The sequence below is a fragment of the Schistocerca piceifrons genome, chromosome 1, assembly GCF_021461385.2.
Source record: "Schistocerca piceifrons isolate TAMUIC-IGC-003096 chromosome 1, iqSchPice1.1, whole genome shotgun sequence".
Classification (NCBI taxonomy): Eukaryota; Metazoa; Arthropoda; class Insecta; order Orthoptera; family Acrididae; genus Schistocerca; species Schistocerca piceifrons.
In genome coordinates, this window is record NC_060138.1 from 787332887 (window position 1) to 787404975 (window position 72089).

The following is a 72089-nucleotide window of genomic DNA, read 5'->3' on the forward strand; positions in this document are numbered from 1 at the left end:
ATAGTAGAATAAGAGGTGAAAACAAATCCGCGGGACTGCGATGATTGAGTAAACGATAGAGCAAACGTGGCTCCCACATACGCGCAGAAATGGCTATTTTGCGCACTCTACATCCGCGAATCGATCGCGACCAGACTTCAGTGTTTGGTCCTCATGTCAAACACTTTGCAGTCACCTGCAGAATAAAGATGAAGATTAAGGTGTACAAATGTCCGAAGAAAAAGGAAGAACACGTAGTACTAATTTTTCTAAAATTACTGATCAATCTGCACATACAAGAACGAAAAAAAACTCATTTAGGTAATTTTTGTTTTATGGGTATTAGGACGTGGTTCTAGGATTGTTTCTGTGCGTAATGTTTCATTTCCTATTGCTGGAAATACAATCACACGCAATAAATAGTGAGATAGCGGTTTCAAACTAAAACAAGCGCAATAAGCCGAACTCTTTAAGCTCACAGAATTCCATCGGTTTGTGTTACAGAGCTTGTGGCAGGCAATTTTGGCGCTGTTGATTTTTCTTTTTTTTTTTTAGCATTAAAGCACAAAACTTGTACAATTTTAATCCTTCAAAAACACTACAGTAATTTTAACAGAAAACAAGATGGACTGAAATAAGACACGTTGTGAGCAATAGTGCTAAATAAAAAAACAGCACCAACTCCTCCCTCTTACAAGCTCCATAAGACATGCCAACGTGACTCAGCTGTCTTATAGACTGCGCTCTGGTGGAATCACGCCACGAAATTTTCAGGGTACGTATTAAGAATTCCGGTTGCTGAGTTTGTTTAAGTCTGAAACTGCTGTCTGAGTGTTTACAGCTGTGGTTATGTCTCCAGCATTAGGAAACGAAACGCTGGGAAAATAGACATAGACCATGGCACTGCCTAAGAGACATAAAACAAAAATAGCCAAGGACAAAATTATCAGCCGCAAAAGCCTACACTGTAAGATCATTCAGGTAAGACGACAAATTTAGAGGTCTAAGCACCAACATTTCATTAGTAATCCACATTTTTAAGTAGATTTTAACAGAAAACAAGATAGACTGAAATAAGACACGTTGTGAGCAATAGTGCTAAATAAAAAAACAGCACTAACTACTTTGATATTATGTATTCGTTATCGTCTTATCTTGGAGTACTGTGTCAGCTATTGTTTCAGTTTTTGTAACATTATTCCGTACTGTAATTAATTAACTATGATACTTTTTAATTCTGTACCTAAAAAGTGTTCTTATTTTGTGTAATATTGGTACTTGGAGGAACACAGAAAAATTGAAAACTTAAATGCACGGCATTGATGTTCCACAATAATATTTATTTTATAGTTGGTTCTGAACCGGCTTTGGCCTTTCTAGGCCATCCTCAGATAACTTCAGCGTGAGTTCATAGCTGTACAAAGGTCGTTTTTCCAAAGCTACGTGACCTCTCACAACGATATATATATATATATATATATATATATATATATATATATATATATATATGAAAACGCAAGCATTATGAAATTCACAAAAGGAGTATGAATAAATAAATCTTACGTTACTTTATAATCAAAGATTAAAAGTATACGAATGTAGATCTAAAAACCGTGCACACCTGAAATTTGGCACTGACTGCTGTGTTATATGAACAAAATAACTGGTGAATGTGATGAACAGGCCACAAAATGGGGAGCAGAGGAGAGGAAGGAATCAGTATAATGTGGGTGGGGAAAAGTTATAAGCTTTACAATATGCATATTATCTAACGACGATAAAAGGTATTAAACGGCTGCTGCTATTTTTGAAAAAGGCGAATAATGGAAATGTGTTTGGTTATTAGGAATTAAGTCAGGATTCTTTCATTGGTGTTTATTGATAGCCATAATTTAACTTTCTACTTTTAGTTCCATCGTCGAGAACATCAGATTGTCATACTAGTCAAATATAGATTCTCATAAGAAACAGCTGCAATGTATTTATGGTACCGGACAGTATTTTTATGTGCAATGATGTCTGGACGAATAGCTGTCTCGTGTATTGATATAGCCGGCAAAATTATTAATATTATATCTGCCTTTAGAATAGTATTTCAGTTAAAATAGTCTGTTTTTTATTTCTCTTTTTTATTCAAGTGGGAGGACAGTAGTCGGGCAATGGTGTAATGTAGTGTGTGTTTGTATGTAAGGGGATGGGGGTGACTGTAAGAGATGTGTGGCAGGCATTTTGTAGAGTTGAAAATGCCGTTGGTTTCGGTAAGCATGGAGAAGAGGGAGGGATTCCAACTTCCTACACTTGTCCTAGGGCCCCATCACTGTACTAACACCCATACGCAAATGTCACTTGTTTCAAGAAGTACCAGTTAATGGGGTAATGCGAACGAGAAAAGTTTTACTGCATACACAAACGCTGAACTAGAGAAATCTTATATCTCTGTCCTATGTGGATTACGACCCGTCGACTGCCAACGAGATCGACCTTAAAATGTTATCTGCCTTAGTAGGAGTTACTTGATGCTTGGCTTACATTTAGGCTACGGCACGTCCGCCTTAAGCCAGTTCTCATCTAGTGACCAGCAGTCAACAAGTAGCACTCGCCTGCCATTTCAAGTTCTCTGCTCACTGACAGCGCTGGAAGTTATTGGGGTCATTTAGGACCTTTTTAGTGGACTCTTCCATGTGGTATCTGACTCGATTCTCTCCAACTTTCAGAGGGCCAGCTGACTATCTTCACTTTTTTTCATCTCATACTTGTTCACTATTTTTTGTTGTTTTTTCTTTGAATCAGTCTCGACTGGTTTGATGCGGCCTGCAGTTACATCCTCTCTTGTTGCAACCCCTTCATCTCGGAAGAGCACTTGCTGTCAAAGTCCTTAATTATTTCGTGTATATGTTCCGAGCTCTATCTTCCGTTCCAGATTTTACCTTCTAGAACTCCCTGTAGTACCTTGGAAGTTATAGCTTGATGTCTTAACTCATTTCGTATCACCTATCCCCTTTTCCATTCAGAGTTTTTCATACATTCCTTTCATTACTGATAGTGAGTAGTGTCTCATCATTTCTTGTTCTACAGCCCACATAATTTTTAGAACCATTCCGTAATATCTTTTCTCAAACGCTCCGATTCTCTCTTTTCGGTTTCCAAGTTGAGTACATAGTCTCCTTTCACTTTAATTCTAGTGTGAGTGGTCTACAGTGCATACCTCACTGCATAGCTGCTGTGGGTCAGCCCAGCATCAAACATTTCTGTACGTGAGGCACATTGTTAGTGGGAAGTCCCATCAGTGCTGACACGTTCGATTATCTGCCATCGCTAAGCATTCAAAAACGGTAGCTTCCATACACCTGTTCGTACTACAATCTTGGTCAGGGTAGGTGGTGTTTTTCAAAAAAGAAAAAATTAATTTTGGAATTTAACACGGTTCATTTCTGACAAGGTTAACCACCTTAAAGAAGCAGCTTTCGTCAAACCTAACAAAGTAACAGTTCGCACACGAGAAGTTATTGCAGGCATTCACCAAAGAATTATTCAGAGCCCAAATAAGTCTAACCGTGAACTGGCCCAACAGCCGCAAGTAAGTAGAACGAGTTGCCAGCGGATGTTGAAAAGTCACGTGAGTTAATGGAACAGTAATGTCGATCTCTGAGAGAGTCCTCAGCAGTTCAGCTACGAGCCTCACTATTGGCTGTGTGATAAATCATCCTACCTCGGACTAGGGTTGGTCATTTCTTTGATCAGCAATAGCTTTTCAGAAAAAAAAAAAAAAAAAAAATGGTTCAAATGGCTCTGAGCACTATGGGACTCAACTTCTGAGGTCATCAGTCCCCTAGAACTTAGAACTACTTAAACCTAACTAACCTAAGGACATCACACACATCCATGCCCGAGGCAGGATTCGAACCTGCGACCGTAGCCGTCTCGCGGTTCCAGACTGTAACGCCTAGAACCGCACGGCCACTCCGGCTGGCTAGCTTTTCACAAGGCACAAGTGCAATATCATACTTTTTTACAAATCTTTAACATAATACTGCGCTTGAGCAACCGTGAACTGTTCAGACAATAAGAAATTCAGCCTCCAGTTTGCAAGGTAATTTTTTTTTTTTTAGTTTATCTAGGTTTCAATGGCAATAATGGTATCTTCTTCAGAACAAAAATTAAATTATTTTGAGGGCCAAAAGTTTGCCATGTCACAGAATAAAACTAACACAGAATAAAGACGCATGATCATAAGATTATGCCTGTCAATACAAAAACAATAAGAAAAACGTGTTTTTAGTACTGATAGGCATAATCTTATGATTATGCGTCTTTATTTTGTATTAGTTTTATTCCGTGACATGGCCAACGTTTGGCCCTCAAAATAATTTAATTTAAAGAAGATACCATTATGCCATCGAAACCTGGGTAAACTAAAAAAAATTATCTTGCAACTGAAGGCTGAATTTCATATTGTCTGAACAATATCAGACAATTGTGGCGTTCGCCAGGGAACTTTTGTGAGAAAATGCCTCAACCGGGGACCAAACGAATGTATGCCATACAAATATGCACTGCCTGGTAAAGTCAAGCACCCAAAAGACCTAGTCGGATGTCAATGTAACTATGTATACGCATATACCATCGGCGTATATGTAAATGATTAGAGACGCAGTTTCCTGTGACCTGCAGAAAAGCCACATGTGTGTATTATTTTAGTTCGTGTGTAATGCTGTTGCCTGCCTGGTAGGGTATGTAAGGGACGTAAACAGCACAAGACGTTGAGAGACCCCTGAGCAGAGCACAGAGATGCCGAGCAGTAGCGTCACACAGCGACATCATCAGCACCTGACAGGCGGTGGAAAAGGGCGTCGCCGCGGCTCTCTATTTGGCTGGGTGGTCGAATTGTGTAATGCCAACCAAAATCTTTGGAGCATTTGGCTGCGAAAGTGGCCCGATGTTGGACTGGCTAGGAACGTAAGGGCAGGCCCACTCCTCACCAAGATTCCGGTCTACCACGACAGTGGAGGATCACTGTATGTATTGTGCAGCAAGCAAAACGTAGCTCCTTCACATGCCCACTTGTCATCCGTGAACAAGTAATGGACGCCCTGCAACATTCTGTGTAATCTCGCACCATTGATCGGCCAACGAGAACAGGGAATTACCGTCCCACGCGTAGGCTGCCGTTAACACCACAACACAAACGGCTGCGGTTGGTGTGTTACCGTGACGGAGATGCATGGAATGCTAATTAATGGGTCCTAATACGTTCAGGAGGTATTGAATAGAACTGGGGAGATGAGAAATTTGTGGCACAGCTTGACTAGAAGAAAGGATCGCTTGGTAGGATATATTCTGAGGCATCAAGCGATCACCAATTTAGTACTGGAGAGCAGCGCGGAGGGTATAAATCATAGAGAGAGACCAAGAGATGAATACACTAAGCAGATTCAGAAGGATGTAGGTTGCAGTAGGTACTGGGAGATGAAGAAGCTTGCACAGGATAGAGTAGCATGGAGAGCCGCATCAAACCAGTCTCCGGACTGAAGACCACAACAACAACAATACGTTCAGCGATGAATCGCCTTTGCACTACCCAAAATGAGCATTGTCGACGAATATGGTGGTGACCTGCAAGGGGTGGGGGGTGATGTTCCCATTCATCCATTGTTTTGGGTAGCCACAGCACAGTTACTCCTGGCGTTGTGATGTGGAGCCATTGGGAGTGATTTCAATTTACCTCTGCTAGTGATTGAGGTAACGGCGCAATGGTACGTCACACACATCGTACATCTACATCTACATACATACTCCGGAAGCCACTGTACGGTGGGTGGCGGAGGGTACCTTATACCACTACTAATCATTTACTTCCCCGTTCCAGAAGGAAAAAACTATTGTCTTCGCGGTAGCCCATAATTATGTGTACGATTTTTGAATGACTGTAGTACAGGGTGACGCAGTTATAACTAGCGCGTCCACCTTCCAGCGCAAATGTCATATTTAGACTTCTACAATAGGGTAAAAAGCTACAACAAAGAACAGTTTTATGCAATAATCAATTGTTAGAACTCTCCTATCAGCATTTCAGTTTACTTTATCAGCGAAGTTGCACGCTTCTCTTTGCGGTCTGCAAAACGATTTTCTCGATAGATGAGACATTTGAAATTGTGGACGCGTATGTGAAAACAGGTTCGATTAAGGAAACTCGCGAAATTTTCGTAGTCAAGTATCCGGGTAGAAGAGTACCAACAAAGAGAGCAATACAAAGTCTATATAAAAACTGCACCTCTATGGATCTGTACAAAATCTAAAACGAGAACGAATTACTTCAATTCGCACACCAGAAGTTATTTCAGGGATTCGTCGAAGAATTATTCAGAGCCCAAGGAAGTCTACACGTGAACTGGCCCAACAGGAGCATGTAAATAGGAGGAGTTACCAGCGGATGTTGGAAAGTCTTACTTTAAAGTCATATCGTGTGACTGAAGTGCAGCAATTATGGAAGGGCTGCAGTCGGAAACGTGAAGAATACTGCACTTGGCTTTTGAATAACATCAACGATCACTTGTTAAACTATTCCCATTACATTATGAGTGAGGAATCATCATTTCATTTTTAGATCATGTGCATTTGCATAAGACGAGTTACTGGGCATCGGATAACCCTAACATTGTGTGACAGCAACCATTCCATGAGGAAAAATCGGCGTTTCGTGCGGTGCAAGCAAATATTTATGGCCATCGCGTTCGCCGGATCTAACGACACGATGAAACAAATTCACACACAATACAGGAACTGAAAGACAACATCAGACGTTAAGTTTCCGCCATCGATATCCGAGCTTTACCCCGGATGTACATGCATATGCTTAGACGTGCACTGATGTTGCCGGGGATCACTTTCAACATCTTCTATAAATGTATTTTTCATTGTAATAAAATTTTAGGTCAGTTTTAGTTCTTTGTTTCTGTAATTGCGTTGTGTTCCTTATATACTTACGCGCGCTACTTTTATCTGCACCATGCTATATTTATAATTATGAACAAAAAATTACTATATAGCAACACTGTGTAGCCTTTCAGTGGCGATAATTCTCGCTGCACTTGAACCGTTAGCATATGACACAGAGCATGGTGGAACCGATGGCTCACGTGTCGGTTGGGAGCATTTGTATTCTGCAACAAACAATTATACCGAAGTGAAACGGAGGATTGCAGTCTAGAATGGAACAAATGGATTGACTCGTACCCTGGGAAGCCAAACTCTCAGAGACGTATTTTCAGAAAGTTCAATATTTCACGCGCAACACTGCAGAGAATTATGAAGTATCTGCCGTATCATACTAGTTTGAAAAATGATGTTAACGACGGTGAGCTTGGAGTGTGCGGTAAATGTCTGGGGATACTGAAGGAAAATCCAGGTTTGAAAGAACACTTGATTAGGACTGATCAAGACAAAGTTCGTGTTTCAGGAAGCGTTAACCGACACAACTGCATGTATTGTAGGGAAGGAAACCCTAATATAAACATTAGTATGCATGACAGAGGTCCTGGTGTCTCGGTTTGGGGTGGTCTTTCTTATGATCAGAGTTGATTGCCGACCGGTCTGTCAAGATGCTATTGACAATATTGCTCTTCGTCTCCAGGCATGTAGCGATTAGTAGACCATGCCTCGGTGAACAGAGATCAAAATTCTTGTAAGGAAAGGTATGAGAGTAATGTGTTTATGCTCACTTTTATGTTCAAGTTACGTGTCAAGTTTCTTTACTGCAGTCTTGAAGTATCATACACACAATTGTGGGCCAGTTTGTATATGCCTCGGTATGAGCCCTAATTTCTCTTGTCTTATCTTTGCGGCCTTTACGCGAAATGTGCGTTGGCGGCAGTAGAACCGTTCTGCAGTCACCTTCGGATGCCGGTTCTCTCAGGTTTCTCAACAGTGTTCCGCGAAAAGAATGTCGCCTTCCTTGCAGGAATTCTCATTTTACTTCTGTGTCCCCATGTTATCTCTCATGCCACAGTATAGCGGTGCCATTTTTAAACAGGAAAACACTCTTCCACAGATTGTTCGTGTCTTTATGAACTGTGTGCGTGATGTTACGGCCAGCGAGATTCCCCTCTCCCTTCCCCCTCCCCCTAAAAAAAAAAAAATTGTTCAAATGGCTCTGAGCATTATGGGACTTAACTTCTGAGGTCATCAGTCCCCTAGAACTTAGAACTACTTAAACCTAACTAACCTAAGGACATCACACACATCCACGCCCGAGGTAGGATTCGAAACTGCGACCGTAGCAGTAGCGCGGTTCCACGCTGTAGCGCCTAGAACCTCTCGTCCACTCCGGCTGGCCGAGATCCCCAGATTCGTAACGAATAGAACACGTGTCGGAGCAGCTCGGACGTCAGCCCCGTCCCAGTAACAGTGTCCAGGATGTGAAGGTTCTGCTGCAACACTTGTTGGCTAACTCGGTCTAGCAGATACAGGCAAATCAGAGCATACAACCTGAGCAAAGTGGTTGGAACGTCATACTAATAAGTGAACCCACGCTGTCATGTTACTTGTAAATTTGATTCGATTTTGTAATAGCTGCGATAACGTCGCATACCCTCTCATTTTGTGATGTTTCATTTCGTTTCCTCCTCCCCTTGTGGATGGTTCATTTTTCAGGCAGTGCAGTTTGTGTGTGCTGGGTACACTTAGCCCTTGTGAGGACAATTCAGGGTCTGCAGCTCGTGCTCGTGCGGTAGCGTTCTCGCTTCCCGCGCCCGGGTTCCCGGGTTCGATTCCCGGAGGGGTCAGGGATTTTCTCTGCCTCGTGATGACTGGGAGTTGTGTGATGTCCTTAGGTTAGCTAGGTTTAAGAAGTTCTAAGTTCTAGGGGACTGATGACCATAGATGTTAAGTCCCATAGTGCTCAGAGCCATTTCAACCATTTGACAAATCAGGAGCTAATTGACTGGGAAGTAGCGGCTCTAAGTCAAGAAAACTCACAACAGCCACACGAGTGGTGTGCTGAACAAATGCCTCTCCGTATCCGCATCCATTGACGCCTATCGGCTGCGCTCGGTCGATACCGTTGTGCCTTCCGGGGACTGTTCGGGCGGAGTTTAGTTTTTAATTTAGTGTAGTTTGTTGAGGTGGCGCCCCATAGCTCGTAATTATTTTTAAAAATGTCAGTGTTCCACCGCCAACATATAATAATGAATATTTCTTTATTACAATCGGTTTCAGTGCTCATCATCAGATATAAAGTGATTTAAAACAGCCCACATGGCAATATTAAGCCTATGACGTCAAATAACTTAAAATCCAAACTAAGTCACTGTTGTCAAGTAGCAGCCACTTACGCTTGCGATACGACAGGAAAATCGTTAAACAAACGTCGATAGAGAATCCAGAGCCGAGAAGCAACGGGCAAAATCTGTTCAAGCAGTCCTCAACTATTTTGTGTTCCTACAATGTATTCAAAAAAATTGTTTCGATATTTTGATGAAACTTTGGAAAATTATCAGTTCACAAGTTAAAAGTGCCGGAAGCAGTTCAGTTGCTTAAAAAAGAACCCATCCAGAAGGCTGGATTTTCCTTTTTCTTGTTATCGCTCTTTTCCTCGTGAGACACAAAAGCAAGAGAGCCGCACTCACATTCATTATGTAAGGATATGGATGTGGTATGACCTTTACTGAAGACGCGAAGTCCGTTTTCCCTGTGGTCGCGACAGTGTAGCCGCTCTTGTTGTGCTGGCGGTCGTCCCCGTAGGTGACGCACGCTTCTGGGAGGCAGCGAGCTGACAAGGCGTAGAGTGTCATTGGTCGGCGGCAGCAGCCGCGGTGGTGGTGCTAGTGGCGGCGGCAATAATTATGAAATGTGTGTGTGTGTGTGTGTACGCACGAGCGACTTTATGTGCTGAGATATGATTCAGAACATAAAATTTTCATTCTTTATGTACAAAATTAATACAAAATGTCACGGTAGATGTAGATGTAGGTACAAAATGATAAAATGAGTAATTAACATTATTATCAAAAAAGAAACTATAGGCAGCCAGTTGTAGCTATGTACAAAATTAATACAAAATGTCACGGTAGATGTAGATGTAGGTACAAAATGATAAAATGAGTAATTAACATTATTATCAAAAAAGAAACTATAGGCAGCCAGTTGTAGCTAGCGTCGCATTGTCGCAGGATGGAGCGACTGTGCTTAGCAGTGGCCAGGTAAAGGCTTCACTGCCATCTGTGGCCAGCCAGCGGCAGGCAGGCAAAGGCTTTCGCTGAACCTGGGGACAGTCAGCGGCGGCTAGATGATTGCTTCATTGGGTTCCATGGACAACCAGAGGCAGCCAGACGAATGCTTCACTGGAATCCGTGGGCAGCCGGTAGCGGATAGGCGAAAAGTTCACTATAATCTGTAGGAAGCCTGGCGGAGTGGAATCTCAGAAGCAGAGGAGAGTGGACCAGCGACCTCCTGGCAGATGTTGTCTGCCCCAATAGACACAGGTTGGCTGCATTCTGTGGACAAACTCTTCACTGACCCCTTCGCTGGTGTAGGGTGTCAGAGCTGCCTACTTCACACGTAAATGTAACTTCGAGACGGTTTGTATGTCGGCTACGCCGTCAGTCAGATACCTTTGGGAAGATAAGTGGATCGTTGTGTCCCCAAATTCATTTGCATCGCAGTATTCCGTCCACACTGCAGCCCATCTTTCTTCTTCAGAGAAATTCCGAGACCGAATTTAGTGCAGTGCTGCTCCGATGAAAACTAGCTGCAACTCAGATACATTTAAAAGTGACGAGTCTCTCTCTATAGTTTATATAGTTGTAGCCACTGCTCGATTTCGAAAATGGTGTACATTTCCTGTGAACAAACGCGACTTTACATGACACTTTTGTACACTTTGACTCCAGGGCTTACTTTTCTACATAGACCGATCACTACAATATGTACCATTTTCTATGCTGTCCTACAGAGACTCTTGGCAAAGTTAGTCCGTAGAACAATGACACCCCGCAAGATTCACTTCTCCACTCTGTAACAGAGTTAGACAGTCCACAGCGAAGGACTGTGGGATTCCATGAGATTTGCTACAGTTACTTACTCTCTATACCATACCCATTTGAACAATTTTAAATTGCACAGTCTTTAAATATTCATTTCTCACCGACACCTATCTTCAATAGCATATCACTCAACATCACTCACACTACATACTATTCTATTAACAGATTACGTCTTATCATTATGTCATAAATTCTGCTACTTACACAATGATACAAGAATTCTGTCAGAACAACTTATAGTATTTACAAGAAGAATCCGTGTTGATCAGTAGAGCCGCTTACAGAACTATTCACCAAATCACACAACTTAACCTTTCATCCTAGGAAGAACTTCTTTTCCATAAAGGTCTGAGATATCATGTATGTACACTACTGGCCATTAAAATTGCTACACCAAGAAGAACTCCAGATGATAAACGGACAAATATATTATACCATAACTAACATGTGATTACATTTTCACACAATTTGGGTGCATAGATCCTGAGAAATCAGTACCCAGAACAACCACCTCTGGCCGTAATAACGGCCTTGATACGCCTGGGCATTGAGTCAAACAGAGGTTGGATGGCGTGTACAGGTACAGCTGCCCATGCAGCTTCAACACGATACCACAGTCCATCAAGAGTAGTGCCTGGCTTATTGTGACGAGCCAGTTGCTCGGCCACCATTGACCAGACGTTTCCAATTGGTGAGATATCTGGAGAATGTCCTGGCCAAGGCAGCAGTCGAACATTTTCTGTATCCAGAAAGGCCCGTACAGGACCTGAAACATTCGCTCGTCTATTATCCTGCTGAAATGTAGGGCTTCGGAGGGATCGAATGAAGGGTAGAACCACGGGTCGTAACACATCTGAAATGTAACGTCCACTATATATACGAAGACAGTAACTTGTTCTCGAAAGAACAGTTACTGTTGATGACCGTGCAGCTTTTCTCTAGAATAAATGATGACTAACTGACAACCTCAGCTGCCGGCAGGTGTTGATGATATACCTCGATGTGGACACCCCAAAATGTGTGCCCCGACCGGGACTCGAACCCGGGATCTCCTGCTTATATGGCAGACGCTCTATCCATCTGAGCCACCGAGGACACAGATGAATAGCGCGACTGCAGGGACATATCCCTTCCCGTGAGACTCACATTCCCAACTGTCCACAATTGTACATATATATTGTACCTTACAGATATTTGCCCACCCACTCGTTACTCGCGCACGCTTTGGCGATTCCCGGAAGAGTTTGGGCAACCTGTGCGCATTCGCACAGACGAAGGTCAATGGCTGGGTAGCCTTTAACTATATGTACGAAGACAGTAACTTGTTCTCGTAAGAACAGTTACTGTTGATGACCGTGCAGCTTTTCTCTGGAATAAATGATGACTAACTGACAACCTCAGCTGCCGACAGGTGTTGATGGGTGGGCAAATGTCTATAAGGTACAATACATATGTAGAATTGTGGACAGTTGGGAATGTGAGTCTCACGGGAAGCGTCCAAGGGATATGTCCCTGCAGTCGCGCTTTTCATCTGTGTCCTCGGTGGCTCAGATGGATAGAGCGTCTGCCGTGTAAGCAGGAGATCTCGGGTTCGAGTCCTGGTCGGGGCACACATTTTCGGGTGTCCACATCGAGGTATATCATCAACACCTGTCGGCAGCTGAGGTTGTCAGTTAGTCATCATTTGTAACGTCCACTGTTCAAAGTGCCGCCAATGCGAACAAGATGTGACCGAGACGTGTAACCAATGGCACCCCATACCATCAAGCCGGGTGACACGCCAGTATGGCGATGACGAATACACGCTTCCAATGTGCGTTCACCGCGATGTCGCCAAACACGGATGCGACCATCATGATGCTGTAAACAGAACCTGGATTCATCCGAAAAAATGACGTTTTGCCATTCGTGCACCCAGGTTCGTCGTTGAGTTCACCATCGCAGGCGCACCTGTCTGTGATGCAGCGTCAAGGGTAACTGCAGCCATGGTCTCCGAGCTGATAGTCCATGTTGCTGCAAACGTCGTCGAATTGTTCGTGCAGATGGTTGTTGTCTTGCAAACGTCCCTATTTGTTGACTCAGGGATCGAGACGTGGCTGCACCATCCGTTGCAGCCATGCGGATAAGATGCCTGTCGTCTCGACTGCTAGTGATACGAGGCTGTTGGGATCCAGCACGGCGTTCCGTATTACCCTCCTGAACCCACCGATTCCATATTCTGCTAACAGTCATTGGATCTCGACCAACGCGAGCAGCAATGTCGCGATACGATAAACCGCAACCGCGTTAGGCTACAGTCCGACCTTTATCAACGTCGGAAACGTGATGGTACGCATTTCTCCACCTTAGAAGAGGTATCACAACAACGTTTCACCAGGCAACGTCGGTCAACTGCTGTTTGTGTATGAGAAATCGGTTGGAAACTTTCCTCATGTCAGCACGTTGTAGGTGTCGCCACCGGCGCCAACCTTGTGTGAATGCTCTGAAAAGCTGATCAGTTCTATATCACAGCATCTTCTTCCTGTCGGTTAAATTTCACGTCTGTAGCACGTCATCTTCGTGGTGTAGCAATTTTAATGGTCAGTAGTGTATTTGACTAGCCACAAGCACTCTATCAGCTGCAACATGTGCAACCTCATCCGTATTTCACAACTAGTTACAGGCGCTCTTTCACCTGAAACTTGCACTGCCTTATTTGAGCTCTCATTACGCACCTAGCACTTTTTTACCCTAGGTTCTGCCAAAGCGACAACCATGATCTGTTGTCCATAATTGCTTAAACTGGTTCTGCTAATTATCTCAGATAGATTCTTTGCTGTCAGCCCTTGTGATTGACTGGGAGAGGTATAGCGATGACGTCATGCTAATGATCTATCTCGCATGCGTGCACTATCTCAGTGACATACTACCCCGTTTCGGGACGACATTGGATGCGGTGATGAAAAGGCAAAAAGTATTACCATGAGACAGCATTCCAATCATACAGTAGCTGTTGCGCTACATCACTGCGTACATCTTATCCTAACCAGGGAATAGACAAAAGTGCAAGGAGTGTGGCGTGGAAGCCGAGACGTAGTGTAAAGCTCCACATATTAGTCAGGTACTTTGTGGGCGACAGCCCACATACCTAACAGGCTAGAACCCTGGATGACTCTTAAATTTGTATCTTACAGGATAGCGCCTACGCTGAGCTACTATTTACACTTGCCTATAACTATCTAATATAAACTCTCCTTCATTAACAGTATATTGCCTGTGTTGCCCTACTTCCAACCATAAAAGGAAAAAGGGAACGGGTATTTAAACAGGAACATGAGACACGTGGCACCCAATAGCATCTAAGATTCACACAACCTACCACTTCCTACAGCATTAATGATGTTGGTGGTTCCTCCATCAGGCCAGCTTCTGTCATAAAATGTAGTGATGGGATATGATACAGCTATCGTGGAGGCGAGGGAACCCACCAGGGTAGCCGAGAGCGCTAACGCGCTGCTTCCTGGACTCGGGTAGGCGCGCAGGCCCCGGATGGAATCCGGTCGGCGGATTAACGGTGACGGCCGGTGTGCTGGCCAGCCTGGATGTGGTTTTTAGGCGGTTTTCCACATCCTGCTAGGTGCATACCGGGCTGGTCCCCACGTTCTGCCTCAGTTACACGCGTCGCAGACATTTGAAACACGTTCGCACTATTTCATGATTTACACTAGATGCAGACAGATGGGGTACACTGATTACATCCCTGGGGGTATGGGGTGGTGGCAGGAAGGGCATCCGGCCACCCCTAAAAACTAACCTGGCCAAATCCGTTCTAACCGCGCCGACCCTGCGATCGCTGCGAGACTATGGCGTAAGCGAAAGAAAGAAAGAAAGATCGTGGAGGCGAGGGAGTAAATTGTTTCAGTCATCAGGACGACTAGACCACTCTCCTTCCTGGCATTGTGCGTTTGATGGTCTCTGACGGGGTTTATACGATCCTGTTGAAGTGAAGGCGCCGACAGTGAGACAGATGGAGTTCAGGAAAACATTTCATTAGTCATCTAGCTAGACAGGTGCACGTCAGCATCCGGTGCGTGCAGCCTGGCATCGGTCCCGGTGTAGAGGCGCCGGTAGTCCCTGAAGGTCACGTACTCTACTGGCAGTCAGCGTGCTGACGAGCCGCTTAGACCGGAGGCAGCGGCCGACAGCTCCAGCAAGTGCAGCGTTCTTGCAGGTTGGTGCGACTGTATTTAACAAAGTTGACGGAGGTTAGGGGGAGGCTACACTGGATTCCAGGAGCAGGTCGGCGGTGTCGGACGCCGATCCTGAGGAAAGTGGCCGGCGGCCGCAGCGAGGATGCTGTGAGACCCGACAGGTCTCTCGCTGAACTCTCTCTTCGCTGGCCCCCTCGGTGCAGCTGGGCCACCAGGCCTGCCTATTTGTTGTGTTCTCGGGCCAAGTTGATCTATAGGCCAGCAGCAGCGGCACCCATCATCGACTGACACAATGCTGCGTCGATGAACCATTACCGGAGTTTTTTCACACGTTGACGTGCCATGTAGGGTGGTCTGCATGTCAGCTGGTCGGGACAGTAAGTGGATCACTGTTTCTCGAAATTCCTCTGCATTGCAGTATTCCATCCGCACTCAATGAATAGGTTTCTTTCTTCCGTTGCAGGACAACCCTATGATCCGTGTAAACACATATGCCATAGAAATGTATCGACACAAATATCCCCTGGCAACAGTTGGACGAGCAATGTTATCGAAAATTTGTGTGTACTTCGTGCCTGGCAGCACTGCCAGGCCGCGTGCCAGCACTGTCTAGTGGTTAGCGTCGCTGCCTCCAGCTCCTGGGCTCCCAGGTTCAGTTCCCAGCCAGATCTGAAATGTTCTTCACTCTAGTACAGGGGGTTTACATTGTTTTTATCATTTTTCCCATCTTCATCGACTTACATGTCGCTTAAGTGGCGTCAAATTGCCCCTGGCGGCTGATCAGCACCAGACGGGGGCCCCTGGCCAGTAATGTCATACGTTCACTTCGTTGCCGGGAGATATTGTCAGCAATATGCAAGTTCTATGGGCTGTGTAAACGTACAAGCAGTCTCTTGGGAAAACGAGTGAAACTGTTGCCGTTCTGATACTGTGCGGATACAAGCAAAACGAGTTTACCCTACTGGCCATTAAAATTGCTACACCAAGAAGAAATGCAGATGATAAACGGGTATTCATTGGACAAATATATTATACTAGAACTGACATGTGATTACATTTTCACGCAATTTGTGTGCATAGATCCTGAGAAATCAGTACCCAGAACAACCACCTCTGGCCGTAATAACGGCCTTCATACGCCTGGGCATTGAGTCAAACAGAGCTTGGATGGCGTGTACAGGTACAGCTGCCCATGCAGCTTCAACACGATACCACAGTTCATCAAGGGTGGTGCCCGGCGTTTTGCGACGAGCCAGTTGCTCGGCCACCATTGACCAGACGTTTTCAATTGGTGAGATATCTGGAGAATGTGCTGGCCAGGGCAGCAGTCGAACATTTTCTGTATCCAGAAAGGCCCGTACAGGACCTGAAACATTAGGTCGTGAATTATCCTGCTGAAATGTAGGGCTTCGCAGGAACAGAATGAAGGGTAGAACCACCGGTCGTAACACATCTGAAATGTAACGTCCACTGTTCAAAGTGCCGTCAATACGAACAAGAGGTGACCGAGGCGTGTAAACAATGGCACCCCATACCATCAAGCCGGGTGATACGCCAGTATGGCGATGACGAATGCACGCTTCAAATGTGCGCTCACCGCGCTGTCGCCAAACATGAATGTGACCCTCATGATGCTGTAAACAGAACCGAAAAAATGACGTTTTGCCATTCGTGCACCCAGGTTCGTCGTTGAGTACACCATCGTAGGCGTTCCTGTCTGTGATGCAGCGTCAAGGGTAACCGCAGCCATGGTCTCCGAGCTGATAGTCCATGCTGCTGCAAACGTCGTCGAACTGTTCGTGCAGATGGTTGTTGTCTTGCAAATGTCCCCATCTGTTGAGTCAGGGATCGAGACGTGACTGCACGATCCGTTACAGCCATGCGGTTAACATGGCTGTCATCTCGACTGCTAGTGTTACGAGGCCGTTGGGATCCAGCACGGCGTTCCGTATTACCCTCCTGAACCCACCGGTTCCATATTCTGCTCACCGTCGTTGGATCTCGACCAACGCGAGCAGCAATGTCTCGATACGATAAACTGCAATCGCGATAGGCTACAATCCGACCTTCATCAAAGTCAGCAACGTGATGGTACGCATTTCTCCTCCTTACACGAGGCATCATAACAACGTTTCACCAGGCAACGCCGGTCAACTGCTGTTTGTGTATGAGAAATCGGTTGGAAACTTTCCTCATGTCAACACGTTGAATGCTCTGAATTACTAATCATTTGCATATCACAGATCTTCTTCCTGTCGGCTAAGTTTCGCGTCTGTATCACGTCATCTTCGTGGTGTAGCAATTTTAATGGCCAGTAGTGTAGGTTAGAGACGGCGAGAGTGAAGTACAGAGTCAAAGAGAGTGTCGACTAAAGGAGACGGAGGAAGCTGTGTTGTTATTCGTGTACCCAGCGTAGTGCGTGCTAATGGCAAGGGGCAACTGGTCGATTTCGAATCCCGTGGGAGTGACGGCCGTCCTGCCGACTGGAGTGCGTGACTCAGGTGGTCGCGGCTTCCGGCCAGTAAACACCGCACTGCACAACATCCGCCCTTACAAAAGACCACCTCTGGCACGCGAGGATGCCAGTCTCGTTCACCCTCCACTATTTCTGCTTTCCGGTTTCCTTCTGATGGCCGTCACAGTATTCTGCCTCTTGTAACGCACTTTCTCTAGAAGAAAAAATTGGGTAACTCCATCTGTCCCCGCAGCCGAGATCGCTAACGCCCGTTTTTACGGTGGTGGTCGATTTGGAAGCAGCTGGTTCGAATCCTAGTGGTGGATTGGTCAGCAAGGTGAGGAGAGGTGATAGCGCAAGGTTCACTCAACTTTGCCACGCGGCCTCCTACTCTCGGTTAGCGCCAATGCAGACACCAAGCTCGACGTCCCCATCCAACAGGCATGTTACGTTTGGGCAACATGAGACACTTCAGAGAGATTTGAAAATTAATTTAGGACAACGCTGCAAAGTCTAGTGATCCTTGCGCCATTACCTCTCATCCCCTTGATGATCAATCCACCACCAGCATTCGAACCAGCTGCTTCCAAGCCGAGCACCAACGTAACGACGGGTGTTAGCGATCTCGACTGCGGCTCTCGTCCAAAAAAATGTTAGGAATACTTAGTGTAATCCTTAATCTGATTATAACAGCGCACACTATCTTGCACCCTTGTACAGGGTGTCCCACTCAAACCTCCCTGATTTCAAGGGCCCAGAGGAGAAAAACCGCAGTAGATACGACAGTGAAAAATGCGCCACACTGTAGAGCATCTCAAGAATTTATATGCCCACGTCAGAAGTGCCAAGTATCGTCGCCAGAGTGCAGCATGTTCGCATGAAGAGAAAACGGCGACTCCGCAACAGCGTGTGCAAGCAGTAATGTGGTTTGCAGAAACAAAATCGCCGATTACTGTGCAAAGAAATTATCGCCGTCTGTATGAATGTAATCCACCTGATGTGAAAACAATTAAGGAATGGTATAGGAATTTCCGGCAACAGGAAGTGTTCTGAAACGTTGTGGTGGTGCACGTTACGGAGTTCCAGAAGAGACAGTGGAGGACATCAGACAAACGTTTCTCAGAAGTCCGCGTAAGTCAATTCGTCAAGCATCTAGGCAACTTGCTGTACCTCGATCAACATACCATCGTGTAGTTCACTTCTTCGTATGTGTGCTTACCAAGTGCAGATTCTGCAACATCTGACGCCGAACGACAAACCATGCCGACAACAATTTGCTGCGGATATGCTGCAGCGTATTGATATGGATGCCAGCTTCCTGGATAGATGTTTAATCTCAGATGAGGCAACCTTTCATCTATCAGGAAGGTTTAATAGGCATAATGTTCGGATTTGGGGTTCGCAAAATCCGCATGTTGGCATTGAACATGTTCGTGATAGCCCTAAACTAAACGTCTGGTACGGGCTAATGCACGACAGGATTGTTGGACGGTTCTTCTTTGCGGAACAAAGAGTGAAGAGGTCAGTGTATCTGGACATGTTGGAGCAGTTTGTGCACCCTCAGATACAGGACTTGCAACCCAACATCATTTTTCAACAAGATGGAGCTCCGCTGCATTGGTCTACAGCTGTTCGCAAGTTCATGGATAGGAGATTTCCTAATCGTTTGATCGGACGCGGAGGACCCATTGCCTGGCCACCACGTTCACCCAACATCAAACCACTTGATTTCTTCATGTGGGGATTCGTGAAGGACCGCGTGTATGCGACCAAAGTGGACGATATTCCTATGTTGCGACATCGTATCATTAATGCGATTGTAACAATAACAGAGGAAATGTTACAAAGAACTTATCAAGAAATTGGATGTAGACTCGATATATTCTTTGTGCTGCAAATGGTTCACATGTAGAGATGTATTGATGATAAATAAATAAATTCTTTGAGATGCTCTACAATGTGGTGCAGTTTCCATTGTCGTATCTGCTGTGTTTTTTTTTTTTTTTTTTTTTTTTTTTGGGTCTTTGAAATCAGGGAGGTTTGAGTGGAACACCATGTAGGGCACACGATAGTGCGATTTTATAATCAGCTTGAGGACTACATGGAACTGTTACTTAGAATATCATTATCCAAAATACAGAGCAAACTCTTCCCGAATTTCGAAAATGGGCACATTCTTCCATAATAAGATGTACTGCTGCTCGTACAGCGCAAGCAGAAGATACTCTAAGTTTATCTCGTCAGAGAAGAAATCTATTCATCATAAGTAATGCCTAAACGCAATAGGACGTCATTCCGCTTCCGTGAATGGAAGGTTTCTCGCGTCGGCCGAGTTTGTTCACTGTCCGTCCTAAAAGTTCCAAGACTGATTTTATTCTTGACGTATAAGAGACATCAGCTAAGTTACTACGGTGCTATCTTGAACTGATAATTGTAAACAACAGTTGTGTGCAGGTAGCGTTAATTGCTGGATATGTGACTGCAGGGTGTCAACGGTGATGTGTCATAAATTGCAGTAGCGGAACGAATAGGACATCTGTACATCAAATGTTCAAAACATTCTCCAGTACGTTTTGAAGAAAAGAAAAGTGTGTGCGTAGTTTTTTCCCTAACACCTTGACTCCTAAACAAAAGTAACGATGCGTAGACGCCGGCCACGACTTGATTGAAATGCGAAACGTAGACAATTCTTCTCCGAAAGAAGTCATCGCGGATGACGAGACTTCGTGTTACAAATACAAACTTACCAAAAAACGACAAACAGCAGAGACATATAAACAAATATGACGCACGAGTTCAACAATACTCCAAAGAAAAACCATCTGTGACAGTTGTATATGGGTAGTATGAGCGTTCAGGTGGAGAGGGGGGGAGGGGGGGGGGGGGGGAGTGTACGCAGAACACCTGAAGGCTGAAAACCGTCACCTTAACTATTTTTTATTTATCCACTCTTGAAACTTTCTGGGCTGCAGGGGGCACCAGTATTGTCAATGATTTATTGATTTATGGCACTAGTACCCCACAGTGAGCCTATAGCGCGTAGGGAGACTTCACATTCTACCACTCCAGGCACTGGAGAGGTCTTACAGTGTGTAACATGAGTAGCTACTCTCAGTTTGCTGGATGCCTGCACTATGGTTGCAATGAAATCAGTTTGACAGAAGGGAGACTTCACATTCTACCACTTCAGGCATTGGAGAGGTCTTACAGTGTGTAGCATCAGTTGGTACTCTGAATTTGCTGGATGCCTGCACCATGGCTGCAATGAAAAACTTTAACAGATTTCAATATCGGGGGGCAAGCTTGAGATACAATTCAGTGTCATTGACCACAATGGGAAAAATGTTGGTAGTCAAAGGTAGAGACAATCTTGTTCGTATGCTGGTCTTCATCCCCAACATAATTCGTGAAAGAAGACATTATCCTTTGCAGTCTTTAAAATATTTCGTTTGTTAGTTGCACTATTGGCCAGTTATGTCTGTGAAGTTATTTTCAAGCACATGCATGGTATTACTACACGCCATGTCGCATGACGCATGGCATGCCAATCAGTTTATCTGTCCTCGTGTGGAACCTAGTACACGTGGAAGAGCCGAACTTATACCCTCGTTTCACCAATATGCATCTTGGCAACAAACTATGCAATTTCAAGAAGTAGCCATGATTTTTTGAAATGTACGCACCACGTCACAAACTAACATACATAGACGATATAGTTGTCGCCTGTAAAATGTATAAATCTCCTAGTCACCTCACTCTGCCCGACGTTGCTCGAAACATTATTACACACAAGCAGTGGAAATGAAATGAACGTTTGGCGCAATTGGCCGGGAGGCCCCTTGCGGGGCAGGTCTGGCCGCCTTGTTGCAGGTCTTATTACAGTCGACGCCACATTGGGTGACCTGCGCAGCAGATGGGGATGAAATGGTGATGAAGACAGCACAGCACCCAGTCCCTGAGCGGAGAAAATCCCCAACCCAGCCGGGAATCGAACCCATGCCCGGAGGACGGCAATCCGTCACGCTGACCTCTCAGCTATCGGAGCAGACACACAAGCAGCGAATAGAGAAACTACGTTTGACAGAAGGGAGACTTCACATTCTACCACTTCAGGCATTGGAGAGGTGCAACTTCTTTCTTTCCTTGACAGTGATCTGCACGTTGCCACCTGAAAGTATCAGTGCACTAACATTTTAAAATTTCCTCATGAGAAATCGCCAGTACCTAAATTTGCTTTTACGACCGAAGTGACACGGCCTCTAAGGCATTCAGAAGCAGGAACGTTGTATGTCACGTTTGTTCGCAACAATTTAGTTTGTTTTTTCAAGTTTTTCCTGATTCACATAGAAAGAACACAAAATTATGCTCATTATCATCGACGGGCCATTAATTTCCAATCTCTGGTCCGTCGTCCCTCCGATTTGCTTCAAGTTATGAGTGACATATTGTTGTATCTTACTGACAAGATACGATTATTTTTCAAAATAGCAGCAATTTCAGTTTTGCTACGGTCTTTAGGACATTCGATTGTTGCATCATTTATTCGTTGTTTGGTATACTTTTCTTCACTTTAATTTTGTCAAACAGCACAAGGGTTCCCCGAAAGGGATTTTCACTCTGCAGCGGAGTGTGCGCTGATATGAAACTTCCTGGCGGATTAAAACTGTGTGCCCGACCGAGACTCGAAGTCGGGACCTTTGCCTTTCGCGGGCAAGTGCTCTACCACTTGCCCGCGAGAGGCAAAGGTCCCGATTCGAGTCTCGGTCGGGCACACAGTTTTAATCTGCCAGGAAGTTTCAGCACAAGGGTTTTTAATAACGGTGATATATGCTGGATAATTACTACCTTACAGTATTTTATCGTTCTTCATTATATGGATGGGTATGCATATAGATGAAGCAAGTTATTTTCCCATTTTGTTCGCCATTCAAATAGACTCTGCCGATTAACTTTGATCTCGCCCCTGCCATCATGCGGTCACCACCTTGGAGTTGCCTTCAGCAGGCCTCACTCACGTAAATATTTGTTAAGGTATTGTTGTAACTCTGCAGCATAGTACCCATAAAATAGAACATCACTGGTACAATGACATGCATTGCGCAATCTAAACATACTATCCAATCACCGCGTGTGTGATCTACTAATGTTATGTTACCAAAAACCGCACCGGGTGTACTGTATCTAGAAGAACTGACTCTTTCATGTGTTATCAACGGACTCAAATAAATCTTCGCACAGCACTACAGCTTTCGGGGCCTGCATTGTTCTTCACGTTGCTCACGTGATGTTCAAGTGGGACCAGGATCTTGTTTAACCATACAATACTCACCTGACCTTCTAGCATAGCCAGAAGCAAACATTGCTCTGTTTTTTGCTCTAAATCAGGACTGATTACTACTGTGCTGTTTACCACTCGGTGCTAAGAGTTTCAGTTGTAATAAATCTTGGAATATAGAACTGTCACCTGTAGAGGAGGCAATGCTGCTGGCTTTATTCTGTGCATTTTGTCATTTATTTTGTACAGAGCCATTTCAGTGCCACTCTTTATCACTTTTAACTGAATGGCGTGCTGTTATTCTTTAACGGGAAGTACGTTATGACGATCATTTCTGTTAAGTAAAGGCAGCGTAGCAGTCCGGGATTCCGGGATTCAAACCCTGATACCTGCCTTTTGCGAGCTGCGTGCTTCTAATAGAGATGTTTGTACATGCCTGAAAGGCCTACTCGAGATTACAGCTTGCCACATCCATGGTTTACAAACTCTATATGGTCTCTTGCGAGACACTGTGACATTAGTTAATATGTGTGTCTTAACGTTCTTCGTGACAGTTCATAATTACAAAAGGTAAAACGTTTGTGTGACGACACTGAAAAATTATTCAGTGAAGAAGAGGCAATGGTGGCCAAGGTGCTCAAGGATCCACACCTTCCATTAAATGAATTTTGACCAAAAAGTGTTGTGTGGAATCAGTTTTCATGACGCAAACTCGAACACAAACATACTTTGAGTTTTTGCAGAATACCTGATGAGTGTTTGTAGTGAAAAGGTTAGGAATGTTAATGGTCTGGATATTTTCTTTCCTCTGCCGATCGTTACTTCCGAGACGTATATTCTGATGTAACGATGACGAGCTAATACTCAAAGCCAGGAGCACTGTTGATGTTGTTATTCATCTCTTCGTGCTCGCAGAAGACACGAGGAAAGTGAGCAAGCATAGTCTCAGGGTCATCAGGGTAAGATGTTAAGCAATCGCTTAAGCCGCCATTTTGCGTACGGGAGATTTGTTTCACAATCCGTCGGTAAGCTGATCGACCTTCTAGGCTACTTATCATTACCTTGGGAGCAGTATTATGTCACACCCAAACAATGGCGATGGCGTCTAAGTATCGAGTAACAGTGCGGGTGCACGCACGTGTTGTTTAGATTGTGTTTGAATATGTCACCTTTAGCCGAATAGCGTTAATCGTTCCTCGGCATAAAACAGAAGGTATCGTTCCAAAGTTTCATGTACTGGTTTGTATGGTAGTAATCTGATCATGAAACATCTGGCTCGGCCACTGCGTATTCGCAAGGCTCTTCATTGAGTCACACTCAGTTTTTGCAATGAGAACACAAAAATGAAGAAAAAAGGAAGATTAGGGGGTAACCTTCCGTCTACGGTTAGGTCATTACAGACGTAGCAAAAGCTCAGATTGAGGAATGGGCGGAAAAACCCACTGAGCCGTTACTTGAACAGTCCTGGGATTTGCCTTAATAGATTTAGGAAAATCACAGAAAACTTAAATCTGAATAGTTACAGGGGGATTAGATCCACGTTTCTCCCAAATAGAGTCCATCGAGTTACCGGTTCACTAACTCGCTCCGTGAGGCAACAATGTCCAAGAAATCAAGAACACAGGGGATTTTTTTTTTGCGCGAAACCACCAGTAGAACATATCTGCAGAGAAGCCTAGAAATACCTAACTGCTGACGAACAAAGTGACATTAGCCTAAGATGACGGATGAGTAGTAAGGTGACCTACACTGTGTCTCTCCGATTTTGCAACCACTCAAAACCGTGTCAAATCGAAAGAGATAAAATTAGGATTATAAGAAGTGTCGAGAAAGGAATCTCAAAACATTAGTGTACTTCAGAAATTTGAAAAAGCAGCAACTGGGTGTAAGTCTCCCTTATTTTCCATGAGCTTCTATACTCGGCAGAAAGAAGACTGCTGCAGAAACTCACCATCAGGATGGTTCACAAACATGCAACAGGTGACCATAAAAGGTGTACCTTACACTGATCAGCCAGAACACCATGACCACCGACCTACTATCGATATAAGTCCGTCCAGGCGGTAGCAGCATCACCTAGCGGGGAACGACTGCTAGTCAGACACACGCACGGTGAATGTAGTATCAAGCAGCGTGCTGTCCGTGTGTAGAATGGGCAAGGCGAGCGATTTACCTGTGTTTGACCGAGGGCAGATTGTGATGGCCTGGAGCTCGGCACAAACATTTCGGAAACTGCACGGCTTGTTGGCGAGTGGCATCAACACGTGGCAAATCTAAGGTGGAACACCACGTCCGGAGGTCGTAGGTTGGGCAGACTGGTAAAATAGGACATTCGGCGAAATGTGACGGAGCTAACACCAGACTTTATGCTGCGCAGAGTATAATTGTGTTTGAACATACAGCGCACCGTACACTGTCCTCCGTAGCCGGAGAGCCACGCATGTGTCAATCTTTCACGGGCAAGCGCTCTACCGACTGAGCAAAGGTCCCTAGTTCCAATCTCGGTCCGGCACACAGTTTTAATCTGCCAGGACGTTTTATATCAGCGCACACTCCGCTGCAGAGTGAAAATCTCATTCTGGTAACATCCCCCAGGCTGTGACTAAGCCTGTCTCCGTAATATCCTTTCTTCCAGGAGTGCTGGTTCTGCAAGGTTCGCAGAAGAGCTTCTGTGAAGTTTGGAGGGTAGGAGATGAGGCACTGGCAGAACTGAAGCTGTGAGTGGGGATCGTGAGTCGTGCTTGGGTATCTCAGCCGGTAGAGCTCTCGCCCGCGAAAGTTATTAAAGAATCAATTAAGTAAAGAATAAAGTAATTGAAAGAGGGTAATGTTTCAAGCATTAATATAATTAACAGTCTGTCAAGTAACATCAAAATTGTTTATGACATAATAATTGTTTGAAAAGAACTCACTAATTCATGAAGATGGTAGTTAATTAAAAGTTTTGAATGTTGGCCACTTGGGCAGCACCAGTAGAGTTATAAGAAACAATCTAAAGTTGGCATTTGCGCAAATTATGGCTACAATCATCAATCAATGCAAACATGTCGCCTATGGTCAAAACTTTTGGCTGGCGAATAATAGTGCTTCACAGCAAATAAGGTATCAATGCATTGATTTATCAAAGAACGATCCTGAGTCGTAAATTTCATTGCTGATCAGTGAAATACCATAGCAGTGTAAAAAGAAAAAAATTACCATAGTTGTATGAAATGTGTTGTGCATTTTGTACATCATTGGTATTTAGGAAAATTCTGGTAATTTATGCTGCAATGGTCTCCTGTAAGACGGCAAATTAGCTGCGTAAAAATGTAAGCTAAATATTTGTAATAATTTTTCTACATTTTATAAGTTAAACAAATTGTACTATTATGATATTCACTAAACAACTTTTACGTGCTTGATAAGTTTCAAAACCTAATATTTATTTGTCTTTGTGACAATACTGCAACTGTTTTCTACAATATGTTTTGTTGATATATAGTAATGTGATTTTTGAAAGAATTTTGGTTGTCAAAATTTCGGAGAGCGTCGTAGTGAAAACTCAAAGATTATCCAAATACTAATAATCAGAAGCCAGGAAAACTGTTGCAGTCGGTGAAAATGAAATAAGATTTCATAAACAAGAAGATTTTGCATTTTCAAGATTTCTATCAAACTACTAAAAATGTGTTTAAAGAGAAAAAGAATATTTAAAGTAACTGTCATAGAACAAAAGACCTATGGTATAAAGGCTGCTCTAAGAACTGAGATACCACGATTGTAATGTTTCCAAAATTCCTGCTTTGTCTGAACTTAGAAATCACAATTTTGAAAAGAAATTGCTCAACAGCATGTGTGATGTATCCTTTGTTTGCAGAAAAGAACGCATATTACCGTACTTCGAGATACGTGAAGCAAATGTATCAGCTCTTCATTACGTACGGAGTAAGAAGAGAGCAGTAGGTTCCCACACTGGCTGGCAAAGGCGGTTGGCCATCTGGCGCTTTCAGAGCAAGTGGGATGAGGTGCCGATGCAGAAATCGCTCGTGACGTAGGGTAAGTACATTTATTCAAGTAACTGTTATTAATAAATATTTGCTAACAGAAGTTGCCTTTGTCACTCAGACATTAGCAGGTGTCTACAGGTCATAAATACTATCTTTCAGTAATTTTACAATGCGAGGAAACGTTGATATTAGTAAATAAAAGAATAACTTTGGCATATCCGAAGATGTATGGTCTTATACGAACTACATTGATTGTAGCCACAAGCTACAGACTGTGTGCCATAATCGGCATTCGTCGATAAGATGCCTCTCGATCTAGTCATGCAGTAGACAATGCACTCGTACTATTAATAGTTAGCTTATAATTAGTATGAACAAGTTCATTTTACGGTATTTCTTAAATAAACGCACCATGATAGAATCCCTTGTAATTTTTTTTCTTTTTTTTGGGCAAAGAAAACTTCTTCCTGCTCCATTACGTAAACATAGACCAGTTTTGCACTTTCAGAATTCGTCGGTACTGCTGCGGCTCTGCAAGGGGACATAAAACTACGAGAGCATCTCCTCGTAACAGGCAGAAATAATTCCTAAGCGCGGCTCACTAAGTCAGTTCAAGGACAGTCTGGCTTAATTATCGCAAAACTTGGGTGGGAAAGCGTGGCCAGTTATGCTGTACATCCCTTACACCACCATCTGCGGACTCACCGGCTGAACTGAGAGATTTCTAGAGATGTAAAACGAGTGGGGGAGGCTTCTTGCAAATGGTCCGAGAAGCTGTGGTCGATGCAGTAAACTATTCAGTAATGTATAGTCTCTGTCCCCGGAACGGAATTATGCGTAACTGTGACGAAGGAACTACAGGAGCCATAGAAAGAAGGCACAATACCCGTTTAACCAAACACAGGCTTCTCCTGATTTTCAATTGACTGTCATGTACTTCTGGACATTAAGGTCTTTTGCAGCTGATTTAACAAAGGTACCACTTTCAACTTTTGTTCCACAACATTGGCATTAACAATTTTTCTCATGTTTACCGCAATTCGTCGAATTTTCTATCATTCTTGTCGAGTCTTTTACACAATATAACTAATGTTTCATTGTACTTTTCACTTTCCATCCGCTTTCATCCTCTCTTTTGCCATGTGTAAATTGTCTTCTTGAATTCCTTCACTAAATTCCTTGTTGATCTCTCTCATTAAAGGCAATGGTCGTTCCCATGCTAATCCCACTATTACCATCATCGCTTGCCTATCCACAGAGGCAAGGCTTTCCAGTGAGCTGCTTCACCCCCTTTCTCCTTACCATCTTCACTTAAAGGAAATATCGTGACAAAAAGACGTTCAGCCCTATTACACTTAAAACTATTGTTAGTTCACACTAGCTTCACATCCTTACTTGTCTCATGTTAAACTAAAGGTGATAATAACCGGGAGTCAAATCAGGGCTACAAAGAAGATGCTCAAAGTACTCCCATTTCACATTGTTCAAGTGTCTTAAAATTTTGTCCCGCAACCAAATCAAACCGAAAACTATCATTCCATGCCGTTTAATTTAGCTCTCTGAACATACAGTGAACCAGCGGTATATCTCTGCTGTCAGGAACGACAATGACTATAATATTTTCAGTAAAAATATCAGGGCGCTGTTCACTGATTTACGAGGTGTACTGCAGTTTCTTCAGACGTTTATAGACAGAAACCAGGTATCATCGTCCGTCATAATCTGTTCGAGAAAACGATCACCTCATTGAGTGCCGAGTTGATCATATTTTGTGATCGGCAGAAAGAAATTTGGGCGCCAATGAGCCAAGCCTTGCTGTAGCGTAACCTTTAAATTACCACGTGGTACAAAACTGTTCGTGAAACATGAAAAAAAGCTATAATTTCGCAAGCACTGCCGTTCTCTAAGTTGCATGTAAAACGTGACGACTGCCTGAGAGTGTATGCTTTTCTGCTCTGCGCTAAGGAGACGCACCATTTCAAGTAGTTTACAACCGATCAGGTGTACGACTGCAGAGAGAATTCCACAACTTTGACTCACGCAACATACCAGCAGCATCTCGAGCTAACAAATGTGTACTGACTCACGATATATATTATCATACCTTACGTGTTCTCCATTTACCCTGCCATACTCTCCGAAAAGCTGTTGTACGTCATTCCATGTTCGCAAATTTATTATCTAAAAAGAATGATTGTAATCAAATACTTGTATGATATTGAACATCAAAGATGCCCACGATTAGCGAGCAATGAGAACACCTTTCTGCAGTTTCCATAGGTGTTGTAAATTGTCTTTATGTTTTTCAGTGTCAAATGAAGGCTCCTTAGACAGTGGAGATGGATCTGCTAGGTACCATCTCGACACATCCCGTCTGATATATCTTGAGAACGGTTTCTCATGAGAGCATGTACATAATTAACTCGTCTTTCAGGCGCACTGTGTCCATTGAGAGTCTCTCAATCACACGATTTCACGGATCCCACCGTACCAGATTTTAAAACTTGAAATGTGGATGAATCACCCAATTGCTTAATGGTCAAGTAATCAGACTTCAGATTTTTGTCCCTAAATACTTGACTCATTCGTAGTGTAACATTTTGTACCCGACTGGTCGACAGAGCAGTATTTGCTTCCCAGTGCTATTGCTGTAGCTGAAAGCTCACTGCAGATAAGAACCGACAACAGAAGTCGAGCGGTGTTTCATTGTATTGTAGCCGTACGTGATAAGAACAATACACAAAGGAAGAGTCTGTGCACTTATTTACGAATACCACACTGTAAGTCAAACTGATCTGGCGAAAATATAAGGAGCGAGGTAATTATTTTTGTATCGCCTTCTTGGTTGTCAGCTCTTCTTATAGCAGTTCGACAGCAAAATAATAATATTTTTCAAAAGATGATGATATCTACAAAAATACTATGTGACATGGTACAGACTGAATACGAGTGCACCACAAGGACAAGATGCAATTGCAGGAACACTGGAATGCAATACTAAACGATACTGAAGATATTATCAGGTAAGCTCTTAAGATAGAATGCAGCAGTTTGCGGCAGAATCATGCTTTATTCTACCATTCAGACAGACTGAAGCTCTGTATCGTATTAAGACTTGACACTGTTCTTTATATTTTACATGCAACGTTCTGCCAAATGAGGCATCAATACATGCATCACCAGTGACTCTAATTCACAGGTAATCTGCAGGTATCTTGAACTTACTCTTACAAACTAAATAGAAGTTATCTTCCATATCTCGATGGGCAACTACGCCTAAGAGGAGAGAAGCTTGTGTCCTATGACAGTTTAAGAGATTTGAAGATATTCAACTACACCCAAACATATCACTCACAAGGGACGCTACTGAACTGTGAAAATTCAACCGTGGCAAACTGATACATGCCAGGAATAACTAGGATCAGACAATCTTAAGGCTTTTGTACATGTTTGTTCCCGTCAATAGTCGTATAATGATTAAGATCTTATCCTACGGTCGCAGGTTCGAATCCTGCCTTGGGCATGGATGTGTGTGATGTCCTTAGGTTACTTAGGTTTAATTCGTTCTAGGCGACTGATGACCTCAGAAGTTAAGTCGCATAGTGCTCAGAGCCATTTGAACCATTTGATTAAGATCTTACGTTGCCTGACCTGGAAAGATTGTTTCGTGTTCTTTTAATACAGATTTTTCTGTATGTCAAACTGAACGTTCACATCATAGCAGCGTGTTAGCAGTATCCTGTAATGAAACTTCATGGCAGATTAAAACTGTGTGCCCGACCGAGACTCGAACTCGGAACCTTTGACTTTCGCGGACAAGTGCTCTACCATCTGAGCTACCGAAGCACTACTCGCGCCCGGTCATCACAGCTTTACTTCTGCCAGTATCTCGTCTCCTACCATCCAAACTTTACAGAAGCTCCTGCGAACCGGAGAGCTTGTGTAAAGTTTGGATGGTAGGAGACGAGATACTGGCAGAAGTAAAGCTGTGATGACCGGGCGTGAGTCGTGCTTCGGTAGCTCAGATGGTAGAGCACTTGCCCGCGAAAGTCAAAGGTTCCGAGTTCGAGTCTCGGTCGGGCACACAGTTTTAATCTGCCAGGAAGTTTCATATCAGCGCACACTCCGCTGCAGAGTGAAAATCTCATTCCAGTATCCTGCAATGAAGATCATGAAACTGGTACGCTCGTGTGCGAAGAATTACCCGTTCCATTTAATGAACTACTATGATGAAATTCAATGCTAGTACTCTAATACAGGGGGTCCCACATAAAACCGATACACACCACGTACAAGTTAATCAACTCGAACTGCTTGCGAAGTGGCAACACTGCCTTGAAAGTGGCTAAACTGCATTTTATCGGAAAGTTAAGTGCAGCTGTGAGACGTTCGTAGAGTTGAGTCGTTAGAGAAATGGGGCAGCTTTCATTACAACAGCCAACTGACATGAAGTGCCACATAAAGACAGACTCCATCAAAGAACGTAAAGAAATGTTTCAAGTGAAGTAATCTGCTAGGAAACTCCCCACCAGCATCATTACTCAAGATCGGTTGGAGAAACAAAGAAAAATCTGTATGAAAGGGACACGAAACAATCTTTTGAGGCCAGACACCGTAAGATGGAGGGCTGTAGCATACGTTCAAAACGAACAGAGGAACAGGCGACCGACAGTGAGGTTCCCTGAAACTATAGACAGAATTCAGATGGACATTACGAGAAGGCATCACAAGCAGGTTATCGCAGCAGATTGGCGTATCTTGATATGAAATTAACAGCCTGTCATGTGAGGGTGGTGCAAGAGTTGGAATTCGAGGATCAGGAAAAAAGAGTTCAGTTGCTAACGGTTACTTTGGACCCCTTGCTTGACTTCGTATCAGATGAGGCCTGTTTTCAGTTGTCAGGTTATGTAAACTCTCAGAACTGCAGATACTGATCGCAGGACAACCCACATATTCTGCATGAAGGACCTCTTCACTCAGAGAATATGGGTGTTTGTTATGTGTTGCCTGGGATGTGCATTATGGCCTCACATTTATAAATTACACCTTAAACAGTGCCAGGTGTCTAGAGATCTTTGTCTCTATTCATTCACAGTTAGCAGATCCAGAGAAGCTGTATGCAGTATTCCAAGAACAGGGAGCAACCGCTCACACATCCAACCAAAGTATGGCCCTCATCTCCAACGTGTTTCCTGAAGACAGACTTGTCCTTGTACTACTATCGTGGGATTTTTATTTACGGGGCACACTAAAAACCAAAGTGTGTGCTGACAATCCTCGTGCAGTAGATGATCTTAAACGGAACATTACTACAGAAATTAACATCACCACGCCTGCAGAATCACAGCGTCTTGCTTGTAACGTCATCATGCCCATGGCCATTTCTTATAAACAGGTAACTACATTTTTATCGTTACTATTATCTCTTCTTTTGTAGTTAATTCATTGTTACTTTAATCTAGGAAATGGGGCGTGCCGGTTTTATGTGAGACACCCTGCAGAACCTGAAATATATACTGAATCCGTTGTTCGTTTTTTTTTTTTTTTTTTTTTTTTTTTTTTTTTTTTTTTTTTTTTTTTTTTTTTTTTGGGTCTCCATCAACATATCGCCTATCTTAACCTAAAACTTCCAATTTAGAAACTAGCGTTGGCGTGATCTTCATTTTAGTGCCACTGCGAAGGATCTGTCTTAAGATTTTATCATTCGGATTAAATCAGATCAAATAATAATTTTAAAAAATTTAATATACCACGTTTTTAAATTGGACTAAAATGTATGAAATATTTTCTCCCAGCCCCATACAGGTTCCTAACAGTCCCGAAAATGTGTGATTTTGAATATTTAATACCCACAAAAATACTTCTGTGATTCAAAACGATAAACGTGGGGTGCATACAACAGCCAATAGTTAGGGGATGAACTGTTCAGACAGTCGTTTGAAATTATACAAGTATTTTCATATCTATTAAAAGTTCACAACCACAGATTTTCAGAATTACGTGTATGGGCTAAGGAATCTGTATGGGACTACCAGAAATTATTTTATCCTTTTTTAAAATCTTGTGCATGCGAAATTTTTCAATCGATTTCAAACATTTTGATACGATAACAACAGTGACATGTGATAAATTTCAGGTTTATTTCGGTTTCTCTTCACCTTAATAAAAATATATTGATTCTTCCTACGTATATCTTGCGAAATGACGGTGAAGGTAAAAATTAGTGACATTAGAACTCGTCCTTACCGAGAAATGTTTGCGACTAGAACGAGAAAAGGGGGAAATGGCAGTTGTGTAGAAAGTACCATCCGCAGCAAACCAGACAAGAAAGTGAGTTAATATTGCATTGTTATACAGTTCTGAGCTATACTGAAAATTTCAGATGTGTAGCTCATTGGGAAGTTAGCTGAATACCAGTTGCGAAATTTGTATCGAAGAGACAAATCGAAAGCGACCTAACAAAAATGTGTTAAAAATACTTCTAGGTTATCACAGACTGGTCAGTCCCATTACTGATATTTTTTGGCGTTTTTCAATTCCTGCTTGAATCCTTTTAATATTTTCGTCCGATGATTCAGCCTCATGAATCAATGAATTGACGATTTTAGATGTCGTAATGGCAATTTGATACTTATAAAGTTTAGAAAGATCCAAATACTGTGCTCTGTTTCAGAAGGGCATAGAACTAAGCTTCGACATATAGTTACGTGGAAAATAAAAACAGCACAAATAGTAATTCCCTCTTGTGGTCATAATTCAGATTCATCACTGAAGATTAACATTTTCAAGCAACAACTGGCTTTCACCATCTACTATAGTGATGGGTAGCCTTCAATGTAAGTCTCCCTTGGTTGCTGTCTTCTCGAAGAATCTTGAAAAAAATCATGAATTCGAGACACATCGACATCCAAATGTTTCATGACGTCTCCGTGTTGAAATCCAGCTTAGAATTAATTAACATCGATTCTAGACCAATTTTAGACGGTATACTCAGAACTGTTTTTCTGTAGTTCGTCTTTTCCTCATAAGTGATTATGAAAAGATTTCGTGTATCTGTTGACTGCAAGGTGAATACAAATGGTTTTTCCAATAAGTTCTCAATGGGAATATATGAACCTCCAAAAACTGTCATATTAGATGCTGTTGTCTCAAAAACAGGACCGAAAATTTCATTCAGCAAGTGTTTCATAGACAATTTTTGCCTACCTTTCTCCGTTGTAAGTTAAACGACCGAAATATGTGTAAAGTTATCAGTATTAAAAGAGTACGGGACTTTTCTTCTTTTATTTGCAAATACATTTGCGTATAAAATTTATATTGCATCAACATATACTTACTGAATTGTTGAATTTCATATTCGCTTCGCTCTCGCCTCTTCACGGCTGCCTCTGCTCGCTCAAAAATACAGTTTCGCAAATAACTGGAGATCAATATCAACCATGAACCTTGGACCTCTCTTCAACCGTTGACTGACCAAAAAGTCGCTACATTGTTCAATAGCAATTATCTTTGAAACATTATGGGTTCTGTCCTCAGTTTTTTGGAAAGGAAGTTTAATTTCGTTTATGAAGCGCCGACGGCCTTATATTCTTGTTGTAGTATCCGTTGTTGATATAATTTTTGTGTGTAATTTCTCAGTTGTTGCGTCGGAATGCGTGCCTTCTCCCAGAAAATTTTCTCCTCCACATACGTGTATGTCACTTTCATGCATAGTTAATTCACAAACCCGCAAATTGTAAAAAAGAAGCCTTTAATGCAGGTTGACACATCATAATGGTTCAAATGGCTCTGAGCACTATGAGACTAAACTGCTGAGGTCATCATTCCCCTAGAACTTAGAACTACTTAAACCTAACTAACCAAAGGACATAACACACACCCATGCCCGAGGCAGGATTCGAACCTGCGACCGTAGCGGTCGCGACACATTATAATTTCTCACGATTAGATCACGTGAGTAATCTACGATTAAATATAATATCTCCTGTAAATGACCTGTAGACGAAAATACTGCACATGCTACGACTGCTGCCTCCCTCGAAAATGGAAGAGTACTGAGGTGGACAGCGAAGGGTCGTAAAGAGGAGCAGCGCGGCTCGCTCAACCCCCCTTCTGCCAGTCCCGGGGTCACTGGCCCGTCACGTTGCTAAAATGAACAGTTGGCCTACATTACGTTGTGAATGAATATACTGCGCAGAGGTAATATTTTGTGCATCTGATGATTTCCTTTTTTCAGCATTTTCCGATTGTGAAGGCCCAGGACCACCATTTCCCCTTGTCCTACTGAGCCCGAACTTCACAGAGCTACTTTTACGTGGAATGAAAACAAACTTCAGATTAACCAAAGAGAAATTATCAATAATTTTTAAAAAGTCCCCTAGAACAGCTACCATAATGCGCACTATGTGAAGGAGAGTAAGCTACGACTGGGCCAGGAAGAGATTCTCTGCAGCAGACTGTCGTCATCACACGAGATAGTGCAGCAACTAAGGCGCTGGACACTCAAATCCCCTTACGGCCATACGGATTAAGATTTCCGGCGGTTTCTGTAAATAGCTTAAGGTAAATCCTTGGATGGTTTCTTTGATAAAAAGGTCACAGAATTTTTTCTCCTCTTCCATATCGAGTCCGAGGTTGGGCTCCGTCTTTAACGATCTCATTGTCGACGGCATGTTAAACCCCATCTTCCTCGCTGGTCAGCGACAGCCAGTATGACAGCTCGTGTCGCAGCACTAGAAGCAGTGGTGTCAAACGTCGTAACAGGTGTACGCGTATCAGTGTAGTGTGCACTGCGTGCAGCCTAACAGACAAAGCCCGTAATTTGAGCCAGTTGTTCGTGCTTGTCACACAACCCGAATATTCCAAAATGTTTCATCAGGGAAACCTGTTGCCATTCTGGTGCCCGGAAGTGGGCACATTCAGCAGGAGCTCTCCTAGCCAGAGATTGTAATGTCTGAAATGTCCCATTTTACAAGATATGTACACTCAGAAGAAGAAGAAGAAGTGAGTTGCGTACTTGTAGCTTAGCTCCCCGCAGACGTGAATACATATAGTGTGGGCTTAGTAGGAGTAGACATACGTAGAGCGAAGGTATTTACCACGGTGATCGAACAGGCACCTTAATAATACATAGAGAGAACTAACACGTACAATGTCGCAAAGGTATCGAAAAGTGAAAAAATGGGAAAAGTGGTTTGTTGTATAAGGCTTACAGAATACTAAACTTGTTCTTGACACAAACGTGCCAGGAATTATCAGCATTACGGTTACTCAGGATGAGTTTCCTCTGTTAGGGTCTAGCATCCTGTCGATAGCAAGATTGTTTAAGTGCTCGTACTTACTCGGACGCAAAACACCAACGTCAAACAAAATATGCCAGTTGATTTCAGCAGCCGGCCGGAGTGGCCGAGCGGTTCTAGGCGCTACAGTCTGGAACCGCGCGACCGCTAAGGTCGCAGGTTCGAATCCTGCCTCGGGCATGGATGTGTGTGCTGTCCTTAGGTTAGTTAGGTTTAAGTAGTTCTAAGTTCTAGGGGACTGATGACCTCAGGAGTTAAGTCCCATAGTGCTCAGAGCCATTTTTTTGATTTCAGCAGGGAAGGAAAAATTAGATCAGAGTCTACATCTAAGCATTTCAGTCTTCACACCACAGATCAACATTCATGACTGCGTGAGACCGTAGATGCGGGAGATGAGACTGCTAAAAAGCAATGAAGAGCTTTTACTTATCAACACAATCAGCGAACGGAATCACATTCATTACACAATAATATTCTAATTTTTTGTCTTACAGAAGAAATACGTTTTATCAAACACTGTAAAATTCTTCACCGTATAGCTGACCAGTTCCTGCTTTGACGAATACTGCTTGCACCAAATAAAATTTCCAAGATTCGTGATAGCGCTAAATCAATAGAATAAGATGTTACATTTCGAGTCCCAAGTGCTTTTGCATTGCTACTGTCTTGGTTTGAGCACTCTTCTGGTAAAAATACTGCCAGATTCTGTGCAGAATAGTTGTTTCACACAATTTTGCTTTTAACTACCATGATCGCCATTTCAGTCCACATCCCCACTCTTTAGCTGCTAATTTATCTTTCACATACTATTTTGCGATCTTCCATGACTATACATTAAATTTTTTCAATGGATCTTGCGCGCCGCCTTCACCTGTCTGGACAAGCACGCTTCAGCATCCATGCTTCTGAGACCACGTTGAAACTCGTCAATACATCTTAAATGTCAACATTGAGCCGGTACAATCTTAATAGGATGTGGTTCATAGCTACATCGCTGGTAAACAAAGAATGAAAGTACCTCGTTTTACTCCACCTTACACAACACTAACCGCTTTACAGGAATAACAATACATAGGTGCCTGTCGTATCCATTTAAACTTCCAGCAAGAAACATTCTCACCAGAGGTGGCTCGAATTAACATATTCCAAGTAAAATTGTCAAATTCATCAATTGTACACCAGCTTTTAGCAGTTAAGATAGTAGCAGTTTCGGTAAACCTGCATGTCTTTGTCCGTAAGGAGAAAGCCAAAATACACCTCAGGTAAGACTTTACTTGCGGCCTGAAGAAGGCTTTGTTCTATGCGGTTATCGCAACTTTTTTCCGGTCTACTGCGTTAAAAGAACGTATAGTTACAGGTGGGCAGAGACAAAGCATCTTTGTGGACAGCAACGTGAGTCACCGTGCTGTCGGGTTCTCTTCCATTTCCCTCTGTATCATGTGCGTCATCGGCGAATTTGGATCATTCCACAAGAATGTCGATAAGAGTATCAGCCCCACTTCCTTCTGTACACTTTGTTATCTGTAATGCCGATTTCCACGTAAACATCACATGAAGTAGACTTCTGTTTGTGACATTGGCTTGTGACAGTGACTCACTATTTAAATGACAGGAAAGGAGACCAGTTGCTTTTCAGCAATTTCTAGGCGCTCTAATACGTTTAGCACGTAGGCAGCGCCGAAGTTAAAAAGTCCTTATTGTCTACAAAAATTACGTAGTCTGCAAGAAGCTGAGCTTCACATGTCACAACAGCAGAGCAAAGCTCAGCGTTCTGCCTCTGATGGATCCTCTGCTAACGGAGTCCCCTGATGCGGTATGAAGGGGCGTCGAGTCAGCACACAGAGCGTTGTCCGTTTTCTTGACCTCGGAGCCGCTACTTCTCATTCTGATAGCTCCTCGATTGGCAAAACGAGGCTAAGTGCACCCCGTTTCAGTCCATCGATCAAGGAAGCTTCCCTGGTAATACCGGAAAACGAACCCTGTCATCCGCACTGGAACCACTGAGTTCCGGAGGCGAACTCACATGACACAATTATTGCATAAATGACTGCAAGAATAAAATTTCCCTGGCTAGCAGAGAGTCAGTGGTTTTTCCACTTCTGAAGGGCTCTTCTGGAATACCTGAGAAATCTCCGTCTAAGGATGCTATAAACTCTCCTTGGACTGTTTCCAATTTCGAAAGTTGTGGAGCTAAGTAAACGTCATAGGTTACCATCTTCCAACATAATTCTGATTTATCGCTTTTCCCCATTTCCATAGCAATTTCGTGGATCGACGCTGTGTCCCGTGGAAAGACGATATCTATGTCCATTTTGACTTTTATAATGCACGTTTCATTTAGTTGCCCGGCCGGCAGTGCTTCGGTTTTCTGCAAGAATCGTGAAGTAGCAGATATTGCAAACTCGTATTCAGTACATTGTACAGCTTCACTTAGAATTTCCCATACACTGCACAATTTCCAAAAAAAAAAAAAAAAAAAAAAAAAAAAAAAAAAAAAAAAAAAAAAAAAAAAACGACATGAAACTGCCTGGCAGATTAAAGCTGTGTGCTGGACCGCGACTCGAAATGGGGACCTTTGCCTTTCGCAGGCAAGTGCTCTACCGGCTGGGCTACCCAAACGAGACTCATGATCCGTGCTCACACCTTCACTTCCGCCAGTACCTCTTCTCTCCTACACTCCAGACTTCTGTGAAACACAAAGGTCCCGAGTTCGAGTCTCGGTCGGGCACACAGTTTTAATCTGCCAGGAAGTTTCATATCAGCGCACACTCCGCTGCAGAGTGAAAATCTCATTCTAAAAAAGACACTGCTTGCAGAGCCCACTCCTCAGAGAGCTGCTCCAAGTACACAACTACACCTGGGTTCTGGGCTCTGCAGTGAGACCAAACCACAGATGAGTGCTTTCATAGTCATAACAGACAGCAATGCTTCGTTCACAATTTGGCCCAACACTGGAGCACCACCATGGTTGAGGAGATGTTTGTGTGGACCAGGGTCATCCAAGAACACGGCTCGCGAGCCGTGCCTAGTCTCGCATGGCACAGTACTCAGCCTGGCTCCCACTTTCATCACCGCCACACCATGCTGTCTGAGCGGGAGAAGAGGGAAGAGGGGGAAACTATGAACTTGCCATATTTAGATAACAATGCAGTCGCACTCCATACGACTTCGTTCCATATTTCATGTTTCTCAACAACATAAATCACAAACGAAACAAATTTTCAGTGTTATTTAATTATGTTTGACGCACTGAAGACATAATATAATTTTTATCTGGTACAAACTGTCGGTATATGGACAGACAGTGTCCCAGATTTATAATTCAGTTGCCAAGTGATAGTGGCTTATTTAGTTCCATAATCTAAAATCTCTTTCACACACATAATATGTTGATCTAAATATTGTAGCACTTTTACAACCTCATTATGGAGACTTGGAAACACTATCTGAGTAAAATGATGTAGACGTCCTAGACAGTTTTAACGTAAAATGATTTGTCTCAAAACTGGAATTGCATTGCAGATCGGTTCAAAAATGTTCAAATGTGTGTGTATTCCTAAGGGACCAAACTGCTGAGGTCATCGGTCCCTAGACTTAGACACTACTTAAACTAACTTATGCTAAGAACAACACAGACACATCCATGCCCGAGGGAGAACTCTAACTTCCGGCGGGAGGGGCCGTGCAGTCCGTGACACGCCGCCTCAATCCGCGTGGCCACTCCGCGCAGTGCAGATCAGTCAGTTACATCTGCGCAAGCAAAGGGTCACTTTAAAGTGGAACGGCAAACGCTCTCGAAAACAGGTGCAAGATTGGCAGCGTCCTCAAAACTATCCCTGTACTTCTTTGAAGGCCACTATGAGTTCCTCAAATCTTCGTCTTTAATGCCAGCGAGCTTAGGGAACAAGCTTCCCTTTGTTTGAAATTGTCCCTTCTACAGTGCGATTTTCTTTTTCAAATGCATCACCATCAAATCAGAAACAAATTGGTTCTGATCTTACTGTGTCTTACTACGGGCAGTGTGCAGTCAAATACAACTAAAATGCAAGGTCTACCTTCCGAATGTTCTAATTTTAATTCCTGCACTCCTTTTTCCTTCATAAATTCAACGATAACGGGTTTGAAATCGAAAAATCGTTCCAGCCATGCCCCTTGACTTAATCATCGTACTTTGCTGTAACATATGTCGTCTCCATACTCTTCGTTGAATACCATCGAAAACTATATGTATGGCAAGCCAAAACACTGCTATGTTCAAAGATCTTTCATTAAGATGTTATTTTCTGGTGGTGTAAACTTATTTAGGCTCTATGGCCATTACAAGCTACTTGCAATGCAAACATATGGAGCTTTTAGTGCATGTATTTATGTCTATTTGTAACTATTAACAGTCTTGAATATACCTGTCGTAGTTTTTACATCCATAATACATCATTAACGCTGTCGCTGTCTAATTCCTCATATTACTGCGTATCGTAGGTGTATCGCAGACGAAATTATTATTCTCTAGATGTTAATAAATGGTTCAAATCGCTCTGAGCACTATACGACTTAACTTCTGAGGTCATCAGTCCCCTAGAACTTAGATCTACTTAAACCTAACAAACCTACGGACATCACACACATCCATGCCCGAGGCAGGATTCGAACCTGTGACCGTAGCGGTCGCGCGGTTCCTAACTGTAGCGCCTAGAACCGCTCGGCCACTCCGGCGGCCCAGATATTACTATCTCAGCAGTATTCGCTAAGACTTATTTCATGTTCTCCGTAATTTTGATAGCTTCAATTAACAGCTGAGTCAATTATGTTACATGGTTACGTATGTGACTTATTCATCAATGGAGTTGTGTGCGGTAGTAGTAAAATCTTTGCTAATGATCGCTGGTGCAGTCTTTGCCAGTAAATTTGTTTTATTCGCTATTGTGTTCTATATAGCCTTCATTCATTTCTGTTGCAATTGACAGTGGAATAATGTATGTGACCTCAGAAGTTTTATTCGTATCATCAATTTCATCAAGTGCTCCACGCCTGCAAATTTAGCACAAAATGGTTCTTGATGTACAGAACAATGAACCCCTCTGTCGATCGTCGTAATTTTTTTCTCTTTAACTGTCACCTATATCCTTAAATTCTTTCTTCACGGCACTGAAATGTTGTTTCATAGCAAATTTACAACTACTGTCGACTATGTGACTCCATAATATACACTCCTGGAAATTGAAATAAGAACACCGTGAATTCATTGTCCCAGGAAGGGGAAACTTTATTGACACATTTCTGGGGTCAGATACATCACATGATCACACTGACAGAACCACAGGCACATAGACACAGGCAACAGAGCATGCACAATGGCGGCACTAGTACAGTGTATATCCACCTTTCGCAGCAATGCAGGCTGCTATTCTCCCATGGAGACGATCGTAGAGATGCTGGATGTAGTCCTGTGGAACGGCTTGCCATGCCATTTCCACCTGGCGCCTCAGTTGGACCAGCGTTCGTGCTGGACGTGCAGACCGCGTGAGACGACGCTTCATCCAGTCCCAAACATGCTCAATGGGGGACAGATCCGGAGATCTTGCTGGCCAGGGTAGTTGACTTACACCTTCTAGAGCACGTTGGGTGGCACGGGATACATGCGGACGTGCATTGTCCTGTTGGAACAGCAAGTTCCCTTGCCGGTCTAAGAATGGTAGAACGATGGGTTCGATGACGGTTTGGATGTACCGTGCACTATTCAGTGTCCCCTCGACGATCACCAGTGGTGTACGGCCAGTGTAGGAGATCGCTCCCCACACCATGATGCCGGGTGTTGGCCCTGTGTGCCTCGGTCGTATGCAGTCCTGATTGTGGCGCTCACCTGCATGGCGCCAAACACGCATACGACCATCATTGGCACCAAGGCAGAAGCGACTCTCATCGCTGAAGACGACACGTCTCCATTCGTCCCTCCATTCACGCCTGTCGCGACACCACTGGAGGCGGGCTGCACGATGTTGGGGCGTGAGCGGAAGACGGCCTAGCGGTGTGAGGGACCGTAGCCCAGCTTCATGGAGACGGTTGCGAATGGTCCTCGCCGATACCCCAGGAGCAACAGTGTCCCTAATTTGCTGGGAAGTGGCGGTGCGGTCCCCTACGGCACTGCGTAGGATCCTACAGTCTTGGAGTGCATCCGTGCGTCGCTGCGGTCCGGTCCCAGGTCGACGGGCACGTGCACCTACTGCCGACCACTGGCGACAACATCGATGTACTGTGGAGACCTCATGCCCCACGTGTTGAGCAATTCGGCGGTACGTCCACCCGGCCTCCCGCATGCCCACTATATGCCCTCGCTCAAAGTCCGTCAACTGCACATACGGTTCACGTCCACGCTGTCGCGGCATGCTACCAGTGTTAAAGACTGCGATGGAGCTCCGTATGCCACAGCAAACTGGCTGACACTGACGGCGGCGGTGCACAAATGCTGCGCAGCTAGCGCCATTCGACGGCCAACACCGCGGTTCCTGGTGTGTCCGCTGTGCCGTGCGTGTGATCATTGCTTGTACAGCCCTCTCGCAGTGTCCGGAGCAAGTATGGTGGGTCTGACACATCGGTGTCAATGTGTTTTTTTTTCCATTTCCAGGAGTGTATATTGAGAATTCTCATCCCTCACTTCTGTCATTCCCATCCATTTTTATTGATCTGTGACGATAGATCGCTTGACTGCCTGTTTTTGTGCAAACATCCCATGAATCAGTGAATGTCCTTCATATCACGATAAAACAGTGAAGGGTAAAAAGCGATAAATTCATGGTTCTTCCGAACTGAAAAGAGTTATGCTGACCGTAAAATGCCACATCGCAGTAATGTAGGAAGTGTCGCGCATTTCCGAGAAAGATTGAGCAAAGCTGACACAGGCTGAGCTACAGCCCACATGCAGCCCGCACATCTGGCTCGCATGCAGTTTGGCACACTGTGCCTAGTGCTGGTGTAGATGGTTCGACCATGTCTTCTGCGAGGTGACTTTGTGGCACACACGCCACTGTGTTGACTTCCACAAATCATAGAGGCCTCTGACTGCAATAGACGTGAACATCGTGCTAGCATGCGGAGAGCAAAATACTCTCCTGGAAATGGAAAAAAGAACACATTGACACCGGTGTGTCAGACCCACCATACTTGCTCCGGACACTGCGAGAGGGCTGTACAAGCAATGATCACACGCACGGCACAGCGGACACACCAGGAACCGCGGTGTTGGCCGTCGAATGGCGCTAGCTGCGCAGCATTTGTGTACCGCCGCCGGCAGTGTCAGCCAGTTTGCCGTGGCATACGGAGCTCCGTCGCAGTCTTTAACACTGGTAGCATGCCGCGACAGCGTGGACGTGAACCGTATGTGCAGTTGACGGACTTTGAGCGAGGGCGTATAGTGGGCATGCGGGAGGCCGGGTGGACGTACCGCCGAATTGCTCAACACGTGGAGCGTGAGGTCTCACAGTACATCGATGTTGTCGCCAGTGGCCGGCGGAAGGTGCACGTGCCCGTCGACCTGGGACCGGACCGGACGGATGCACGCCAAGACCGTAGGATCCTACGCAGTGCCGTAGGGGACCGCACCGCCACTTCCCAGCAAATTAGGGACACTGTTGCTCCTGGGGTACCGGCGAGGACCATTCGCAACCGTCTCCATGAAGCTGGGCAACGGTCCCGCACACCGTTAGGCCGTCTTCCGCTCACGCCCCAACATCGTGCAGCCCGCCTCCAGTGGTGTCGCGACAGGCGTGAATGGAGGGACGAATGGAGACGTGTCGTCTTCAACGATGAGAGTCGCTTCTGCCTTGGTGCCAATGATGGTCGTATGCGTGTTTGGCGCCGTGCAGGTGAGCGCCACAATCAGGACTGCATACGACCGAGGCACACAGGGCCAACACCCGGCATCATGGTGTGGGGAGCGATCTCCTACACTGGCCGTACACCACTGGTGATCGTCGAGGGGACACTGAATAGTGCACGGTACATCCAAACCGTCATCGAACCCATCGTTCTACCATTCCTAGACCGGCAAGGGAACTTGCTGTTCCAACAGGACAATGCACGTCCGCATGTATCCCGTGCCACCCAACGTGCCCTAGAAGGTGTAAGTCAACTACCCTGGCCAGCAAGATCTCCGGATCTGTCCCCCATTGAGCATGTTTGGGACTGGATGAAGCGTCGTCTCACGCGGTCTGCACGTCCAGCACGAACGCTGGTCCAACTGAGGCGCCAGGTGGAAATGGCATGGCAAGCCGTTCCACAGGACTACATCCAGCATCTCTACGATCGTCTCCATGGGAGAATAGCAGCCTGCATTGCTGCGAAAGGTGGATATACACTGTACTAGTGCCGCCATTGTGCATGCTCTGTTGCCTGTGTCTATGTGCCTGTGGTTCTGTCAGTGTGATCATGTGATGTACCTGACCCCAGGAATGTGTCAATAAAGTTTCCCCTTCCTGGGACAATGAATTCACGGTGTTCTTATTTCAATTTCCAGGAGTGTATGATTGCAGTTTTTCTTCAGCATAATGAGATACGTGTGGGTGTGCTGCTGAACAGTTATGCAATATGATGAACATTCAATCTAGCAGCTGCTTTGCATCAAAGCGCCAAAGGAACTGGTATAGGCATGCGTACTCAAAAACAGAGATGTGTAAACAGCCGGTATACGTCGCTGTTGTCGGCAACGCCTATATAAGACAAGTGTCTGGCGCAGTTGTTAGATCGAATATGGGCTTTCAGAGACAAAGGCCCACTCGAGTACCATTATGACTGAACGACACAAAGCTTCACGCCTCGCCTGGGCACGTCTACTCCTAAATTGGACTGCTGATGACAGGAAACATGTCGCCTGGTCTGACGAGTCTCGTTTTAAATTGTATCGACCGGATGAACGTGTACGGGAATGGAAACAATCTCATGAATCTGTGGAACGTGCATGTTAGCAGGGGGCTGTTCAAGCTGGTGGAGGCTCTGTAATGAAATGGAGCGTGTGTAGTTGGAGTGATATGGGACCCCTGATAGTCTAGATATGACGCTGACAGGTGACACGTACGTAAGCATCCTGTCTGATCACCTGCATCCCTTCATGTCCATTGTGCATTCACAGAATTGAGCAACTCCAGCAGGACAAAGCCATACCCACATGTCCAGAATTGCTACACAGAGTGGCTCCAAGAACACTCTTCTGAGTTTAAACACTTCCGCTGGCCACCAAATTCCCCATACATAAACGTTATTGAGCATATCGGGAATGCCTTGCAACGTGCTGTGCAGAAGAGATCTCCACCCCCTCGTACTCTTGCGGTTTATGGACTGCTCTTCAGGATTCATGGTGTCCATTCCCTCCAGAGCTACGTTAGACACTAGTCGAGTCCTTGCCACATCGTGTTGCGGCACTTCTGCGTGCTCGGGAGAACCCACACGATATTAAGCGGGTATACCAGTTTCTTTCGCTCTTCAGTGTAGATGAAGATGTAATTTGACCACTGTAGTAACACGCATTTCACTGCAAAAAGATGGACTTTGTGTGTAAACAATCGCTGATGACTGAAACTATGACCAACTATTTTTTTCCATAGTTGCAATATAAATCTAGCCACGAAGCTAATCTTCAGCCATTTTGGATATGACGCAAATGATTCACCATACAGGCAGATGAAGGAGTATACAATGAGAGTTTCAAAAAACGGTTTGCGTTATTTAAATTGTTACGTTTTTATTAAATCTGCGCTACTTGATTCGTTATCTCCAAATATAAGACTTATCAAGAAGTCTTCACTGAGGTGGCATTGTTGTTACATCCTCATTTCGCATGTCGTTTTTTGTGGAGAATGTTCCTTGACTTTCGTCTTCGCAGAATGTGTCGTTCTTGCGTCAGTGAAAAGAGGAAACACGCAAAGCAGAGGGTCCCTACCGCCCCCGCTCCCTCCCAGGTAGCAATCAGCAGCATGCACGCAGTGTCTCAAGTCTCCGGTGTTTTTCCGCCCTCTCCCAGCCTGTAGTTATCAGGCGGCCGGTAGCACAGGGGCAAGCGGTCTCTGGAGACGGTCACTGCCCTCTGTCGCCCTGCCTACACGTGACACGCTAAGAAGAGCGCAGCGTGAATAATTCGCAACTTTTCACTATGAGCCTGTTAATTCACAGGTATGAAGATTTACGGTTAACATTTCTGTTCAACTTACTTTGAAATGCACATACACGTTTTCGAACACAGAGTGACTCAAGGCCAAGAATACGTAGACGAACTGTCTACTAGCTCCAAACTATCACTAGAAAAATTATGTTCCAATGGATCCTGGCTTGAGCACAATACAGTATCTTATTTTTCTTCATTCTCGACTCGACAATATTTCGCCGTGTTCTGTGGGCCGAACAACAGGTAAATATTACATGAGACTATGCAAGGTGTTCCAAAATTCCCAGTACAAACTTCTAGGACTTGTTGAGGGGAGTTAGTAGATAATATTTGGAACTGCTACCCATGCCCGGAAACATGCGACCACTTTTACAAGTAATTGACTAGGCGTGACCCAGTACATCACTTGTTATACAGTTCCAGTCATTAATAGCCTAAGAAATTCCTTGTGTACACGTTGATGGTTTCTCTTCAACGTGATGCAGTACGGCCTGTTCCAGTTCGGGTGTGCGGCATCAATTTGGAGCACCGCAGTCACGCCAGCTGGCGGTGAAGGTACCCTCTCTCGAAACCGTAGCGTAATAGTGACGAAAAGTGTATGTGATGGAGTCTGACGTTGTATAGAACTATCTTGATAAAGGCGACAAGTAGCTCTCAATAAGTGTGAGTTTCGACATTTAGTCCTGTCGGTGTATTCTGCAGACGTCTACTCAACCATGTCACTCCATCACTCACATACACTTGAATAAGGCTCGAACCACATCACGGTGGTAGTAGGATGGACGTCAAATGACATCAGATGATCCGACATAATCACCTCCCACTAAGACTATCCTATTGCATGCGTATTTATCAAAGATGTTTCCAAAAGGCTGTAGCAAGGAAACGGTACGTTTTCGGACATCAATTCCTCTTCAAAATATTATGTACTCCATGCCCTCTACAAGATCTAGAATTTTGTAACGGGAATTTCCGAACACCCTGCATGTACTTTCCAGAATTGTTCAAAAAGTTCCAATAAAAATATGTATTTAACATAACATGCTGTTTTCCATGCCCTCGTCTGTCTTCTGAAGTTCAGGGGTACTATAAACGATTAGTTCGTTTTCAAAACCCTATTTTTCCAAGTTATTACACGTACAAATATGACTTCTACATAAAGAAAACCATAAACTCACCTACTTTGCGTTCTACACTCTAAAAATGTTCTATGAGTGCCTCTATGGTCACACGTACAAGCGGTAATCGTTCCTTACCTTATGTAGAAACTTCCTGGCGGTGGGGTGGTCATCGCAACTGCACTGGTGCGTAGTCTGGGCTGTTCCAGTGTTGGCACTTTGCGGGAGGGAGAGGGGGGGGGGGGGTTACATAAACACGGTCCTCAATGTACTTCCAAAAGAAAAAGTCCCAAGGCGTTAGGTCAGGCGACGTGAAGGGCCAAGGGAACAGAGCCACATCTCCCCGTCTCCGATACCCAGGTTCGTCGCTTAGCTATCGAAGAACATCAGAACTTTAATGAGGGGGATGCCCCATCTTGTTGGAAGATGAAATTCTCGGAATCAGAAGTCAGTTTTGGAAACCATTGGCTGACACTGCGTTTCCTCTCATCTGGTCAATGCTAGAGGTCGCATTACAACTTCATTTACGAAAATAAGCACATTTTCACCTTGCGAACTTTATCTTCGCAGTTTTCATATTACTTGCCCTAGCCGACCGCAGTGGACGAGCGGTTCTAGGAGCTGCAGTCTGGAACCACGCGACCGCTACTGTCGCAGGTTCGAATCCTGCCTCGGGCATGGATGTGTGTAATGTCCTTAGGTTAGTTAGATTTAAGTAGTTCTAATTTCTAGGGGACTGATGACCTCAGATGTTAAGCCCCATAGTGCTCAGAGCCATTTGAACCATTTCGAACTTGCCCTAATTACTGTGGAGAGCTATTATTCCTCTGTCACTAGCTGTAGGTTTGTTACCGGAAACTGTGATTTTAAGTCGTAGCAATTGTGTGTTCAGTTTACGTCTCTTCTTTTGATTTGTTTGTATACATGTTGCCAACCTAACGAAGTATGTGCTGAAAACTAACGTCTCTTCATTTCCGTTCTCTTTATATCTGTGTGTGTGTTAATGTAAACAATGAGTTGTTTGTTATGTATATTTTATCATTCAACAGGAATTTCTTTTCTGCTTTGGTTGTTTGCATGTATTAGTTTGCTTGCAGGTATCCGACTCAAAATCGAGATTAATGTAGCTCCACTCCACTTTCGGACAGCCTGTGTGCTATCTCATACTTTCGAATATTTTAATCATGCAATGTATTTTAATCTGTAAATTGTATTCTGCTTGGAAGAAATTAAGTAGAAACACTATTTCACACGCTTTCTGTCTTTAAGGATTTGACGCTCTCGCCGTATCTCATGTCTCATTTCCGTTGTGGAAACTGAGATCTAGGCATGACATGCTGACAGTTGACAAATACATAATCGAACTGCCAAATACGAACACGAATTCACAAATTACCTACTGAAGAATGGAACGACTGGTAGGAGCCGACTACGGGTGGTGGGGAGGGGGGGGGGGGGGGGGAAGGGGTGAGGGGTGAGGGGGGGAGAGGAGATTAGGTAGTGTTGTTGATAACTGTAGGAACGCCACTTAAAATTTTGAAATTACTAGAGATAAAATACAGGAAGTGGGAGAGTACTTAAACTTTTACAGAAACATTGCCGCAGTTCTAAGTGTCAAAAGACATAAAAGGGAGGCAGTAACTGGGAAGGGAGTGAAACAGGTTTGCTACCTACACGAATCTCTCTACATTGAGCAAGCAATAAAAGTTAATAACAGGATATTTAGAAAGTGAATTAAAGATCAGAGATAATAAATAAAAACACTGAAGTTTGTTGATAACATTATAATTCTGTTGGAAGACCACTTTCAATGGCATTATATGTACAAGGTGATCAAAAAGAATCATCTGATCTGGCATGTCTATACTTCTGAAACTAGAAGCATATACAATGAATTTTGTTTTCTGATGAACGGGAATCTCAAAAAGTTTCTTTTCATACCTTTTCATAGGTGTCCAATATGTCCCCCTTGAGATGCATGGCGGTATTCAAATTCAATGCGGTATTCAAATTGTTACCACACTGCAGCGAGCATGTCTTGAGTTCGAGCTTCCACAGCTGCTGTTATGCAGTGTCTCGGTTCATTCATTGTTCTTGGTAACGGAGGCACATAAACAGAGTCTTTCATAAACTCCCACAAGAAATAATCACAAACAGTCAGGTCCGGTGACCTTGGAGGCCAATAATGTAAGGATGAATCATTTGGTACAAGGTGACCGATCCATCATTCAGTAATCCTTTGATTTAAAAATTTCCGCACTTGCGGCTGCGGGCTGTGGTAAACTGGATGGGACACAAACGGCGGGAAAAGAAAGTTCTCAAGCATATCGATACATGTGCTTCAGGTAACAGTGTTCTCGACAAAGAAAAATGGACCATATACCTTTTCCCGTGAAACTGTACAAAACACATTAAATTTTGGAGAGTCCGTAGAAAACAAAACGCTTTCTATAGTCCCGACATCATTTTTACTAGGACAGAAGTGGGCGCACACAGCTGCTACCTAGCGGGGACCATGTAAACCTCGAGAGTTTGCTCTTTCCAACAGGCCGTTGTTCATGCACATATCACAAATAACATAATAGTTATGATTTTTTTGAAATCAGATGATTCTTTTGATACACCCTGTATAATGGAACATGTTTTCGCTCGGGTATGGATTTGTTGTAGAGTTGTTTATAGTGTTTTCTGCTTTACATTCGAGTAGTTAACAGTGAGTTTGTGAATTAGGCTACCTCTATGTGCTTATATTTTTCTAGGTCTGAAGACGGTCATTACCGACCGAAATTAATTACCTTATTACCGATAAACATTGTGATCCAAGATTGTAATTACAATAAATCAAATAAAAGTTTTAGATAACGTCTTTAAAAGAGGTTATAAAATGAGTACCAACAAAAGCAAAACAATAGTAATGGAGTGTAGTCGAAGTTAATCACATCATGAATGTTGAGGGACTGTTGAGGGACTGTCCAGAAATAAGGGCGAAATACTATCTAAAATTTTGAGAGAGAATAGGGTGGACGTCTTAGCGCTGTAAGAGACTCACACTGAAGATGACAATACTCTGTGGAAGCGACGGCGCATCCCAGGCTATAAATTAGTGTCCCGAATTAACCATCCTCAATACCAGCTTTGTCCGCAACAACTTAAAGGATGTCACAGTTATTCTCGAGGAGAAATCAGACAAAGAAAACGTGATAGTAGCGATGATTCAGATCGGAAATATAAAAATAGCAAATATCTACAAACAACCGAATAGCACTTGGCGCAAACAATTCCCAGTGCTAGAACATCCTACAATATATGTAGGCGATTTTCACAGCCATAGCTATGAGTGTGGCTATCCCGAAGAGGATTAAAATGGTAGAAGTCTGGCAGAATGGATGGAATCAAACAACTTAAGCTCCATTATGATGCAAAGAGAAAAGGTACATTCAGGTCTGGAAAGTGGGGTACAAAGAGCACACTTGACCTCTGCCTGTCAACTATGGACCCTTCGGAGAGTAGTAGCGGAACTATCATTAGAAAGGTCCTGCATGACTTTCCCAGAAGCCAACCTCGCCCTATTCTCATCTCCTGCGGGCTACACATTCCCCCAGTGCGATCTGCTCCTGTATCCAGCTGGAACTTTCAAAAAGCAGATTGGGATAAATTTTCTAAATTGCTGGACGAGTCAATAACACAGGTCCCTGCACTTCCAAAATCATACTCAAAGATTTTAAGGATCGTAATATCTACTGGCAAAAAGAGCATACCCAGAGGATGCCGGAAAGAATACATTCCTGGCTGGAATGAAGAGATCAACCAGCTGTTTAACCTATTCAAGGAAAGTGGAGACCAACAAACAGCTACGAACCATATGAATTCCTTGAATTAACAAAGGAGAGAAAAATGGCATAAAGAAAAAAGGGAACTCGATTTCACACACTCCAATAGAAAAGCATGGACGTTGATTCATAAACTTGGAAAAGACCCTTCCCACAACAAATATAACTCAACGGTCTCATGCGAATCAATCGTCAGTCACTTAGTGAGAGTTTCCAAGGTCCCAACAGATAAAGCAAATCTTCCACAAATAAAGAGAGAGGTTACGGAAGTTAAGAAATCTCTGCAACATAACCTGGAATTCTCTTCTCCATTTACAATCACTGAACTGGACACAGCCCTTAAGCATACGAAATGTAGAAAAGCTGCAGGTGTAGATGGGCCTTACCCTGAATTTTTGGTAGACAGTGGACCGGTAACGCGAAATTGGCTAGTTTGCCTTTTTAACGAAATTCTTCGTATAGCGACATTACCCAAAAAATTTAAAAGAGCAAACATTATCGCTATCAAAAACAGGGAAAGATGCAACAGCTGCAGAACACTTACGCCCAATATCTCTACGTAGCTGTGCTTACAAGCTATTGGAAAGAATGATTATAAACGTAACCCAAGATCAAATTAATGCTGTGATACCACCTGAACAAGCTGGATTCAGACCTTATAGAAGCTGCTGTGAACAAGTGCTCTCCTTGACTACTTACATAGAATCTGGATATCAAAAGAAACTTAAAACTGGAGTAGTGTTCATTGACCTGTCAGCAGCTTATGACACAATGTGGTGTGAGGGCCTATTATTGAAATTTTTGAGAGCAATACCTTGCAAAACTCTAGGTAACATCTTAAGTAACATGTTAAGCAATAGGCGGTTTAAAGTACATCAAGGAGAAGAGAAAAGCAGATGGCATATACTCAATGACAGATTACCTCAGGGCTCTGTTCTTGCGCCAGTGTTATTCAACCTCTAGACAGCTGACCTGCCGCATTTGACCTGCCGAAAATTTCAATTGCAGATGACCTGGCAATTTCATATCAGAGTGACCACCCTTCTGAATGTGAAGAACACCTAACGAGCAGCCTTACTAAACTTTGTGAGTATTTTGAGACATGGCAACTGAGACCAAATGTTTCCAAAACTGAGGTAAGCCTGTTCCACCTCTCTAATCGCCTTTCATCAGCAAAAATCAGTCCACAGTTCGGCCCTCTTGGCACAATCAGATACAACGAAAGCCCAAAATACCTGGGAGTCGCTCTGGACAGAACTTTAACATACAAAAAGCACCTTTCCAACTTGGCCAAGAAGATACAAACGAGTGAACCTAATGAGAAGGCTGGCAGGCAGTACATGGAGAGCAACCACATCAGTCTTCCGAGGAGCATCCCTAGCACTGGTATACTCTGCAGCAGAATACAGTGCACCAGGGTGGCTCTGAAGCGCCCACGTAGTGAAAGTAGATGTCCAGCTGAACTCAGTTATGAGAGTAATTAGTGGTACAGTCCGATCTACACCTACTTGCTGGCTACCAGTGCTTTCAAACATCTGTCCACCAGACCGCCGTCGAAAGGCTGCTCTTTACAACCTCTGTCAGCAAGTTTCAGAAAACAACACGATCCCTCTTCATGACTATTTGCTATCACTGCCCAGGAAACGCCTCAAATCTAGAAGACCAGGATATGAAATGGGAGTCCAAATGCTATCCATATGATTCGACCAGGACGCAGAGTGGAAACGTGAGTGGCAAGCTACAAGAACCCGAAACCACGAACTTGTAGGCAATCCAACAGTTCCAGTTACAGGCTTCCACCAACCAAGGGAGGTGTGGGTGCAGTTAAACAGATATCGGACTGAAGAGGGTAGGTGCAAATACAATATGCACACGTGGGGCTTTTCAAGTGACAGTGTGTGTAACTGTAGTGACACCCAAACAATGAGCCACATTGTGAATGACTGTCCAATCAGACGCTTCCCTGGTGGCACTGAGAAGCTCCAACAAGCATCCCACGAGGCACTCCGCTGGATTGAGTCCAACAACATCCGAGTGCAGTCTGAGCCGTTATAAAACTTGTGTACTGTATATAATGTCACATGTTCATTTTATACATATTTATTTGTTTTGCTAAACGTGTATTACTGTAACTGATGCATACGATAATAATAATAATCACATGATGTTGAAAGAATTAGTTTAGGATATGAGACGTGAAAAGTAGTAGAGGAGTTTTGTTACTCGGGTAGTCAAATAGCTTACGACGGCAGAAGTAAAGAGTTTATGAAATGTAGATGGCAATAGCGAGAAAAGCTTTCCTGAAAAAAGAGTAATATGTTAAGCGGTACGAGGTATTTTCTGAAAACAATTTTTACAGTGAGCCTTGGCCTATCAACAGTATAGGGGATACTGAATAATTATAAAGTAGCTACGAACAATATAGCCTGAAGGAGAGAACATAAGCTTATGAAATACGTTGCTACAGAAGAATGCCGAAGATTAGATAATGTTCAAATGGTTCAAATGGCTCTGAGCACTATGGGACTCAATTGCTGAGGTCATTAGTCCCCTAGAACTTAGAACTAGTTTACCCTAACTAACCTAAGGACATCACAAACATCCATGCCCGAGGCAGGATTCGAACCTGCGACCGTAGCGGTCTTGCGGTTCCAGACTGCAGCGCCTTTAACCGCACGGCCACTTCTGCCGGCTCTTAGATAATGTAATGGGGCTGCTCGTGCGGACTCCATTAAATGTCAGGATGGTCGTTACTGTTCCAGGATGGCATTTGCAGGACAATGGGATACGTTCTACCAGTACCACGGCGAATACGGAATCTGAAGAGCTCAGTTAATAATAACGCTCTTTACTCTCCAAGTGACGCGTATAGAGGTTGATGGCGGCTTGTTGGTGGCGTGCGGAGTCACACTAGGCAGCGGTGACCATCTCAGAACAAAACATAGCAGCGTGCTTGGCTCGCGACAGTGTGAACACGTCAGGTTTGAGTCCCAGAACCGTCAGTTCTAGAAGCAGCTCGTTGACCAGTGGGTGGCTAGTGATGCCGGTAGACGCAGCTGAGGTTGCTTGGCCCACATGGGACCAGTGGCTGGTGTGGAGAATTACGCAGGGTCGGTTGAAGACATGTCCCTGCCTCTGGTCACATAGGTGATCATGGCAGCGTGGCATTGCGCCACGACACGATAAAATTGAGTCCCCTGCTGAGTTGGAACGGGGTCTTGTAGTATGCTGCTCCATCAAGATTCTAACAACCGGCAGCTTATAACACCACAACCCTGTGGATGATCGTACATTTTCTACGTGTTTTACGAGGTTGGTTTTATTAGTTGTGTAGTTATTCTTGTAAGTATACTGTCAAGTTAAAAATGCTATTTGTTATTTAAGAAAGAGAATACGCGTGGAGTGTTAACATTTTGTAAGTAGACACGCTGGCCTAGTCAGGGAAAAGCTATTGTCAAAGAGTATAATAAATTGTAAATGCATTATAGCTCGGCGTGCGAGTGCGACAAAAAAGTAACCGTTCGGTGTGGCGAGGGGACTGTTGTTGTGGGTTGTGTGTATTCACCGGTGTGGCTATGCAAAGGTGAGGAGATAAAAAGTCTGTTTCCGAAGTGCGGAACAGTGAAAGCTGAAATTGTTGTGTTGGCGAATGTTTAATATGGGCAAGCTATGTGAATGGCATTTATTGGGTACAGTACAAATGCAGCAAGATTAATTTACATAACATCAAGAGTACTGCGGGCTCTTGTTATTGGCTATGGCAAGAAGATCAACCTGTGCCCTGTTTTACCGCTAAATGAAGCCGCTCGACAAACCAACGGCATCATAAAGTCTAATAAGATCTAGACTTGTTATAACTAGAAGTGTAATAGGCTAACGAGCGTAGTTGGAATTTTATTATTTAAATAATATTGTTTTTTGGCAAACTGTCATGTTAATAACTTTCCTAAGTCGTTATCAAAGTAGTATCCATCCTATCCCTTTGTAACCGAGGTGATCAGAAAATGAACTGAAAATTAATTGAACATTATTAGATTATCAAAACGTAACTTCTCCAACTTTTGGACAATTACGTAACAATGAATTCTTCAGCTGTAGTATGAATAATGTCAGAAATAGAATGATGCAAAGCCATTATTAATTCATTTGATAAAAATAGAGTAACTTTCATAATAAAAAAAATTGTAAGTAAAACTTTACGTAGCTTGGAGACTGGATTTTACCGTCGAAGAACAATTTCTAATACATAGCTTGTGGCATAATTTATAACTTTTATTACAAAGAAATATCGGATTAACTGCTAGGTAAATGACAGTCTTGACCAGTGAGTAAATTCAAACAATCTTTCTGCTTGCTACAGTTACGACAGTCAGTATTCCAGTGGGTAACGTAACAAAAAGCTTCAGTTCACAGCCAGGAAACAATCTTACTTCAATTGATCTTTGAAAATTAATATAATATGTTGTATGTGTTTCCCATTTGATTATTATCTGACTACTGTGACACATGCGGTGTGAAGTAATTGAAAGTGTGCGTTAGGTACTGTTCCTACGTCATGACGCCAATAACTATTCTTATGTAAGATTTCTTATGAGTATAAAGTTGAGTTTCAATTTAATTATTCTTGTTCCGGTGAAAAGCTGGCAACCGTCAGTTATTTTCATTAATGACATACTTTGAAAACCGTTTCTCCAAATTTTCCACTAACTGCTGTTAACGTTAACCGAATTTTGTTTCTAATCGTCATTGCTAAAGTATTAATCAGTGGCGATTCGGTTATAACTTTATCTACTTCTCTCGGTTTTTCGGAGTAGATGGCTTTTCCCCACAGATTAGGGATTTTAGGTACACGGTCATATAGAAAAGGCTAATTAGCTGAAGAGGTAGGAGGGTTATAAGCTTGCCTATCCGCCTTATAGCGGGCAGAGAAGTCTAGAAGAAAAAGCAGTGACATGGTTATAGTACACACCCTGAAGCATCAGAAAGTAGTTAATCTGGTAATGGACGGAGGTGAGAGGAGAAGGGTGGAGAACAATACTTCAGTACAGTAAGCAGATTCAAAGTGCGGTGGTTATGCATATGTGATAAGATTTACACAGCTGAGCCAATAGTGGAGAGGTGTAGCAAATCGACCTAGTGATTTCGGTCATTGCTAATGAAACTGTGGCGTTGCTCTATCAAAACGAGCACACAATTTGTCAGATGCTGGTCTGCTCTGACGGATGAACAGATCTGGCTACGAACGTTCTATTGAGATTAGTATGACGGGAGGTAATCCTCTTTTATTTTACAGCTGTTATCCTCTTCTGGATTTTCTTCCTTAGAGCCAACACTACCTTATCTAACTATTACAGTCTTTGCCGATGATAAAATCCGCTACCGTTGTGAAAATTATTTATTTCTGAAAAGGGGAAGCAAAACCCTCTTTCAGGACATACGCTCCATCTTCAGGTGCACATTAAAATGTGAGTCTACAAAGGATGTGTATCTTATGGTAAAATAGGTTAAAAATGAAAAAAATACTGCATCCCTGGTACATGACATGCAACAGAATATCCTCTTCAATGTTATGTCTGCCAGAAAGCCTCTCACAGAAAAGGACAACAGTCCAGGCTTACACGCACTCCTCACATGGATCTACATGAAGACAGATATCATTGACGACTAATAACATTTGTGGATGTTCCATCAAGGGAAACGTGTATTAATAGTCTTTGTGTACTATCAATTTAAATTCTACCATTTCCTCCAATGACACGTTAACTATTCCTTAATATCATATGTTTCACTAAACTCCCTCACCTTCTACTATTGGTCTACATCTACATCTACATCCATACTCCGCAAGCCACCTGGCTATGTGTGGCGGAGGGTACCCTGAGTACCTCTATCGGTTCTCCATTCTATTCCAGTCTCGTATCGTTCGTGGAAAGAAGGATTGTCGGTATGCTTCTGTGTGGGCCCTAATCTCTCTGATTTTATCCTCACGGTCTCTTCGCGAGATATACGTAGGAGGGAGCAATATACTGCTTGATTCTTCGGTGAAGGTATGTTCTCGAAACTTTAACAAAAGCCCGTACCGAGCTACTGAGCGTCTCTCCTGCAGAGTCTTCCACTGGAGTTTATCTATCATCTCCGTAACGCTTTTGCGATTACTAAATGACCCTGTAACGAAGCGCGCTGCTCTCCGTTGGATCTTCTCTATCACTTCTATCAACCCTATCTGGTACGGATCCCACACTGCTGAGCAGTATTCAAGCAGTGGGCGAACAAGCGTACTGTAACCTACTTCCTTTGTTTTCGGATTGCATTTCCTTAAGATTCTTCCAATGAATCTCAGTCTAGCATCTGCTTTACCGACGATCAACTTTATATGATCATTCCATTTTAAATCACTCCTAATGCGTACTCCCAGATAATTTATGGAATTAACTGCTTCCAGTTGCTGACCTGCTATTTTGTAGCTAAATGATAAAGGATCTATCTTTCTATGTATTCGCAGCACATTACACTTGTCTACATTGAGATTCAATTGCCATTCCCTGCACCATGCGTCAATTCGCTGCAGATCCTCCTGTATTTCAGTATAATTTTCAATTGTTACAACCTCTCGATACACCACAGCATCATCTGCAAAAAGCCTCAGTGAACTTCCGATGTCATCCACAAGGTCATTTATGTGTATTGTGTATAGCAACGGTCCTATGACACTCCCCTGCGGCACACCTGAAATCACTCTTACTTCGGAAGACTTCTCTCCATTGAGAATGACATGCTGCGTTCTGTTATCTAGGAACTCTTCAATCCAATCACACAATTGGTCTGTTAGTCCATATGCTCTTACTTTGTTCGTTAAACGACTGTGAGGAACTGTATCGAACGCCTTGCGGAAGTCAAGAAACACGGCATCTACCTGTGAACCCGTGTCTATGGCCCTCTGAGTCTCGTGGACGAATAGCGCGAGCTGGGTTTCACACGACCGTCTTTTTCGAAACCCATGCTGATTCCTACAGAGTAGATTTCTAGTCTCCAGAAAAGTCATTATACTCGAACATAATACGTGTTCCAAAATTCTACAACTGATCGACGTTAGAGATATAGATCTATAGTTCTGCACATCTGTTCGACGTCCCTTCTTGAAAACTGGATGACCTGTGCCCTTTTCCAATCCTTTGGAACGCTACGCTCTTCTAGAGACCTACGGTACACCGCTGCAAGAAGGGGGGCAAGTTCCTTCGCGTACTCTGTGTAAAATCGAACTGGTATCCCATCAGGTCCAGCGGCCTTTCCTCTTTTGAGCGATTTTAATTGTTTCTCTATCCCTCTTTTATCTGTTTCTATATCTACCATTTTGTCATCTGTACGGCAATCTAGAGAAGGAACTACAGTGCAGTCTTCCTCTGTGAAACAGCTTTGGAAAAAGGAAGATCTCATTTCTTCTTTCTTCGGTCTACTCCAAAACGTTATGACCACTGCCCGCCACTAGGTTTTGATGCCTCTTGGTGGCACATGACGCAGTAGGGAAAGAATGTAAGGGCAAGAGAGAGTCATAATATCGAAGATGTGGGCTGCAAATGCAGAAATCCACTAAAAAATGGCTCTGAGCACTATGGGACTTAACAGAAATCCACTAATATAAACGGTTTTGACAAAGGGCACATGATTGTGACGCTGCGGCTTATGAGAATGTCAGAAACGGTGAAGCTGGTCGCGTGTTGGTCTACAACTGCCGTGAACACCTATGGAAAGTGACTGAAGGATGGTGATATAAGGAGTAGGCCGTCTGGTATTGGACAACCACTTCTAATCACAAAACGTAGAGGGCAGAGGATCCCCCATTCTGTAATGTAGGATAAGCAGCGATCTGTCGCAAATCTGAAGACAGAGTATAATGATGGTGCAGGCGCAAGTGTTTAGGAGCACACCGTTCAAAAGCCATTGGTGAACATTTTGCTTCACATTCCACGAGCACTGCGTGTTCCTCTGCAGACCAAACGACATCATCAGTTATGATTCCAGTGGGCACAGCATCACTGAATTTTCGCCGTGGATCGATAGAAACGTGTCGCCTGTCGAATGAATCACATTTCTTGTTACACCAGGTCGACGGTTGGGTTCTTACAAGCTGTCAGCCAGATGAATGGCTGCACGAAACAAGCACTGCGCCACAGGTGCAAGCTGGTGAGGGCAGAATTATGTTATGGGGTTCATTTAGTTCGGCTTCCATTGTATTTGAGGTGATAATCTAAGGCATAATGACACCAGTGAAGTACGTGATCATTGTTGCCGAGCACCTGCATCGCTTCATTCTTGAAGTCTACCCCTATGCCGATGACATCATCCAGCAGGATAACTGTACGTGTAGCAAGGTTAGAATCGCGCTACAGCGATTTGAGGGGCATTATAGTGACCTCACATTGATGTCCTGGCGAGCAAATGCGCCTGGTCTGTACCCTCTGGAACACACATCGGACGCCAGCTGCGTGTCCGCAAACTACCGTCCCGTAATTTACGGGAATTGCTTGACCAGATATGGTGCCACATAACCTCCTTCTGAAATATTGTCAAGAACGTCTAGAATCCATACCAGGCAAAATTGTTGCTGTACTGTGCTTTTATAGTGAATCAATGCGCTATTAATCAGGTGGTCAAATGTTTTGACTCTTCGGTGTATTTGCCCATTTATTTCTGAATAAGCCTCTATAACCGAGCCAGCTGTCAGATTCGTTAGGGCTATTTACTCTCCTATTAGATGAGGTAAGTTACAGTTGCAGCTTCCACGTTTAGGTTCATCAGCTTCCCATAGTTAGCCTGAAGTGAATAACGGGATGGTACCTTTACTCGGCTAATACCCGAGCGTATGCCCAATCCTTTGTTCATCAGACGTTGAGCCCAATATTCGTTATTCCCTCTAAACCAACACATTTGATATTCATCCAGCTACTTTTTCTGAGAAATTCCTAATTGCCTTGTTGTTTGTAGCATTTTTCTCAATTCCATGTTTTAAAAACATTCATCAGTTTCATGTCAATATCTCATGCAAGTACACCTTCTAAGTTGAAGAAAGTTTTCTTAGGTTACACAAACGTTTTTATTTCTCTGTGCCTCGGATAACATTAAAATGTTGTTCCCTAAATAGCAAAACTTTCACTTTTAGGTTTTGTAAGTCAAAGCAAGGCACTTACACGTCTCATTTCCCGCAAAGAAACAGTGTAAAGGTGAAAGTGTGGATCATCTGCGAGGGATTTCAGTGCTTAATTTTTGCTAACATAAGTAAAATATCTTGAATATAATACGATTTCAAGCCACTTAGTTTGTGTGACTCCATGACTGAAGTGAAATATGTAGACGTTTAATTTTAATATACTCATTTAACGATAATGTATGGAGGAGACGTACATTGAAGTGACAGAAAACCTTGGATAGGGTAATGCACATATTCAGATGGTGGTAGCATCGCCTACATAAGGTACAAAAGGGCAGTGCATTGGCTGACTGTCATTTGTACTCAGGTCATTCATGTTAAAAGGTTTTCGACATGAGTATGGCCATACGACGGCGATTAACACACTTTGAACATGGAATGGTAATTGGAGCTGGACACATGGGACATTCCATTTCGGCAATCGTTGGAGAATTCAATATTCCGAATCTACAGTGTCAAGGGAGTCCAAGAATACCAAATTCAGGTATTACTTTACACCAAGGACAACCCAGTGGACTACATCCTTGACTTAATGACCGAAAGTGGCGGCGTTTGCGTAGAATCGTCATTGCTAACAGACAAGAAACATTGCGTGAAACAAATACAGAAATCAATGTGAGACGTAAGAGGAACGTCTGCGTTATGACACTGCGGCGAAATTGTGTGTTAATGGGCCGTGGCAGCAGGTATGGTGCTAATAGCACGGTATCGCATGCAGCGCCTCTTCTGAACTCGTGATCACATCGTTGCGCCCTAGACGACTGGAAAACCATGTCCTGGTCAGATGAGCCTTGATTTCAGTTGGTAAGAGCTCATGGTAGGTTTCGAGCGTGGCGCAGACCCCACGAAGGATGGACACCAGTTGTCAACAAAGCACAGTGCAAGCTGGTGGTGGCTCCCTAATTGTGTCGGTTTTGTTAAAGGGAAATGATTAGATCAATTGGCCCAACTGTACCGATAATTGACTGGAAATGGTTTCATTCGGCCTGCTTGGAATCCATTTGCGGCCATTCGTGGACTTCATGTTCCCAAACAACGATGGAATTTTTATGGATGACAATGCACCATGTAACTGGGCCACAATTGTTCTCGATTGGTTTGAATAAATTCTGGACAATTCGAGAGAATGCTTTTCCCGTCCATATCGCCCGACATTGATCCCATCGATCATTTTTGGGACGTAATCGAGAGGTTAGTTCGTGCACAAAATCCCACGCCGGCAACGCTTTCGCATTTATGGACAGATATAGAGGCAGCATGACTCAATATTTGCGTAGGGGACTTCCAACGACTTGTTGACTCGATGCCACGTTGTGTTGCTGCACTACACCGGGCAAAAGGAAGTCAGTCCCTCACATATTCGGAGGTATCCTACTACTTTTGTAACCTCAGTGTAAGCCAATACGGCAACCAAATATTCATATGCTTACACATTCGAGCATACTACAGGCTGTTCAAGACATTTACTCACGAGTAAAACATTTCGAGAAGTTAAAGAACTTCATGTTTCGAATAGGGACTCACGGAAGGCAAGTGATATTGCACTGAGTTGCAAGACGTAAAGAAAAATCAGGGAAACTTACAGACATGGTTGCCAAGCAGGCCCGTACCATTGTGACATAGCTTGCCCTCGGTGTGCTGCGCCTTCGTTGTTGAGGCAGTTAAGACCCAGCGATATAATGCGTGGCCGGATCTGAAGGACAGCACACTGTGGCCACTGAATTCCGTTCTACGGTCGTAGTCCATTTACATACTTCCGGCCGGTCACAAGCAGCTATTGCATTACCAACTTCCGCAAATGACTATGCCCGATGAGTCATGAGTGCATGCTCCGCTAAGTGGACTCGGAAGTCTCGTAACTACGTACATTCTTCTCCAGAGTCAAAGATCCCTTGTAGCTGCTTTGTTGTGTTCCCAAGAACAGTTTTTGCTGTCAATTCTGTAGCGGTACTGTACTGACTCTATAGTTTTCACTGGCAATATGATTTCATTTTATTCCTAAGTGCACATCATACACAAAAACTAAAGTGACGTTATAAAGTTGTTAAGTGTTTTGGTGTGAATGAGTGACGTGAGTGAACTATCGACAATGCAAAATTTTAATACCAGATGGTTATCTCAAGTGAGTGCTTATTTTATTACATGGAAAAGTGGTACGAAATTCTGGGAAATACTATTAAAAAAATATGAAAGGGAAAAGTAAAGTCATGCGATTTGGTTATAAGATGTGGATGTAAAACGTTGAGAAATGTTGTTAAACACTGTAAAAAAGAAACACTACGATAAAGAATAACCTCTCGGTCAAAGATAACGACAGCCAGCGAAAGTAAAGGATATGTAGTAGGACATCCACAAAATGTTAAGACCAGTTTCAAGGTACAGTATTTATATTCAGATTTAGATCAATTTTTCCAGCGTACAAAACTCACTCACGTGTGGTTTTTTTCGCAACATGATTCCTGTTTAAACACTTACGTTACATCACATTACATTATATTATGTTATACAGGATGAACAAATACTGAGGTGGCAAAAGTCAAGGGATACCTCATAATATCCAATCGGATCCCCTTTTTCATGGCTTAGTGCAGCAACTCGACGTAGCACGGACTTAAAATGTCGTCGGAAGTCCCTTGCAGAAATACTGAGCCATGCTGCCTCTATAGCCAACTATAATTGCGAAAGTCTTGCTGGTGTGGACTTTGTGCCCGAGCTGAACTAGAGATAAAAATGGCTCTAAGCACTATGGGACTTAACACCTGAGGTCATCAGTCCCCTACACTTAGAACAACTTAAACCTAACTAACCTAAGGACAACACACACATCCATGCCCGAGGCAGGATTCGAACCTGCGACCGTAGCAGCAGCGCGGTTCCGGACTGAAGCTCTTAGAACCGCTCGGTCACAGCGGCCGGCTGAACTCATGAATTCATAAGTTGAAGGTTCAGTCATAAAATTTTAGTTATCACCTCGAAAAAATAAGGTTATATAATTATTTTTTTATGTCTTTGCAAGTAAATCTCAGTCTCATATCACAGCGCTGGAAGAGCGAAAATGAAATGGTGGAACCCACTAATTAAGTGGAGTATCGTGAGTTAATTTGTTTTTTATTAGATTTATTTACGTAACTCTATTTTTGATGGGGAACAGCGCTGTAACAATCCGTGCTGCATTGGTAGCCGCGTGTGGCAACAATGCACCGTCTTATGACGCAGTAATAAGTTGACGCGGAGGCTTCCATTGTTGTCAGACATTTCTAAAGGATGAAGAACGAATCGGGAAACCATCTCTCTCCGAAGAGCCGGGAATCCCAAGAGAAGTAGTGGCCACGGTTCTCGAATAATGGCGTATCACAATGGAGGCGATAGTATAAGAATGCAAAAATCAGTCCTGCATCAGTTTTCAATATCTTGCGCGACGTTTTGGGTTCCGCAACTGCTCACGTCCATTCAAAAAGGCCGCTTAACCTAGCCAGCAATGTAAATTTTGCACCTGTGTCATGTCGATGCAGATGACTTCTTCTAGCCTCTCGGTCACTACGAACGACGGGTGAGTGTGTCCCTATGACCGAGAGACAAAGGAAGACAGGAAACGGCGGGAACGTGCGGATTCACCACCGCGAAAACCTAGCCACTAACGGGTTATGGGGTTCTACGGAAATCTCATGACGACTCTAAGCTATCAAGTCGAAGCGTTGCGAGAAGTTGTCTAAGGGAGTATTTTAACTCCACGGCTTCCCTGCTCATGCTGAAAATCACACGGCCACACCTGCTGCTTCTTTGGGCTATGAAATTTTCCCTCACCCTGTACCCTTCCGACATGGCCACAGCTGACTTCTCCTTCCTTCTTTCATAAATAAACCATTGTGTGGCAGCCATTTCCAAAATGACGAGGTGACTTTCGATGTTGAACGTTTCCTGAACAGTCAGAATGCACAGAACTACGATCAAAATCTCCGCCAAGTCATCTACCGTTGGAACAAACGTATCTTATTGAAGGGTGAACGTGTGGAGGAATCCTAACGCCATTACCTTGTTCCATGGCCTCAGACCTTTTTTTTTTTCTTTGGCGATAGTTTTGATACACTTAAACATTTTTCCAGTTTCGACTTTACAGAAATTATGAGATATATAAGAACTAAATAAAACTAAAGTTATTTCGGAGACTTTTGAGACATAAAGGTATCACGAGAACGATCTGGAAAGTAACGCCTCCGGATTATTCGTGTTGAAACTCTTAAAGCTTTTTGAATAAAACAAACTTTAGTAACATTCTACACCTTGACTCTTCACGTCTACGTATTTAATTCTCAACACAGTGCCCATGGCGACTAACACATTTTTCCCAACGGGAGACCATTTTGTTGATACCGTCGCTGTAGAATGTTTGACTTAGTTGGCGGAGCCACAGACGAACCTCTGCTTGCACCACTTCATGGTTCTCAAATGAGGTACACGAACTTTGCAGATAGCTAAAAGTCAGATGGGGCCAAGTCGGATACTTATGGAGGATGATCGATGACAGTAGAGGCGTCGGATTGTTGCAGATGTCGAAGTTTTCGTGTGTAGTCTGGCACTGTTACTGTGAAGGAGAGGGTACTCCATGTGTAGACTAACTCTTCGAATTCGTGCTTTCAATTTTCTGAGGGTCTCGCAGTACACCATGTAGGTTTGTTTCACACTGCCACGTTACACGCTACAACTCGGATCCGTCTAGTGGCAGAGGGTTGCAACTTCTGTTATCGAAGCGGAAAGTGGATCAAGTAATATGCGTGACATGTAATACATCGAAACATCTTGAGAACAGAGTACAAGATTTTGGAGGCACTACTTTTCAGCACGCCCTCGTAGGTACACAATGTAAAAAAAAATAACCTAACTACCTTAATGAGAGCAGCGACACGCAGGATGCATAGTCATATAACAGAGATTGATACCAGTGACGCTGTTGGAAGAAAGGGTGACAGTATTTCATAAGAGTAACTAAATGGTAGAACTACTAGTTCAAAATGTTCAAATGTGTGTGAAATCTTATGGGACTTAACTGCTAAGGTCAACAGTCCCTAAGCTTACACACTACTTAACCTAAATTAACCTAAGGACAAACACACACACCCATGCCCGAGGGAGGACTCGAACCTCCGCTGGGACCAGCCGCACCGTCCATGACTGCAGCGCCTAGACCTCTCGGCTAGAACCACTAGTCTAAGATAACGTAAACAATTGTGAATTTCATATAATGATCTTTTTTATAAAGTTATATGATGCATAAGAGAATGTCTTTTAGCTTTACACCTCTGGAAATAACAAAGGAGCGCTGTTTCATTAAGTAGAAGTACAAACTGACGTATTAATAGCATACTATCGCTTGCGAAGATTGCAACACGCAAAAGGAATGGACTGAATCACTTGAAAATAGGTGGATATGTAGAACAGTAAAGACTGCACAGAGATAGCGTGCGTGTAGGCCCAACAGCGACCTATTTTGTGTGACCGGTCAACGTGCAGGCTAGGGCCGATATGCCTCGTCGACATCAAAGAAACCAATATCAGCATGTGAGTGAATCCGAACGGGGCAGAATATTGGTCCCTGGGAAACGGGTTTGTCACATGATGACATTGCAGCTCGTACAGGGCACGCTGCTACGACCCTGATGTCTGTGTGGAACCAATGGGAACATTTATTCATCTTTGATACTGTGAAGCATATCTATTCTATTGAACAAGCATTCATATCTCTAAAGCTATGCATTTTAGAACCCATGTTTACTGGACTTTTTTTTATTTGTTTTGGTCCACACTACCTCAACTCAAAAGATGGGAAACAAAGAGCTTACAGTGGAAGGGATATCTTTCATAGTATCGAAGATGAACAAGTGCCCATAGCTCTTAAGATATGCATTTTAGAGCCCACATTTAATGGACTTTCTTTCTCGTTTCGGTGAGTACTACCATCTCTCAAAATATTGAACATTTTATTTTCACGCCTAATATTTGCACTGAGAGTCTACTGCATCTTAACATTAGTTTGCTTACTGGTTTTGACGGTAAAAACTTTCGCTACGGTAATCACTAAAACTATTACTTTAACCTAACTGTTGATCACTCAGGCGCCAAAACAGAAGAAAGCTCAATATCTCAAACATCTCTTTTAAAAGTGAAAGTTGTGCCACGCAAATGCGAGCAGCACGTAATACTAACTCTCAAATGAGTAATTTTACGTTAAGCACCACCAGTGTTTTGAACAGCTCACGATGTCTTGTTATGCTTTGTATTGACTCTCCTGCGCCTGACGTCGTAGGTCGGACCACCCAACAGAGTATGTTGAGGAGAAGACTTGGTAATGGTAACGCCGTCATCAACCCGATGGTCACCATGATCGTCCAGTGCTGTACTGTGGATGGTCCTATTGGAGGCAGTATGCCATTGCCTTTTAACTCACTGAGCCAGGCAGTTGTAGGGCCACAGACTGTTTAACATAGACACCGAGCCAATGTGCAACTCGGAATATTTTATATCAACAAACATATGAGAGACATCAAATAACTTGGAAAAGTGGTTTAACGGAATGAATACTTTCTTGACAGCAGAGGATAAGATGACATCAACAAATATGAAATAGATGAGCAGAATACGGTTTATTTAAATCAGGCGATGCTAAGGGAATTAGATCAGGAAATGAGCCACTGAAAGGTAGTAGATGAGTTTTGTTATTTGCGCATGAAAGTACGTGATGCTGGCCGAAGTAGAGCGGATATAAAATAAAGACTGACAGTAGCAATAAAAGCATTTCTGAAAAAAAAACAGCTAGTTATTGTTATAGAATGAAATTTAAATATTGGTTAGTGTTTGCTGGAGATATTTGTTTGGAGTACGGCCTCGCCCGAAACGAAATGTGAATCACTGACGATACACAGAAGAAAATAGAAACATTTGAAACGTCGCACTTAAGAAGAATTCTGAATATTAGATAGACAGATCAGATAAGTAATGAGGAGGTAATGAATCGAACTAGAGAATAAAGAAATTTATGCTACAGTACGATTAAAAGAAGAAATCAGTTGATAGGACACGGCTTGAAGCATCAAGATGTCGTCATCTGGTTATGAGTGGAAATTTGTGGAGTAAAAATTGTAAAGGAAAACCAGGGTTTGTTTACAGTATGCAGGATGTAATAAATTACGGTAGTTGTCCGGAGATGAAGAGGATTGCACACGATAAACTAGCATGCAGGGCTACATCAGACCAATCTTCGGACAGAAGATCACAAAGACAACAACAACGGCAACGACCTGAAAATAGTGAAAGAGTACTGTTTCGTTCTGATTGCATTTGCATGTGTAGGTATACTCCCATGAACAAAGAGGGATTATTGATCTTTGTGTGTGCTCTCGACATCCGGACAAGAGTAATGAGCTATGTTACAATGAAGAAAATTATCATTTAAGTTAACCATAAGAAGTAGTTGTTGTGATCTTCAGTCCTGAGACTGGTTAGATGCAGCTCTCCATGCTACTCTATCCTGTGCAAACTTCTTCTTCTCCGAGTAACTACTGCAACCTACATCCTTCTGAATCTGTTTAGTGTATTCATCTCTTGGTCTCCCTCTACGATTTTTACCCTTCATGCTGCCCTCCAATACTAAATTGGTGATGCCTTGATGCCTCAAAACATGTCATACCAACCGATCCCCTCTTCTAGTCAAGTTGTGCCACAAATTCATCTTCTCCCCAACTCTGTTTAGTACCACCTCATTAGTTACGTGATCTACCCATCTAATCTTCAGCATTCTTCTATTCTCTTCTTTTCTAAACTATTTATCGTCCATGTTTCACTTCCATAGAAATACTTTCAGAAAAGACTTCCTGACACTTAAATCTATACTCGTTGCCAACAAATTTATCTTCTTCACAAACCCTTTCTTTGCCATTCCCAGTCTACATTTTATATCCCCTCTACGTCGACCATCATCATTTAACTTGCTTCCCAAATAGCGAAATTCATTTATTTCTTTAAGTGTCTCGTCTCCTACTCTCATTCCCTCAGCATCACCTAATTTAATTCGGCTACATTCCATTATCCTCGTTTTGCTTTTGTTGATGTTCATCTTATATCCTTCTTTCAAGACACTGTCCATTCCGTTCAACTGCTGTTCCAGGTCCTTTGCTGTCTCCGACAGAATTACAATGTCATCGGCAAACCTCAATGATTTTATTTTTCTTCCAGGATTTTAATTCCTATTCCAAATTATTCTTTTGTTTCCTTTACTGCTTGCTCAATATACGGATTGAATAAAATTAGGGATAGGGTAAAACCCTGTCTCACGCCCTTCCCAACCACTGCTTCCCTTTCATGCCAATAGACTCTTATAACTGCCATCTGGTTTCTGTACAAATTGTAAATAGCCTTTCGTTCTCTGTATTTTACCCCTGCCAACTTCAGAATTTCAAGGAGAGTATTCCAGTCAACATTGTCAAAAGCTTTCTCTAAGCCTACAAATGCTAGAAACGTAGTTTCGCCTTTCCTTAATCTATCTTCTAAGATAATTCGTAGAGCCAGTATTGCCCCACGTGTTCCATCATTTCTACGGAATCCAAACTAATCTTCCCCGAGGTCGGCTTCTACCAGTTTTTCCATTCGTCTGTAAAGAATTAGTGTTTTGCAGCTGTGAGTTATTAAACAGATAGTTCGGTAATTTCCACACCTGTCAACGCCTGCTTTCTTTGGGATTGGAATTATTATATTCTTTTTGAAGTCTGATGGCATTTCACCTGTCTCATACATCTTGCTCAACAGATAGTAGAGTTTTGTCAGGACTGGCTCTCCGAAGGCTATCATTTGTTCTAATGGAATGTTGTCTATTCCATGGGCCTTGTTTTGACTTATGTCTTTCAGTACTCTGTCAAATTCTTCACGCAATATCATAGCTGCCATTTCATCTTTATCTGCATCCTCTTCCATTTCCATAATCTTGCCCTCAAGTACATCGCCCTTATATAAACCCTCTATAAACACCTTCCACCTTTCTGCTTTCCCTTCTTTGCTTAGAACTGGTTTTCATGTTCATACAAGTGGTTCTCTTTTTTTCCAAAGGTCCTTTTAATTTACCTGCAGGCAGTACCTGTCCCACCCATAGTGATGTATCCCGCTACATCCTTATATTTGTCCTCTAGCCATCCTTGCTTAGCCATTTTGCACTTCCTGCCGACCTCATTTTTGAGACGTTTGTATTCCTTTCTGCCTGCCTCATTTACTGCATTTTTATATTTTCTCCTTTCATCGATTAAATTCAATGTCTCTTCTCTTGCCCAAGAATTTTTACTAGCCCTCGTTTTTTTTTACCTACTTGCCTACACTATTTCGTCTCTCAAATCTACTCATTCATCTTCTATTGTATCTTTTTTACAGTTGCAGATAACAGTTAACAGTTACAATTTCTGTCAACAACGCAGGCTAATAAAATCACAGCTTCGTGCAAACGATCACAGAGCAGGTATCCCTACGTTTTCCCACTACTAACTCTCTTCCACTATAGATTCACACAAAAGGGCATTTCCGCTGGGACAGAGTCATTCCATAAGCCATTACTGTCGTGCAGCAGCGTGCTAAGTGGACACCTGTGGAGCGAATGTACTCCACCTGCCGTCCATTATTTGCCGCGAAGCACGCCAAGAGCAATATGAAGTACCTGTGGGAAGATACCTGTTACAGAGCTTTGTTTTGAGACGATGGGGTACTAAGCATTTTATGTAGAATTATTTATTTTTGGAAGAAATCTATGGTCATCAGTCCCCTAGAACTTAGAACTACTTAGACCTAACTAACCTAAGGACAGCACACAACACCCAGTCATCACGAGGCAGAGAAAATACCTGACCCACCGGGAATCGAACCCGGGAACCCGGGTGCGGGAAGCGAGAACGCTGCCGCACGACCACGAGCTGCGGACTTTTGTCAATAATGACAAGGACATTTTCACTGTCAGACGTCGTATGCATTTTTTCTGACGAATTTGTCATCTGCGGCGTATCTGACAAAAACAAAACAAACTCCCTGGCGATATGAGTTTAAAAGCACGGCCCTTGTTAATACAAGAAGACTACCGAATCCGCCTGTGCTTCGCGCCTCGCAGGATTAGCCGAGCGACAGTCGGCACGGTAGCTCAGCGGTTTCGGTCAGAGAGCCGGTTGGCCTCTGTAACAAGAAACTGAGTGGAAGGATCAACCACCGAACTTGAACAGGATGTATTGCGACGTCCGCAACGACCAAACACAACGATCAATAACGGACAAAATGAAAAAAGAAAAAAAAAAAAGCGGTCTAAGGCGCTGCAGTCGTGGACTGTGCGGCTGGTCCCGGCGGAGGTTCGAGTCCTCCCTCGGGCATGGGTGTGTCTGTTTGTCCTTAGAATAATTTAGGTTAAATAGTGGGTAAGCTTAGAGACTAATGACCTTAGCAGTTAAGTCCCATAAGATTTCACACACATTTGAACATTTTTGCCAGTGCTTACCAACTGCTAAAGAGGTGTACGTATTGGATCTCATCTGCCTCCCACACTCTTTCCATCTCCTCCTCCTCTACTTCTTTGTCTCTTCCTCCTGCCCCTCTCTCTGTCCATCAACTCCTCCTCTCCCCTCTCTCTCTCCATTTCCTCCTTCCCCCTCTCAATGCTCATTTCCTCCCCCTCTCTACCTCCCCTTCTCCCCTCTCCTTGGCTTTGAGCCTTGTTTGTTATTGTTGCAAAGGAAACCTTCATTAGAAACCGAAATCGCTTAAAATGAACGGGTGAATCGTTTGGAATGACTGGTATACGGGGTGTAATAGAGACCTCTCCAGAAACTGGATCTGTGAGGAGAGCAGCAGTATTTCGCATGGTATTAATCTGCAAACGGGTAGGATTACGGTTTCGGAGTAGTGCTCTCATTCGATAAGTCATAAGTACAGCTTCCCAGTTTTCTGTTAGAAACGATTCCGAGGAATAAAACCAAATAGCAAATTGTTGTGTATGCAAATTTTATTTCAAATTGCGTTTGAGGAGAAAAATATTTATAGGAGAAACAGTTTTCTCTAACGGTTTAAATGGACTGATATCGTAGTTAAAATGACTGTGAGAAAAAAAACTAAATCACATATTTTAACACCAAAGCATTTTCTTCTCGCAGACAGTTTTAACAGAAATCATGTACAGTGCTTTTTAAAAAAAATATGCAGCCTCTGTCCGGTTGAACGATTGTTAGAGTAGCGTGCAAAACTTTGAAGTACATCTTTACTAGGATTTACTTAATACATATATATATGTGTGTGTGTGTGTGTGTGTTTTTTTAGCAAAAATCTCGAAAACTTCTTCGATTTACTTTAAAATTTTGCACGAAACTGTAACGGGAGGGTGATTTCGGAGACAAAACAGCCAGGCCATCGGTCCCATCGAATTAGGGGAGGATGGAGAGAAGTCAGCCCTGTCCTTTCAAAGGAACCGTCCCGGGATTTGCCTGAAGCGATTTAGGGAAATCACGGAAAACCTAAATCAGGATGGCAAGACGCGGGCTTAAACCGTTGTCCT

General features: G+C 43.4%; 1 non-coding gene across 1 annotated transcript; it reads right to left on the bottom strand.

Annotated features, from left to right (window-relative positions):
• Positions 1-12039: 12039 nt before the first annotated feature.
• On the bottom strand, positions 12040-12113 carry Trnai-uau. The gene has a single exon. It is a non-coding gene; the product is annotated as a tRNA-Ile (tRNA).
• Positions 12114-72089: the final 59976 nt, after the last annotated feature.